This window comes from Meriones unguiculatus (genome assembly GCF_030254825.1).
Source record: "Meriones unguiculatus strain TT.TT164.6M chromosome Y unlocalized genomic scaffold, Bangor_MerUng_6.1 ChrY_unordered_Scaffold_25, whole genome shotgun sequence".
Taxonomy (NCBI): domain Eukaryota; kingdom Metazoa; phylum Chordata; class Mammalia; order Rodentia; family Muridae; genus Meriones; species Meriones unguiculatus.
This window is the reverse complement of record NW_026843710.1, coordinates 9,809,476-9,881,564: the sequence shown is the minus strand read 5'-3', so window position 1 is coordinate 9,881,564 and position 72,089 is coordinate 9,809,476. Positions and strand designations below refer to the sequence as shown.

At 38.7% G+C, this 72,089-nt stretch overlaps 1 non-coding gene across 1 annotated transcript; it reads left to right on the top strand.

Moving 5' to 3' along the window:
• Positions 1–36,719: 36,719 nt before the first annotated feature.
• LOC132651777 (U6 spliceosomal RNA) lies at positions 36,720–36,826 on the top strand. The gene has a single exon (XR_009589341.1). It is a non-coding gene; the product is annotated as a U6 spliceosomal RNA (small nuclear RNA).
• Positions 36,827–72,089: the final 35,263 nt, after the last annotated feature.

Here is a 72,089-nt window from a genome sequence, read left to right as displayed (position 1 = left end):
ATTACTCAGCATTGAAACAAACAAACAAACAAACAAACACGGAAATCATGAAATATGCAGGTAAATAGTGGGAACTTGGAAAGATCATTCTGAGTGAGCTATTCTACAAGCAGAAAGACACATATGGTATATACTCTTTAATAGACATATAAGATAAATATAATAAAATCTGTGCACCTAAGGAAACTCACTGGTAAAATACTCAATTCCAATGCCAAAAGACAAAGAGGATGGCCATCAAAAGAAGGAGAAAACAGGGAACAAGTTAGAAGCCTGTCACCAAGGGCCTCTGAAAGGCTCTGCCCTGCAAACTATCAAAGCAGATGCTGAGACTTATGTCCAACTATTGGGCAAAGTGAATGGAAGCTAATAAAAAAATGTTGCAAATAGTAAGACCTGGGAAGAACAGAAAATCCACAAGGAGAGCAACTGAACAAAAATATCTGAGCACAGGGTCTTCCTGAGACTCATACTCCAACAGAGTACCATGCATGGAGATAACCTAAAACCCCTGCATAGAAGTATCCCCTGGAAATTCAGTGTTGAAGGGGGGGGTTCATAAATAGTGGGAACAGGGACTGCCTCTGACATTAACTGATTTCCCTGCTCTTTGTTCATCTCACCCTGATGAGGAAGCAGGCTTACCACACCAGAGAGGAATACAATACAGGCACTCCTGATGAGATTTGATAGACTAGTATGGACTTTGGGAAGGGTATGCATGGAGAAGTGGGAGAAAAGGTAGGATTGGGGGGGAGGTAGGAGGTTTTATGGGGGTATACAAAGTGAATAAAGAGTAATAAAAATAAAAATTAAAAAGATTAAAAAATAATTTCTTTTGGAGTTACATTATAGGAGGTGTGCTTTGAGGTTGATATGCAAATTAAAGTGACCAGACAGAAAGGAGGCTCTGTCTCTAGGTCTCTGTCACTTTGTATCTTTTTTTTTCTATTGGTCTCAGTCTCTCTGTTTCTGAATCTTTCTCTCTAGCTCTTTCTAGCTCTGTGTCTCTTTGTCTCCCTCTCTCTGCCTACCAGTGGTGACTCAATATGGAAAGCTCTCAATTCTGCTAAAGAACTACAGCAAGATGACTGCTTGCTGACATGGCATCCTGTGTGGTCTCTGTAAAAATATAAGCAAGGTCCTACATACACACTTTTTGTTCAAATATTTGCCTTGGTCAAGGAGGGTTTTCATAATGAAAACTGTGTATTTAAAAAATAATAATAGAATTTGTTATAATATGAAAGTCACTTGACTTTATTGAAGATTGCTTGAAAGAAATATGTGACACATTTCCTAAAATAAGCATCATGAACACACAAACTGTCATCTCTGGTTTGTGTACTTTCAGCTGCCAGATTGAGGAATGTAGAGCTCCTAAGCCTTTCTCTCAAGTAGGCTGTTCACTTGGCTCCTGAATCTCTTAATGGCTTTCACATGTTGCATGACATCAATTTCTCTATCAACCAATCAGCACCTGAGAGGATCTTGAGGTTTCCATGGAGATAAGTAAACAAACTTTCCTCAGTGTTCAGTATCTCTGATCCTGTGCACATGTGACTTATTGTGAAACCCAACAAGCCTTTATGTCATCCCTTTATCCTGACTCCAGAACTTTACTCCTGTTTACCTCTGTGATAATTTTAGGTAGGAAATGAAACTTTGATCTTACTTTATTTAATCAGACAGCTTCCTAAGTAGGGAAGCTTCAAAGTGATGTGGGATTAAGGGGAATGTACCTATTGACAAGGTAGTCTCCTATTGTGGTCTTGGATCTGAAATTTCCTAGGTAGTGACTTTGAACTGAGCAGTTACTGAAGTACTGACAAAATGGACCTTCACATTGTTATTGATATAATAGGCTGTCAGGGTCTAGGGTTCCCTGTGGTATTGATTCTTTAAGAGCAGGGAAAAGAAATGGAAACTAGATAATTTCTGGGAATGGTTTGGCTGAAACAGTATTTGTAAAAGGAAAACTGAAGGACAAGATATTATGTGACAGTTGGTGCTATTACCTCTAGTGTTGGCAACCCACTATGAGCCGGGTTGCCTTGGCTGACATGGCTGAATGGGCAGCTGTATCCTATTCAGTGATCAGTGAGCAAGTTTCCTGGTCCTGGATTTACACTTAAAAATGCATCATCAGCACAGGGGTCTTTTCTGGGACTGACACTCCACCAGGGACCATGTATGGATATAACCTACAACTTCTGCTTGGATGAAGCCAGTGGTAGCTCAGTAACCAATTGGTTTTCCATAGTAAGGGTGCCCCTCAACTGAAGAATGGTTACAGAAATTGTGGTATATCTACACAATAGATTATTACTCAGCAATGAAAAATAAGGTTATCATGAAATTTTCATGTAAATGTTGGGACCTTGAAAGGATCATCCTGAGTGACCTGTCCCAGAAGTTGAAAGACAAACACAATATATTCATATATATATATATATATATCTAAAGAAACTAATCAAGAGGGTGGACCCTGACTTAAATGCTCACTCCTCTTCCTGAAAGACAAAGAGGATGGACAATCTACAGATTCAATGCAGTTTCCAACAAAATACCAAACACAATTCTTTACAGACTTTGAAAGAAAAATCCTCAAGTTCATATGGAAAAACAAGAATCCAAGAATTATTAAAACCATCCTCTACAATAAAAGATCTTCTGGAGATATCTCCATCCTTGATCTCAAGCTCTATTAAAGAGCAACAGTAATAAAAAGTTCATGGTTCTGGCATAGAAACAAAATTGTGAATCAATGGAACCAAATAGAAGACCCAGGAATAAACCCACATATTTATGGACACCTGAGTTTTGACAAAGATGCCAAAGCCATTCAATGGAAAAAAGATAACAAATGGTCAACAAATGGTGCTGGTCAAAATGGATGTCTACATATAGAAAATGCAATCTGGTGCTTTCTTAGATACCTAGGACCAGTGCTTCCTCAAGATACAGCTATCAACCTCTAGGCATATATCCAAAGAGGCTCAAGTACACAATAAGAACATTTGCACAACCATGTTTCTAGCAAATTAATTTGTAAAATCCAGGAACAGGAAACCACCCAGACACCTCCCCCACACCAATTATAAAATGATACAGAAATTGTAGTCCATCTACAATATGGAATATTGCTCAGCCTTTGGTTCAAAGAGTTCCCTTGGTCAGGGAGCATTTTCACATTAAGTAATTCATGGACTGAGGATTTATCTGTGCATTTAACAAATAATAATGGAATCTGTGATAATGGGAAATTCATGTGAATTTATTAATGATCACTTTCTAAAGAAATGAAAGAAATATGTGACACTTTTGTTGAACTAAGAGTCTTCGACACAGGAACTGTCTTCTCTGGGTTGTGTGCTTTCAGCTGCCCAGATTGAGGCATGTAGGGTTGCTCAAACTTTCTCTCAAGCAGGCTCTCCTATTGTCCCTTTTAATAACTGGCTGGCTTTCACCTGTTTCATGACATCATTCTCCCTCTCAGCCAATTAGCACCTAAAAGAATCTAAAGGTTTCCATGAAGATGATTGAACAAACTGTCCTCAGAATCCAGTATCTCTGATCCGGTACACATGTGAATCTTCCTGTGAAACCCAACAAGCCTTTATCTCATCCTTTTATCCAGATCCCCCACTTTTACTCCTGTTTACCTCTGTGACAATGTCAGGTAGAAAATGAAATTTTAATGTTTATTTAATTGGACAGCTTCTTAAGTAGGATAGCTTCAAAGTGATGTGGGATTAAGGAGAATGTAAGGAATATCAAAGTGATCTCCTACTCTGGTCTTGGATTTGAAACTTTCTAGGTTGTGACTTTGAAATGAGCATTTACTCAGATACTCATTAAATGTACTTTCATATTCTTTTTGATATAATAGCCTGACAGGGTCTATGGTTCCTTGAAGTACTGAGTCTTTAAGAACAGGAAAAAAAGAAAAAAAGATAATTCTTGGGATTGGATTCATTGAAAGAAAAATGATCAGTGAGTTTAAATGGGGAACTGAGATGTAGCAAACTTTCTGACATCTGCTGCTGTTCTACACTAGTGTTGCCAACCATCTACGAGATGGTTTGCCTTGGATTACCTGGCTGGATCAGCAGCTATGTCTTACTTAGTGGTGAGTGAGCAAGCCTCCTGGTCCTGGGGTTTAAAATTAAAACTGGGCCTGTTGGAACTTTATCACCCACTATTGGCAGACATTCTATTAAGTGAATACATACCACATGTGTCTTATTAATTTTAGTTACTTCAACCAGTATGATTTTTCCAGGTTCCTTCCATTTGCCTGAAAATATCATGATCTCATTTTCTGAGCTGAAGAATAATCTGTTATGAAAATGTTCCATGTTTTCCTCAAAGTAGATTGTCAGTCTTGTTCTTTAGCCTTGGAAGTTCCTGGGAATTTATTCATTGTGTTGAATGACAAAATATCAGGATAACTATGCTCTTTTAGCCTAGAAGTTCCTCCATCATCTTCTACTTCCTGGTGATTTGAATTGCAATGTACCCTTGAAACTCTTCTATTTACAGGTAGAATCCCAGTAAGGAAGTGTCTGGGAAGTGTTAGGAGGTATACCCTTGTTAGATAATACAATTTCTATTAGAGTTATTTTATAGGAGGGTTTCTTTGAGGTCAATATGCCAACGAAAGTGACTAGAGAGAAAGGAATGTCTGTCACTAGGTCTCTGTCACTTTCTATCTTTGTTTTTGTTGGTCTCAGTCTCTGTATTGCTGAATTTCTCTCTAGCTCTATCTATCTCTGTGTGTGTGTCCCTCTCTCTGCCTGCCACTTGTGGATCAATATGAAATCTCTCACATCTGCTGAAGCACTACAACAAGATGGCAGCTTGCTTAAATGACATCATGGATGGTTTCTGTAAAAATATAAGCAATGTCCCAATTAAATGCTTTTTGCTCAAATAATTGTCTTGGCAAGGGAGCATTTTCTGAGGAAGTAATTCACTGGCAAGGGAGCATTTTCTGAGAAAGTAATTCACTGACTGAGGACATATATGTGCATTTAACAAATAATAATGGAATCTGTGATAATGTGAAAATCACATGTCAAGGACTCATGGCTTTATTAATGACCACTTTAAAGAAATATGGGAAACTGTTCCTAAACTAAGATTCTTGGACACAGGAACTGTCTTCTCTGGGTTGTGTGCTTTCAGCTTCCCAGATTGAAGTATGTAGGGCTACTCATCCTTTTTCTCAAGCACTCTGTCCAATTTGCCCTTTTAATAACTGGCTCCTGAAACTCTCACTGACTTTCACCTGTTTCATGACTTCAATTTCCCTCTCAGCCAATCAGCACCTGAGAGAATCTTAAGGTTTCCATGGAGGTGAGTGAACAAACTCAGTGTCCAGTATCTCTGATCCTGCGCACAAGTGACATTTTCTTGTGAAACCCAACAAGACTTTATCTCATCCGTTTATCTAGATGCCACACTTTTACTCCAGTTTACCTCTGTGACAATGCCATGTAGGAAATTAAACTTTAATGTTTATTTAATTAGACAGCTTCCTAAGTAGGGAAGGTTCAAAGTGATGTGTGAGTAAGGGGAAACTAACAAATAACAAGGTGTTCTCTCACTATGGACATGCATCTGAATTTTCCTGGGTTCTGTCTTTGAACTGAAAATTTACATACTCACTAAGTGTACATTCACATTATTATTAATATAATAGGCTGGCAGTTTCTAGGGTTTCCTGGGTTACTGCATCTTTCAGAATAGAGAAAAGAGAAGGAAAACAGATAATCACTGGGACTGGATTGGCTGAAACAGAGAATGATTGCTGTATGTGGAAGGAAAGCTGAAGGACAATAAATTATTTGACAGCTGGTGTTGTTGCTCACTAGTATTGGCAACTCTCTATGAGCAGAGTTGCCTTGAGAGACATGGCTGTAATGGGAGCTGTGTCATACTCAATGGTCAGTGAGGAGCTCTCCTGGTCCTGGGGTTTATAGTTAAAACTGGGCCTAAAGGACAGAGATATGAGTCTGTGATATATGCCCAGACACAAGAGCAGCTGTGTTTCTTGCTGTGGTCCTTCCGACCAAATCCTCTAAAGGTAGTGTTAATGCAAGTACTGCTCGTTCAGAGGTGCCATCTGAGCTCATGGGGTCTGATGTAGCTGGATACAACCTAGTTCATGGCTAGGATTCTCTATTATATAATGAGTCCCTGTAAAGCTTGCCTTACAAAGTCAAACACTGCCCTCCTCTATCGGATATTTCCTCCCTATCAAAAGTCGTTGTAAATGTTGTCAATATATTATTTTTATTGCTTATGTGGATTTTCATGTATTTTACATTACACTCCTTTTCCATTGCTCCCAGGTTCAAATTGCTACCCATGAGTCAAAATAAATATTCTTTTTCTTTAAATTACATCAATTGAAGTAAGTGTTGTTCATCTTCTCATTGGAACATGATCACAATCTCAGTGCCAAGTCTCTTAAAGAAAACTGAGTTCATCCTTGCCATACCTAGGCACCAACCCAGAGAAGAAGCCATCAGTCCTGAAGATCTCTGTACCTTGTCACCTTGATCACAGTCTTTCTTATGTATTTATTTATTATGATTTGTTCACATTTGATTCCCTCTGCTACCCCCTCTGTCTTCCCAATCCAGTACAACCTACCCTCTTTTTTCAAACCCTATGACATTTCTCTATTTCCTGAAGTTGAGGTCATCCTCCCCCTTCTAACTGACCCTAGCTTACCAGTATTCATCAAGGCTGGCTGTACCATCTTCCTCTGTAGTCTTATTTTTCTGGGCATTGAACTATTTGCGTCCTCAATTGCTTGTACTTATGTCACTCTACCAGTCTTCTCTACTGTAGCTTTCGAAAGCTCTGAGGGGAGGGAGAATTTCATAGGGAATGCCCATTTAGAGCTGGGAGTTTTAAGGTATCTCTCTGCATAATATCAGAGTGTGTGTCTCTGTACACAATCCCCTTTGGTGCAGAAGGAAGCATCTTTGTGGATCAAAGAACATGGTATTCATCTATCAGTTGAGGGTGGCAAGAAATATATTCTAATAATGATGACCTCGGTTACTTGAAAATGTCCATAGGGTGCCGTAGCCTAACAACTCAATTAATGGCCACCCATCCCCTAGTGGTAGACTGTTTCACTCACAGGAGAAGGCTTAGTCTAATTTTATCCCCCAGTATTAGGAGACCTCCTAATAATAATGAATACATACCATATTTGTCTTTCTACCTTTTAGTTACCTCACACCTTATCATTTTTTTTTGCTTCTATCCTTTTGCCTGAAAATAAAATGATGTCATTTTTTAAGCAGAATAATATTTTGTCATGGATCAATCCATATTTTCGCCCATGGAAATTATCAATCCTCTTCTGTAGACCTTAGTAGTTACTGGGACTTTAATCATTGTATTGAATGACAAACTATCAGGATAACTATGTTGTTTTAGCCTAGAAGTTCCTCCATCTTCTTCCACTTCCTGGTGATTTGAATAGCAATGTCCACTTGATGCTCATCTATTTACATGTTTAATCCCCAGTGAGGAAATGTCTGGTAAGTCCTTGGAGATATGGTCTTATTAATAGGAATTATATTACAGGAGAGTGTGCTGTGAGGTTGATATACCACTGAAAGTGACCAGACAGAATGGAGTCTTTTTCTTTTGGTCTCTGTGACATTCTATCATTGTTTCCTTTCTTCTCAGTCTCTCTATTTCTGAATGTGTCTCTCTAGTTCTTTCTCTGTCTGTCTCCCGCTCTCTGCCTGCCACATGTGGTTCAGTATGAAAATCTCTCAGTTCTGCTGAAGGAGTAAAACAAGATAACTTGATTGATGACGTGATATCATGGATCGTCTCTATAAAAATATAAGCAAGGTCCCAATTAAATGCTTTTTGTTCAATGAATTGTCTTGGTAAAGGAGCATTTCTACAGTAAGTAATTCACTGACTGAAGACATATCTGTGCATTTAACTAGTAATAATGGCATCTGTGATAATGTGAAAGTCACAGGTCAACGACCCGTGCCTTTATTAATGACCACTTGAAAGAAATATGTGCCACTACTCTTGGACACAGGAATTGATATCTCTGTGTGTTTTCAGCTCCCCAGATTGAGGCATGTAGGGCTGACCACAATTTCTCCCAAGCATGCTGTCAACTTGGCCCTTCTGTTAACTGGCTTCTGAAACACTTTCTGGATTTCACCTATTGCATGACATCATTCTCCCTCTCAGCCAATCAACACCTAAGAGAATCTTGATGTTTCTATGGAGATGAGTAAACAAACGTTCCTCATTTTACAGTGTCTCTGATCCAGTACACATGTGACTTTTTCTTGTGAAACACAACATTCTTTATCACATCCCTTTATCCAGATCCCACACTTTTACTCCTGTTTATCTCTGTGACAATATGAGGTAGGAAATGAAACTTTAATGTTTATTTAATTGGACTGCTTCCTAAGTAGGTAAGCTTCAAAATGATGTGGAATTAAGGGGAATGTACCCAATGACAAGTTAGGCTCCTACTGTGGTCTTGGATCTGAAATTTCTTAGGTTGTGACTTTAAACTCTACAGTTACTTGTGAACTCATTAATATAACTTCACATTCTTATAGATATAATAGGTTCTCATGGTCCTCAGTTCCTTTAAAATAATAATAATGTTATTATTATTAACTAATTTAAATTTCAATTTTCTGTTGGATGACCTGGCCCAACAACTCAATTCACTGACACCTGATATCCCTAGTAAAATACCAGTTTGGTCACAATAGATGGCCTATTGGAACATTATCCCCCACTATTAGGAGACCTCCTAAAAAGTGAATACATATCATGTTTGTCTTTCTGAATTTTAGTTACTTCACCCTGAATGAATTTTTCTGTTTTTTTTCCATTTAGCTGAAAATATCATGATGTCATTTTCTTAGCAGAATAATACTCCATTATGTTAATATTCCACATTTTCCACATAGAAGATTGTCAGTCTTGTCCTTGGAAGTTGGTAACTCATTATATTGCATGAGAAATTATGAATATTACTATATTCTTTTATCCTACAAGTTCCTCCATATTCTTCTACTTCCTGGTGATTTTAATTAAAATGTCTCTTGAAGCTCCTTATTGACATGTGGAGTCCCCAGTAAAGAAATGTCTTGGATGTTTATATGAGTGAGTATATACCATGTTTGTCTTTTTGCTTCTGGGACATCTAAACATACTAAGCAAAAGAGAGCACCCTAGCTAAAATGTTCAATACCTTTCCTGAAAGGCAAAGAGGATGGACATCAGAAGAAGAAGAAAACAGGAAACAACCTAGGAACCTGCTATAGAGGGCCTCTGAAAGCCAGAAGAAGAAAACAGGAAACAACCTAGGAAGATGCCACAGAGGGCCTCTGAAAGCCTCTGCTATGCAGACTGTGAAAGCAGATACTGAGCCTGATGGCCAACTGACGGGCAGAGTGAATGGAATTTTATGTAAGAAGTGGGAAATAGTAAGAGCTGGAGAGGACAGGAACTCCACAAGGAGAGCAACAGAACAAGAAAATTTGAACAGAGGGAACTTCCCAGAGACTTATACTCCAACCAAGGACTATTCATGGAGATAACCTAGAACCCTGACAATGCAGCCACTTCTGATGAGAACTGATAGACTAAGATTGGAAAGAAGGAGAGGAGGACCTCCCCTATCAATGGACTTGGGGAGGGGCATGCATGCAGAAAGGGGGAGAGGGGAGACCGGGAGGGGAGGTGGGAGGGACTTATGGGGGGATACAAAATGAATAAAGTGTAATTAATAAAAGTTAAAAAAATTAAAAAAAAAGAAATGTCTTGGAGGGGCTAGGATTTATGTCATTGTTAGATGATATAATTCCTATTGAAGTTTTATTATAGAAGGGTTTGCTGTGAGTTTGATATGCCAACAAAAGTGACCACAGTGAATGGAGTCTTTACTCTTAAGTCTCTGTCACTTTATATCTTTGTTTCTTTTGATCTCCATCTATTTATTTTGCTTTGGAAACTCATTTTTTAATAATTATATTTATTCACTTTGTATCCCCCCATAAGCCCCTCCCTTCTCCCCTTTTGATCTCATCCTCCATCCCCCTTCTTCACCCATGCTCCTCCCCAAGTCCACTTATAGGGGAGGTTCTCTTCTCCTTCCTTCTGATCTTAGTCTATCAGATCTCATCAGGAGTGGCTGCATTGTCATCTTCTGTGGCCTAATAAGGCTGCTCCCCACCTCAGGGGGAGGTGATCAAAGAGAAGGCCAATCAGATTATGTCAAAGCAGTCCCTCTTCCCATTACTATGTAACCCACTTCGATGATAAACTGCCATGGGCTAAATCTTTGCAGGGGTTCTAGGTTATCTCCATGCCTGGTTCTTGGTCGGAGTATGAGTCTCTGGGAAGACCCCTGTGTTCAAATTTTCTGGTTCTCTTGATCTCCTTGTGGAGTTCCTGTCCTCTGCAGATGTTCCTATTTCTGAATTGCTCTCTCTAGCACTTTGTCTGTCTCTCTCTTAAGGCCTACCACTTGTGATTCAGTATAAAAAGCTCTCAGTTCTGCTGAAAGGCTGCAACAAGATGAGTGCTTGCTAACTTGATATCCTGAATGGTCTCTGTAAAAATATAAGCAAGGTACCAATTAAATGCTTTGTGTTCAGAAAGTTACCTTTTTCAGGGAGTGTTTTCCCAGCAAGTAATTCACTGACTGAGGACATATCTGTATTTAACAAATAATAATGGACTCTGTGATAATGTGAATCTCACATGTCAAGGACAAGTAAGTTTATTAATGACCACTTGAAAGAAATATGTGACACTTTTCCTGAAATAAGAGTCTTGTACACAGGAACTGTAATCTCTGTGTTGTGTGCTTTCAGTTGCCCAGATAGGGCTAACCACTCAAGCAAGCTGTCCAGTTGGCACTTTAAATAACTGGCTCCTGAAACTCTTACTGGCTTTCACTTGTTTCTTGATATCATTCTCCCTCTCAGCCAATCAGCACTTGAGAGATTCTTGAGGTTTCCATGGATATGAGTAAACAATCATTGCTCACTGTACAGTACCTCTGATCCTGTGCACATGTGATTTTTTCTTGTGAAACCCAACAAGCCTTTATATCATCCCTTTATCCAGATTACACTCCTTTACTCCTGTTTACCTCTGTGACAAAATTAGGTAGAAAATGAAACTGCAATGTTTTTTTAATTGGACAGCTTCCTAAGTAGGGAAGCTTCAAAGTGATGTGGGATTAAAGGGAATGTACCGAATGACAAGGTAGTTACTACTGTGCTCTTTGATCTGAAATATCCTTGGTTGTGACTTTGAACTGGGCAGTTACTCACATACTTACTAAATGGACCTTCACTTTCTTATTGATATAATAGGCTGGCAGGGTCTAGCATTCCCTGGTGTTTTGAGTTTTCAAGAGCAGGGAAAAGAGAAGGAAACCAGAAAATTCCTGGGACTTGTTTGCTAAAAGAGAAAGGTAGGTGTATATAAAAAGAAAACTAAGGCGTAATAAACTTCTTGACAGCTGGTGATGTTCCACACTATTGTTGCCAACCCTCTATGAGCACTGTTACCTTGACTGACCTGCTGGATTGTCAGCTCTGTCATTCTTAGTAGTCAGTGAGCAATTGTCCTGATCCAGGTGTTTACGTTTACCTGGGCCTTCAGGACAGAGAAATAGGTCTCGGGTATATGTCTAGGACGAAAGGGCAGGTGTGTTCCCTGCTGTGGTCCTCCAGACAAAACTAAATGTAATGTTTGGGGCAGGACAGCTTCTTCTGAGGTGCCACAAAGTTTTTGGGGTCAGAGGTAGCTGGGTAACCCCTAATTCATGGCTAGGATTGTCTGCTACCTAGTGAATTCCTGGAAAGCTTGCCTTACAAAGTCAAATTCTGCCCTTCTTTAGCTGAATCTTTTCCCTTGTTGAAAGTCATTGTAAAATTTGTCCACACATTTTTTTTATTGCTTATGTGGGAATTTGATATAACATACATTACACTCCCTCACCATTGTCACAGCTTCAAATTTGTACCCATGTGTCATACTAATTTTTTTTAAATACATCAATTCTAGTATGTGTTGTTCATCTACTCATTGGAACATGATCAGAATCTCAGTGCCAAGTCCCTTAAGGAAAACTGAGTTCATCCTTGCCACACACTGGCACTAACCCCAAGAACAAGCCATCAGTCAAGAAGAGCTCTGTACTTCATCACCTTGATCATACTTTTTCTTTTGCATTTCTTTATTTCGATTTGTTCATTTTGTTTCCCCTCTGTTGTCCCCTCCCTTTTTCTCCTCCAAGTACCACCCACACTTTTTCTTTTACCTCTATGCCCTTTCTCTAGTTCCCTGATAGGGAAGATCATCCTCCCCCTTCTATCTTACCCTAGCTTATCAGGTGTCATCCAGGCTAGCTGCATCATTTTCCTATGAGGCCTGATTCTCAGGAAATTTTTCTCCTTGTGACTTCAGTTCCCTCTACTTATGACAGTCTACCTGCATACTCTTCTGCAGGATTTCCAGAGTTCTGAGCTGAGGTATAATTTCATAGGGAAATCTCATTTAGAGCTGGGATTTTTAAGGTCTTTCTCTGCATAATATTGGACTGTGTGTCTCTGTATTCGATCCCATTTGATGCAGAAGGAAGGAACACTGTGGATGGAAGAACATTGCACTGATCTATTATTAGAGGGCAGAGAGCAACATATTTCAATAACAATAGCCAGGATTGCTTGAAAATTTCTGTAGGATGGACAGGCAAAACAACTCAATTAATTGACCCCCAGATCTCCCTAGTTGAACACTGGGTTTGGTAACAATAGATGGCCTATTGGAACTTTATCTCTCACTAATAGTAGACCTCCTAATAAGTGACTACATACCATATTTGTCTTTCTGCATTTTAGTAGCTAAACTCAGGAATTTTTTCCCTGGTTCCATCCTTTTGCCTGAAAATATCATGATGTCATTTTCTTAGATGATAATACTCCATTATGGAATTATTCTACATTTAACCCAAAGAAGTTTGTCAGTCCTGTTTTTTTGTCCTTGGAAGTTGCTGGGACTTTCATCTTTGTATTGAAAGACAAACTATCAGACTAACTATGTTCTTTTAACCTAGAATTTCCTTCACCTATTTCCACATCCTGGTGATTTGGATTGCAGTGTCTTCTTGAAGCTCATCCATTTACATTGGAGTCCCCAGTGAGGAAATATCTGGGATGGAGATATTGCCGTGTTAGAAAATATAATTCTTGGGGTTGGGGATTTAGCTCAGTGGTAGAGTGCTTGCCTAGCAAGCAGAAGGACCTGGGTTCAGTACTCAGCTCTGAAAAAAAAGGACAAAATAACAAAAAGACCAAAAAAATAAAAAAGGTAACTAAGATATAATTCTTTTTTTAATTTTAATTTATTTTTATTTTTAATTACACTTTATTTACTGGTATCCCTCCATCTATTTCCCTACCTTCCCTCCCAATTCCTCCCTTTCTCCCTCTTCTCCACACATGCCCCTTCCCAAGGCCACTGGTAGGGGTTTCTTCTTCTTTCTTCTGATCCTAGTCTGTTAAGTGTCATGAGGAGTGGATACATTGTCTTCCTCTGTGACCTGATAAGGCTGCTTCTCACTCAAGGGAAGGTGATCAAAGAGAAGGCCAATCAGTTCATGTCAGAATAAGTCCCTGTTCCCATTACTGTGGAACCCACTTGGACACTGAGGAGCCATGGGCTACATCGGTTCAGGGATTCTAGGTTATCTCCATGAATGGTCCTTGGTTGGAGTATGAGTCTCAGGAAAGACCCCTGTGTTCAAATTTTGTTGGTTCTGTTGTTCTCCTTGTGGAGCTCCTGTCTTCTCCACATCTTCCTATTTCCCATTTCTGTAATAAGATTCCCTGCATTCTGTCCAAAGTTTGGCTATAAGTCTCAACATCTGCATTGATAGTCTGCAGGGCTACCATTGATGGATATCCGTATATAGAACCACCCTTGCCTTCCTGAGATGAAGCCTACTTGGTCATAATGGATGATATATTTGATGTGTTCTTGTATTTGCTTGTATTTTGCTGAGAATTTTTTCATCAATGTTCATAAGGGAGATTGGCCTGAAATTCTCTTTCTTTGTTGGCTCTTTGTGAGGTTTAGGTACCAAGGTTGCTACGGCTTCATAGAATGAGTTTGGTAGTTTTCCTTCTGTTTCTATTTTGTGGAATAGTTTGAAGAGTATTGGTGATAGCTCTTCTTTGAAGGTCTGGTAGAATTCTGCGCTGAAACCATGTGGTGCTGGGCTTTTTGGGATGGGAGACTTTTGATGGCTGCTTTTATTTCCTTCAGGATATGGGACTATTTAATTGATTTACCTGGTCTTGATTCAGCTTTGGTAAGTGGAATTGATCCAGAAAATTGTCCATTTCATTTAGATTTTCAAATTTTATGGCATATAGACTTTTGAATTAAGTCCTAATGATTATTTAGATTTTCTCAGTTGTTATGTCCCCCTTTTGGTTTCTGTTTTTGTTGATTTGGATAGTGTCTCTTTGTCATTTAGTTAGTGTGGTTAAGGGTTTGTATATCTTGTTGATTTTCTTAAAGAACCAGCTCTTGGTTTCATTGATGCTTTCAGTAGATTTATTTCTTTCTAATTGATTTATTTCAGCCCTGAGTTTGATTATTTCCAGCCATTTACTCCTCTTTTGTGTCTGCTTTTTTTTTTTTTTTCTAGAGCTTTTAGGTGAGCCATTAGGTTGCTGGCATGAGATGTTTCTAATTTCTTCTTGTAGGCACTTCGTGCTATGAACATTCCTCTTGGCACTGCTTTCATTTTTTTCCCATAAGTTTGGGTATGTTGTGCCTGCATTTTCATTGAATTCTAAAAAAACTTTGATTTCTTTCTTTATTTCTTCCCTGATCCAACTTTCATAAAGTAGCAACTTGTTTGTTTTCAATGCGTATGTGAGCTTTTTGTTATTTCTGTTGTAGTTCACATTGAGCCTTAGTCCATGGTTGTCAGATAGGATACATGGATTTATTTCAATCTGTTTGTATATGTTGAGACTTGTTTTGTGACCCACTGTGAGGTCTATTTTGGAGAAGGTTCCATGAGGTGCTGAGAAGAAGGTAAATTCTTTTGTGTTTGGCTGAAAGGTTCTGTAGACATTTGTTAGGTCCATTTGATATATGACCTCTCTTAGTGTCATTATTTCTTTGCTTACTTTCTGGTTTGTTGACCTGTCCTTTCTTGATAGTGGGGTGTTGAAACCTCCCACTATTAATGTGTGGGGATCCATGTGTATTTTAAATGTTATCAATGTTTCTTTTACAAATGTGGGTGCTCTTGTATTTTGGGCATAGATGTTCAGGATTGTGATGTCTTCTTGGTGGATTTTTCCCTTGATGAATATGAAGTGTCCTTCCCCATCTCTTTTAATTAATTTTGGTTATATGTCTTTTTTATCAGATAGCAGAATGGATATTCCTGCTTGCTTCTTGGTTCCATTTTCTTGGAAAACTGCCTTTCAGCCCTTTACTCTCAGGTAATGTATATCTTTGTGACTTAGCTGTGTTTCTTGTACATAACAGATTGTTGGGGCTTATTTATGCATCTGTTCTGTTAGTATGTGTCTTTTTATTGTAGTGTTGAGTCCATTGTTGTTAAGGGAGAATAATGACTAATGGCTGTTAGATGCTTTGATTTTGCTGTTGTCTATGGTAGTTTGTTTGTGTGCTTGGCTACTTTTGCTTTTTGCGGTAGAGAGGTTATTTGTTTCCTGTGTTTTCTTGAACGTAGTTAGTTTTCCTGAGTTCTATTTTTCCTTCTACTATCTTCTGTAATGCTAGATTTGTGCGTAGATATTGTTTGATTTTGTTTTTGTTACTGAATATCTTGTTTTCTAGATCTATGATGACTGAGATTTTTGTTGGATATATTAGTATGAGCTGACATCTGTGTTCTCCTAGGGTCTGCATTATATCAGTCCAGGCCCTTCTTGCTTTCATTTTCTCTGTTGAGAAGTCAGTTCTGATTCTGATGGGTTTGCCATTATATGTTCCTTGGCCTTTTTCCCCTTGTAGCTTTCAGCATTTTTTCTTTGTTCTGTGTATTTACTGTCTTGATTATTATGTGGCAGGAGGATTTTCTTTTCTGCTCTAATTTATTCGTGTTCTGTAGGCCTCTTGTAATCTTTTAGGCCTCTCCTATAAGTTAGGGAAATTTTCTTCTATGATTTTGTTGAAGATATTTTCTGGGCCTTGGAGCAGGGAATCTTCCTTTTCCTCAATTCCTATTATTATTAGATTTTGTCCTTTCATATTGTCTTGGGTTTCTTGGATGGTCTGTGTCAGGAATTTTTTTGATTTAACATTTTCTTTGATGGATATGTCAATTTCTTCCATTGTTTCTCTCTGCACCTGAGATTCTTTCTTCCATCTCTTGTCGTCTGTTGGTTATGCTTACCTCTGTAGTTTGTTTTCTTTCCTAAATTCTTCCTCTCCATGATTTCCTCCATTTGTGTTTTCTTTAATTTTTCCAATTCTGTCTTCAGATCTTGAGTTGTTTTCTTTATTTCCTTCACCTGTCTGATTGTATATTCCTCTTTTACTTTTATTCCTTCAACTGTTTGAACATTCCTCTGTTTCTTTTATTTCTTTCAGTGATTTAATTATTTCTTCTCTGAAGGCTACAAACTGTTTGGCGTATCTTCCCATATTTCTTCACAGATGACCATAATCTGTTTGATTTTGCCTTCCTCTAATTCTTTACATATTTTATTTGATTCCTCTATTATCCTCTTTATCAGCATAGATGTAAGGTCATCTTCTTGAATTTCTATTATTGGGGGGTGGTCGAGGGCTGCTCACCCATAGATGGAAGGGTTCTGGAGATGCGATATTGCTCTGTCTTTTGTTGGTTATGCTTTTATAATGACCTCTACTCGTTGGGATGTTTTAGGTGTTGGTTGTTAGTTTCTGCTGCTTCCTGGAATACTGGGGTAGGGAGAATCTCCTTGGCAGGAAGATGATTTTTCCTGAAAGAGGCCTCCTCTGCTTTTTTGGTATGGTCATGTATGGCCAGTGTTTCCCCGGAATTGCCACTGTTCACGACGGGTGTTTAGACCTAAGTAGTAGTTGTGGTCTTTGTTTGTCAGGGGGGCTCTCCTCTCACCTGTAGAAGTCCTCAAGTCAGCTGACCTGCTGCTGGGTTTCTTCTTCTGAATTTAGTGAGCTTCTGCACTGTTTTCCAGTTATAGCCCTCTTGAAGAACCTGCTGATTCCCTAGCTGTGGGGTTTTCTCCCAACAGGGTAACTCATTATGGTACCATGGGGCACACAGTTCTGTGTAGGAAGTTGAAAGATTACCCGAGCAAGTCTCTGTGCCAGAGGCTGAGAGTTCCACTCTGGGATGGGAGACTGTGTGCCCAAGTTAGAGATGGTGGTTGGGGGTGCCACTCTGAGCCCAAGGCTGTGCACTCCTCTGTATGCTGGCAACTGAGGGCTCCACTCTGGTCTGGAGGCTGGGCATCTCAGTCTTGGCTGGAAGCTCTGTTTTCCTGTTTGGGATGGCAGCTGTTGGCTCCGCTCTGGTCCAGAGGCTCTGTGCTCAGATCTGGGCTGGCAATATGTGCCCTCTTCTGGTCCAGAGGCTGGGCCCGCCTCTCTGAGCTGGCACGTAAGAGCTCTGCTCTGGCTCATAGGTTTGGTGACTCACTCTGGGCTACAGGCTGTGCTCCTCGGTTGGAGATGGTGGTTGGGGTCACTCATGTGGGCCAGCTTTGGGTCAGAGGCTGTGCACTCCACTCTGGGCCTGCAATTGAGGTCTCTATGCTGGTCAAGAGGATGAGCTCCTTGTTCTGGGCCAGAGGCTGTGTGTCCCAGTCTTGATGGCAGGTGGGGGTGCTGCAGAAGGCTGTGTGCTCAAATCTGGAGCAGCAGGTATATCTGCTGGTTCCCAAAACCATTTCCAGGTATTGACTGGGTAACCTGAGGTTGGGCCCCAGTTGTTTTCCACACCTTAAGCTTTCCTCTCACCTGGCAATCACAAACACTGGTGTTTTAGGTCACAGAGTTCAGTCTCCTGGTCGCAGTGCCAACACTGCTGTCCTGCTCCTAAGAAACAGTGTCCTCCTGACACTGCCATCTTTTTACAGAAAATATAATTCTTATTAGGGTTTTATTATAGGAGGTTGTGCTATGAGGTTGATATGCCAAAGAAAGTGACCAAACAGAATGGAGTCTCTGTCTCTCGGTCTTTGTCACATTATATCTTTTTTTTTTCTGTTCGTCTAGGTCTCTCCATTTCTGAATCTGTCTCTCTACCTCTTTCTCCCCAGTGAGGAAATGTCTGGAAATATGGGATTAAGGGGAATGTACTGAATGACAAGGGGGTCTCCTTCTGTGGTCTTGGATCTGAAATTTCCTAGGTTGTGACTTTGAACTGAGCAGTTATTTTTGTATTGACTAAATGGACATTCACATTCTTAATGATATAAAAGGTTGGCAGGGTCTAGGGTTCCCTGGAGTATTAGTTCTTTAAGAGCAGGGAAAAGAAAAGGTATCCTGAGAGTCCTGTGGGGTAGTCTAACAGGGTCCACCTGAAAGAGGGAGTTTAAATAGGGGGGACAGAGATGCAAAGAATAGAGAAAAGACAGATTCTTTTCCAAGTGTCAGTTCTCAGACATGCAATGAAAGTTTATAAAGCAAATGTTAAAAGCAAAATTATTTTCACAGTAGCAATACATCTGTGCTACCTGGAAAGGCATCCAGGAATTCACTCAAGGCTACACAAATTTTGGTCTCTGGTTCCCAAGGTTGCAGGGAGTTTGCTATCTACTTCTCAGGCCTAGAACACCCCACTTGCAGAGACCACCAAGGACAGTCTCTGTGACATGGAACTTAGGTAAGACCCACATCTACCATGGCCACAAAGCAGAATTCTAATTGCAAGTTTCCTTCAGTTCTCCCTTCTTTGTTTTATGAAGAGCCTCACTTAGGTTGGCAAAATGTGCATTTTTCCTTACTTGTCATCAAGGTCTCAGATGCAATTTTTATGAGCTTCCTTCTTAGGGTGGAAAAAACACAATTTTACTCTTACATGTCATTCACTTACTTCCATATCAAATGAGATTGTTAGAGATCTTTAAGTTCATGCAACTGCACTTGCACGCATTGAAGTTCTTGAAGAAGGAACTGTAACACACAAAGAAGGCAGGCATATGCCAATAAACCAATCCCTGCCATGCCTGCAAGTGTCAGTCCCCAATTAAGCACAGAGTCAAAGAATCAAAAGCTTCTCCTCAGTCTAGTAAATATATCCCAGGCTGTATTGGTCAATTCTAACCCAGGTTTTTTAGAGATTCTATGTCATGGATCTTATTTTCTCATCATTAACATGTGCAATGAGAAGTTTTGCTAGACCAAATACCAGCAAGGTAATTCTGAACCTGAGTCCAATTATATTCTGACTCATCATACCAAGAATCAGAAACCCTAATGGGAATCATAACAAAAAAAGCTTGCTGAACAACCAATACTGAAAGAGCATTATTATCAACACTAACACAATTGCTAAGATTGTAATATATACATTCAGTAGAATAGATATCATTGTTCTTAAAATGTCTTACTACAATGTTTTCAATTAGCAGTAAATAAGGAGGATTAACACATGCCAAAACAGAAGTATACTTGATTAATTTAGCAAAGCTACTTGCATTCCCTATATTTCACAATGCAGCTCCCAATTTCCATACATACGTTTGCCAATTTTTATTTGAAGTCCTCAAAAGTCCAGCTTTTTTCTAAAACAAAGGAATTTTGACTGCCTTTACCAGAAGCCAATTTCTTAATACCCTTAACTATAGACCAGTCCAGTCCATGACTGTAAATGAAGTGTCATTGCCTAGAAGTAGATGGTGGACTTTTCTCCCATGCATAGTGTCCATGGAACCATCATTTGAGGACAAGTGCATTGAACCCCTTTCACCTCAGGTGGGTAACTCATTGAAGATGTAAGACTGCCATTCTTAATTCCAGTAGGAAGGGACAATAATACCCCGCCAATGTTCTGCTTTGCCTGGTTGCATAGGGAGACTTGAGCTGCCACCCCAACTTTAGAGCAGTAGGCATTTTGACCTTTGACCTGGACAGGTGAGAATGGTAAGCTGTCCTAGTAAAGCAAAGACGATGACCACTTCCTATTCCTGAAAAGTTAAGATTCTATTTTACTTGCATTCCTTCAAAAGCAGGAAAACCCAGCCATCACTCTTATTGACATAAACAAGGACTTCTGGATCATCCTAGAAACCTGTATGTAGTACAGGTGGATTAGGAATATACACCCAATAAACAGTCATCTTTACTGAAGGGGTCTTCATTAACATCATTATCATTGTCAGGAGAAAACTCCTCATCCATTTCTCACACCAGTAGACATTGAGCTTCATCATTTTCCTGTGCAAAAACACAGACAGATCCTCATACCTATATGAGTACAGGGTGGAGTCCATGCCATTGATTTTTTTTTTATTGTTTATTATTATTAGTTACATTTTATTAACTCTGTATCCCAGCAGTATCCTGCTCCCTTATTCCCTCCCAATCCACCACCCCTCCCTCTGCTTCTCCCTGCCCCATTCCAAGTCCAAGTACTGGAGAGGACCTTCTCCCCTTTCATCTGGCCCTGTTTTATCAGGTATTTTCAGAGCTGAGTGCAAAATCCTCCTCTGTGGCCTAGCAGGACTGCTCCTCCCTTAGGGGCTGGGGAAGTCAAAAAGCCTGCCATTGAGTTCCTGTCAGAGATAGTCCCTTTTCCCCTTATTATGAGAAACCAATTGGTTATTGAGCTACCACGAGCATCATCCAAGCAAAGGTTCTAGGTTATATACATAAATTATTTCTTAAAATATCCTTCTATTTTACTTTAGCAAAAGTTTTCCTGGTTTCTGTATGCCAAAATCTATCTGCTGCAGATTTACCAAATTAATCCTGGACATGATTAAGATGATTCTTAGTTGTCCAGGGAAGCAGCTCCCCTTTCTTTGTTTTTTTTTTTTTTTTTTTTTTTTTTTTTTTTTTTTTTTTTGCAAATAAATCTTAATTGTTTAGTGGGCATGCTCTACCATGTCTTGTCCTTAAGGATAGTAAGGTATTTTAGTTATATGAGAAGCTTGAAACTGTTGACAAAATCTTTTAAAAGATATGCTAGTATATCCGGTTCCATTGTCAGTTTTAAATTGTTTAGGAACTCATAGAACATTAAAGCCTTTAGACATTGAGCAAAAACATTTTTTGCAGCTTTTGCTAGTTGAATAGTGGCAAAAATAAATCCAGAATAGGTATCCATTCAAACATGTACATATTTTAATTGTTTAAATTCAGCAATTTGAGTAATATTCAATTGCCAATTCTGCTTTGGAACCAACCCTTTAGGACTGACAACCAAATGAAGAACAGGCTGAAATTGAGGACAAGTACTGCAAGCCTTGACTATAGTATGGGCCTGTTACTTAGTCAATCCATATTTAAGTCTCAAGGTTTGACTATTAAGATGATGCATATTATGGGCATCCTTGGCTCCTTTTATCTCTGAACAATAAACTTTGGTGACTTTATCTGCCAATGCATTTCCTTTAGACAGGGGTCCTGGCAAATTAGAATGAGCCCTCAAACATCCTATAAAAAAGGGAAAGTTTTTTTTTGTAACACAGTTTGAATTTGTAAAAATAAAATTTCAGCAGAAGAAGATGTCTTAATTTGGCCTGCAGTCTCTAATCCAGGCAAAGACTGAGCTTCATATACACTATCTGTAAAATGTTCAAAGACTGTTTAATAAAATTTGAAACACAGCCAATACTTCAGGTAACTGCTATTTGTGCAGATGTGTTAGACAGTTGAAAAGATATTATTTTTCTTTTATATGCATAGGCAGCAACACAAGATACTGAAGCATCAGTAAATGCTGTTAAAGTATCAATAATTAGGCTAATTTTGTTTTAAATGGAAAAACTACAGGTTGCACCTGTAAAAACTGAATTTGTTTTTTTTTCTTTTGTGCGTCAACTGTTTAGAGTCTGTCATAATAAGCTTACATATGTTAAAATGCCCATATTTATCAGATCTCTGACAAGTCTGAGGCTCAGCATTTTTGAGTTACTGTTTGTTTACCTTCATCATCTGCTTGAAACTTCATCGTAAAAAGCAGGATGTGATAATCTCAGTTTTGGCATATTTTTTAAATATCTGTTTTAGAAACAAATTTTAGGTAGATCTACATAGGCAAACTTTATGGATACCAATTTTAGATTTAACCTTAAAAAATAAAACTAAACAAAGAGACTAGGTAACTCAATCTTGTACTCATCTATAATCTTTAGCACAACTTTAAGTTTGCTTTATTAAACTAAAATCAAATAAAAATTTCAATTAAACCTAATTCATAAAGGGGCTAGCAAATTTTATTAATCTTACAAAATTGTATTAAAACTTAACAACAAAAAATTAAAGGATAAAAGTTTTATTTAACATTAAACAAAGAACTAAACTTAGCCTGTCGCCCTCAGCAAAAATGGAATATTCTGGATATACCAAATGTATAGTTCAAAAAGAAACAGCATTAAATCATTTAGGCACTGGCAACCAGGCATATACTTTATATAATGGTTAAGAATGATCTGCATAACCTGCATAAACCTGCATAACCCTGGGCTAACATGGAACTGTAGTCTTTTTTTTTTTTTCTGTAAAAGATCATAAGCAAACATTTTGCACTGAAGAATTTCCAGCCTTTTTAAAAAAAGAACAACATATTTTATAGTTTTTTTTATGTGAATACATTGTTATAACTGCAAGTTTTTTTTTTTAATTGGCTTAAACAGCATGGCTTGCTTTTGCTTTGTAAACATAATAAAATAATTACCAAGGATTTTTTTTTATTTCCTGAAAGAGTTGAGAAAATTGTTAGAGTGTTTTAAAATACCTGATAACTTTTAAAATATTTTATGATATTTATCTCTGACGTTCTAGGACCAAACTCAGAGGTGTTGATTCAAATTGTCTCAAGTCTAAAAATACGCAAATCTAGAGATAAACATATACACACAGAGAGATACATAAGGAGCATAGAAATCTGACATTGTCACCTTGGAGTAAGAAGAATACCCAAATAGCAGGACTTGACCATCTCCTCTAAGACACAAGTTCCACAGATTTGAGAAGGAGTGGATCCCTCTTGGGTCTGCTCCACACACATAGATTCAGAAGGAGAAGAGCCCTCATAGACCTCTCCACAGCTTCCAGATGGAGAGTGGTCTCCAGCAGCCCTCTTATCACACAGTCCCAGTGCCCCTCTCTCCTGGTCCCCAAAGGAGTAGAAGATTAGGTGCCTCTCTCCAGGAATTGGAGCATCCTCCATATTCCCTTGACCAGATTGGAAACTCTCCAACTTTCCCAGACCTCACAAGCAAACCAAAACCAGAAACCAAAACAGAAGCCAGCAAACCAAAACCAAAACAAAAAACAAAGACAAGAAACAACTGCAGTACCTGCTTTTTTACACATTTAAATATTTTTTTAACTTTTATTAATTACACTTTATTCCTTTTGTATTCCCGCAAAAAGCCCCTCCTTCCTCCCCTCCTAGTCCCACCCTCCCCTCCCTTTCTGCATGCATGCCTCTCCCCAAGTCCACTGATAGGGGAGGTCCTCCTCTCCTTCTTTCTGATTCGAGTCTTACAACAGCGTAATGCAGCCAAGACCATTCAGGCCTTTACAGCCATTGAAGCAGGACAATCTCCCCAAGCATGGTTGGCTACCATAAAAAGCTAAAATGTTACACCTTAAAGATGGAGCTGGTTTCTGCCTTCCACCTTCCCGATGGTGAGTGCTCTCTGTCACGAACAATTCCATATTTGGCTAAGGCTGAGGATCTGGCTTGCTTCCATGTATGTGGACCTATCTGCATTGCCCACGTGACATGCTGGGGTTGGCTACCCGGAGGCTATTTAAGCTGTGGGCTGGCTTTCACCAGGGACAGATGATATTTCAAGGTTCCTGAATAAACTGCATTGAAAAAAAATGTATTTGAAGAAAATAAAATAAAATAAAATAAAAAATTTATGATGACATCCTAATGCTATTCTGCCATCACAATGGTATTACGACATGATTGTGGTATGCCTCACAATGAAATTTTGACATAATAATGACATTATGACATCAGAATTCTATTACTACATCACAATGTTATTACTACATCTCCGTGATATAAAAGCACAATGCTATTACGACATCACAAAAGTATTTTGTCATAACAATGCTATTATGATATCACAATGTTATTACATCACAGTGGTATTATGATTTCACAATATGTGTATGACATCACAATGCTATTATGATATCACAATTCTATTATGTCATCACAATCCTATTATGACTTCAAAAATAAATTATGACAGGACAATGGTGTGACATCTAAATACTTTTATGATATCAGATAATATGACATCACAATTCTATTATGACATCATAATGCTATTGTATCTCAATGCTATTATGACAATACAATGATATGAAATAAAAATGCTATTTAAAACATCACAAAGTATTATGACATCACAATACTATTATAACATCACAATGTTATGAGAATCCAGTGGTTTAGGGACATCACAATTCTATTATGACATAACAATGTTTGATGACATCACAGTACTCTTACAATATGATTGTGTTATATATCACACTGGACTTCTGACATTATAATGCTATTATGATTTCATAACAGGATGACTTTCCAATGATATTAAGACATCTCAGTGGTACTATGACTTTACAGTGGTCCCATGACTTCACAATACTCTTATGATATCTCAATGCTATTACCACATCACAACGATAGGAAATCTCAATACTATTATGACATTACAAAGGTATTTTGACATCACAATGCTATTATGACATTATAATATGTCATAATATATATGACATCTCAATGATATTATGATTTCACAGTGTTAATATGATGTCACAATGCTATTATTATTACGCAATGATACTTAGACATGATTGTTTTATGATGTCACAATGAAATTTTGAAATTAAATAGCTATTATGACTTCACAACAGTAAGACTTCACGATGATATGAGGACATCCATTGCTATGATAACATCACAATACTTTATGACATCACAATGGCATCATGGCTTGAAAATTCATGGTGACATCCTAATGCTATTATGATATCACAATGGTTATGTGTTGATTGCCTGAGAGGGAGAATGATGCAATGAATCAGGTGAAAGCCAGTAAGAGTTTCAGGAGCCAGTTATTTAAATGGGCATGTGGACAGCCTGCTTGAGTGAAAGGCTGAGCAGCCCTACATGCCTCAATCTGGGCAGCTGAAAGCACACAACACAGAGATGACAGTTCCTGTGTCCAAGACTCTTAGTTCAGTTAATCTGTCACATATTTCTTTCAAGTAGTCATTACTAAAGTCCGGTGTCCTTGACATGTGAATTTCATATTATCACAAATTCCAATATTATTTTTTAAATGCACAGGTATATTCTCAGTCAGTGAATTACTTACTAGGAAAACGCTCTCTGACCAAGACAAATTTTTGAACAAAAGCATTGAATTGTGACCTTGCTAATATTTTTACAGAGACTATCCAGAATGTCACATCAGGAAGCAGAAAATTGTTGTAGTCCTTCAGTAGATCTAAGAATTTTTCATACTGGACATACTGAAGCAGGCAGAGAGAGGGAGACTGAGTGAGACAGAGAAAGAAAGAGCTGGAGAGACAGATTCAGAAATTCAGAGATCAAACCTACAGAAACAAAGATATAATGTGATATAGACAGAGAACCATTCTGTTTGGTCTCATTCATTGGAATATCAATCTCAAAGCACACCCTTCTACAATATAACTCCAATAAGAGTTATATTATCTAACAAGGCCATACCTCCTCACACTTCCCAGACATGTCCTCAATGAGGACTCGACATGTAAATAGATGAGCTTTAAGGAAAAATTTCAATTCAAATCACCAGGAAGTAGGAGAAGATGGAGGGACTTCTAGGCTAAAAGAATATAGTTATCCTGATAGTTTTTCATTTCATACAATGATTAAAGTCCCAGCAAATTCCAAGTTCTAAAGAACAGGACTGACAATCTCATTTGGGGAAAATATGGAATATTTATGTAGTGGACTATTTGCTAAAATGACATAATGATATTTTCAGGCAAATATATAGAACCAAGAAAAAAATCTTCCTGGGTAAAGTAACTAAAATTCAGAAAGAAAAATATGGTATGTATTCACTTATTAGAAGGTCTTCTAATTAGTGGGGAATATAGTTCCAATAGGCCATCTAATTTTGATCAAGCCAGTCTTCTACTGGGGGATTCAGTGGCAGTGAATTGTGCTGTTTGGCCAAGGCATCATACAAAAATTTTCAAGCCACCCAGACTGTTATTATTAAAATATCCTGCTCTCTACCTTGAACTGATTGATCATTGCCATGTTATTGGATCCACAAAGATACTTCCTTCTGCATCAAATGTGTTTTTATACAGAGACCCACATTCTGACATTATGGAGAGAGACCTTACAATACTAAGCTCTAAATGGGATTTCCCTATGAAATTATCCCTCCCCTCAGTTCTCTGATAAGCCTGTAGGAGAGGAGCCAGGAAGAGTGTCATAAGTAGAGGGAAATGAGGACACAAGAAGAACAATACTCTCAAAATCAGCCCTCAGAGAAAAACAATGCAGAGAGCCTTGATGAGACCTGAAATTCTGGAGTCAGAAGGGTGAGGAGGACCTTGCCTATCAGGGAACTGAAAAAAGGGCATAGGGATAAAGGGATGGAGTGGGTGGCATGGAAGGAGAAGAGGAAGGGTATAGCAGAGGGGATACAAAGTGAACCAATCCTAATAAATAAATACATAAGAAAGAGTGTGATAAAGTATCATGCTCATTTGGGAGTTATGGCTTCTTCTTGGGATGATGCCAGTGTGCAGCAGCAATGATGAACTCAGTTTTCTTTAAGGCCCTAAGACTATAATCTTATTCCAATGAGTATATGAACAACAATTACTACAACTGATGTATTTAAAAAAAAATGTGTGACACATAGTTAGGACTTTGAGCTTGGAAGCAATGGAAAGGGAGTGTAATATATGTAATATGAAATTCCCACATGATCAATAAAAATAACATGTTGAAAACTTTTACAATGACTTTTAATATGGATTCCACTAAAGAAGGGCAGGATTTGACTTTGTTCTTTCCAGGAACTCATTATGTAGTAGAGAATCCTTGCCATGAAATAGTGATTATCCAGCTATGTCAGACCCCATGAACTCAGGTGGCACCTCTGAACAAGCAGTACTTGCATTAACACTACCTTTAGAAGGTATTCTGGAGGATCACAGCATGTAATACAGCTGCTCTTGTACCCTAAACATATAACACTGATCCAGTCTCTGTCCTGATGGCCCAATTTTAACTGTAAACCCCAGGACTAGGAAACATATTCCCTAATCACTGATTAGGATACAGCTGCCCATCCAGCCAGGTCAGCCAAGGCAATCATGCAAATAGAGGGTTGCCAAAATTAGTGTGGAATATCACCAGCTGTCTTTTAATATCTTGCCCTTCATTCTTCCTTTAATAGTCACCAATCTTTCTCTGTTTCAGCCAAACCAGTCCAAGAAATTATCTGATTTCCTTCTCTTTTATCTGTTCTTAAAGAATCAATACCTCAGGAAACCCTAAATTCCACCAGCCTATTATATCAATAAAAATGTGAAGGTCCGTTTAGTGAGTACAGGAGTAACTGCTCAGTTCAAAGTCACAATGTAGGAAATTTTAGATCCAATACCACAGTAGGAGACCACTTTGTAATTCGGCACAATCCCTTTAATCCCACATCACTTTGAAGCTTCCCTACTTAGGAAGCTGTCCAATTAAATAAAGTATAATTAAACTTTCATTTCCTACCTGACATTTTCATAGAGGTAAACAGGAGTAAAGGCGAGGCTCCTGGATAAAGGGATGATATAAAGGTTTGTTCAGTTTCACAGAAAAATTAGCATGTACACAGAATCAGAGATACTGGACACTGAGGAAAGTTTGTTTAATCATCTTCATGGAAAACTCATTATTCTCTCAGTTGCTGATTGGCTTAGAGTGAGATCGATGTCATGAAACAGGTGAAAGCCTGTAAGAGTTTCACTATCTAGTTATTAAAAGAGCCAAGTGGCCAGCCTGCTTTAGTAGCCCTATATGCCACAATCTGGGCAGCTGAAAGCATGCAACCCAGAAATTACAGTTCCTGTATCCAAGACTCTTAGTTCATGAAGTGTCACATATTTCTTTCAAGTTTTCATTAATAAAATCCTGTGTCCTTGACATGTGAGTTTCACATTGTCACAGATTCCATTACTATTTGTAAAGTGCACAGATATGTCCTAAGTCAGTGAATTACTTACTGTGAAAATACTCCATGACAAATGCAACTTTTTGAATAAAAAGCACTTAATTGGGACCTTGCTCATAATTTACAGACACAATATAAATGTCAATCTTATTGTAGTCCTCTTCTACCTTCTATCTGATCCTAGTCTATCAGATCTCATCAAGTTTAGCTGCATTATCTTCTGTGTTCTGATTCTCAGGACATTGTTCTTCTTGTATCCTCAATTGCCTCTAGTTATGACACTCTTCCTGCCCCTTCTCCTGGAGGTTTCTCAGGGCTTTGAGGTGAGGGAGAATTTCATAAGAAAATCCCATTTAGAGTTGGGTGTTTTAAGGTATCTCTTTACATAATATCAGACTGTGGGTCTCTGTATGCAATCCAATTTAATGCAGAAAGAAGTATCTCTGTGGATACAAGAACATGGGACTGATCTATCAGTTGAGGGCAAAGAACAACATATTTTAATTGTGACAGCTTGGGGTTGCTTGAAAAATGCCATAGGATACTCTGTCTCCACAACTCAATTAACTGCCAACCAATAACCCTAGCTTAAGTCTGGTTTGTTCACAATATATGGACTATTGGAACTTTATCCCTGACTATTAGGTGACCTCCTAATAAGTGAATATATACCATGTTTGTCTTTCTGCATTTTAGTTACTTCACCCAGGAGAATTTTTCCTTGTTCCATCTATTGGCCTGAAAAATACATGATGTCATTTTCTTAGCTGAATAATACTCCTTTATTGAAATATTCTACACTTTCCCCATAGGAGATCATCATTCCTGTTCTTTTTAACTTTAGAAGTTGTTTGAATTTTAATCATTGTATTAAATAACAAACTATGTACTTTTACCCTAGAAGTCCCTCCAATGAAATTGACCAGACAGAATGCTGTCTCTGTCTCTTAGTCTCTGTCACTTTATATCTTTGTTTCTTTCAGTCTCAGTCTCTCTATTTCTGTATCTGTCTAGCTCATTCTATCTTTGTCTCTCATTGTTTCCCTCTCTCTGCCTGCTGCTTTTGGCTCAGTATGAAAATCTCTTAGTTTTACAGAAGGACTACAATAAGATGTGTGCTTGCTGATGCAATATCCTTGATGGTCTCTTTGAACATATAAGCAAAGATCCAATTATACTCTTTTTGTTCAAAAAATTGCCTTTCTCAGGGAGCATTTTTACAGTAAGTAATTCACTGACTGTGGACATATCTATGCATTTAATAAAGAGTAATGTAATCCGTGATGATATGAAAGTCACATGTTAAAGACACGTGACTCTGCTAATGATCACTTAAAAGAAATATATGACACGTGGATGCTGGAACTGACATCTCTGATTTGTGGGCTTTCAGCTGCCAAGATTGAGGCATGCAAGGCTGATCAGCCTTTCTCTCAAGTTTCTTGTCCACTTGGCCCTTTTAATAAATGGCTTCTGAAACTCTTACTGGCTTTCACCTGGTTCTTGACATCATTCTCCCTCTTAATGAATGAGCACCTAAGAGAATCCTGAGGTTTCCATGGAGAGGAGTAAACAAACTTTACTGAGTGTGCAGTTTCTCTGATCCTGTGCACAAGTGACTTTTTCTTTTGAAACCCAGCAAGACTTTATCTCATCCCTTTATAAACATCACACACTTTTACTCCTGTTTACGTTTTTGACAATGTCATATAGGAAATGAAACTTTAATGTTTATTGAAATGGACAGCTTCCTAAATAGGGAAGCTTCAACATGATGTGGAATTAAAGAGCTATATAGAGTTACAATATAGTCCTCTACTGTGGTCTTGGATTAAGAAATTTCTATGTTGTGACTTTGAACTGAGCAGTTACTCCCATACTCACTAAATGTACCTTCACAGTCTTATGGATACAAGACTTTGGCAGGGACTAGGGTACCCTGTGCTATTGAATCTTTAAGAGCAGGGAAAAGAGATGCAAGTCAGACAATTCCTGAGAGTGGTTTGGCTGAAACAGAGATAGATCAGTGTATGGAAAAAGATAATAGAGGGGCAATAAAGTATTTTATAGTTGGTTCTGTTACATACTAGTGTTGCCAATCCTCTATGGGCAGGGTTGCCTTGGTTGACCAAGATGGATGGCAGATATGTCCTACTTAGTGGTCAGGGAGGAATCCGCCTCATCCTAGGGTTTAAAGGTTATACCTGGGCCTTCCAGAGAGAGGAATTTGTATCATTGTAAAACTTGTCAATATATTATTTTTATTGATTATCTGGGAATTTCATGTTACATATATTACACTCCTTTTCCATTGCTCCCAAGTTCAAATTCCTACCTATGTGTCACACTATTTTTAAATACATAAATTGAAGTAAGTGTTGTTCATATACACAGAGGAACATGATCAGAGTCTCAGTGCCAAATCCCTTAAACAAAACTGAGTTCATCATTGCTGCACATTGGCACAATCTCATGAAGAAACCCTCAGTCCTTAAGAGCTTTATAATTTATCACCTTGATCACACTTTTTCTTATGTATTTATTCATTACGATTGTGTCAATTTGTATCCCCTCTGCTACCACTTCCCTCTACTCTTTCCAATCACACACCCTCTCCTTCCTCTATATTTATGCTCATTTTTACTTCCCTGATAGAGAAGGTTCCCCCTTTCTATATGACCCTAATTTATCAGGTCTCATCAAGGCTCTCTGCATCATCTTCATCTGAGGCCTGATTCTCTGGGCATTGAACTCCTTGAGTCCTCAATTCCCTCTACTTATGACACTCTTCCTACCTCCCCTCCTGCAGGCTTATCAGAGAACTGAGGGGAGGGAGAACTTCATAGGGAAGTCACATTTAGAGCTTAGCCTTGTAAGGTCTCTCTCTGCATAATGTCGGACTGTGGGTCTCAGTATGCAATCCCATTTGAACAGAAGGAAACATCTTTGTGGATCGAAAACATGGCACTGATCTATCAGTTGAGTGCAGAAAGTAACATATTTTAATAACAACATTCTTGTTTGCTTGACAGTTTCCATTGGATACCCCAGCCCAACAACTCAATTAACTGCTATCAAATGCCCCTAGTGGAAGACTGGTTTAGTCAAAATAGATGTTCTATTGGTACTTAAGCCCCCACTGTTAGGAGACCTCCTAATATTTGAAAACACACCATATTTATCTATCTGTATTTCAGTTACTTCACCCAGGAAGGTTTTTCCTGGTTCCATCCATTTGCCTGAAAATATCTTATTGTCATTTTCTTAGCTGAATCATAGTCCTTTATGGAAATATTCTATGTTTTCCCCAAAGGAGATTGTAAGTCCTGTTCTTTCATCATTGGAAGTTGCTGGGAATTTAAACATTATATTGAATGACAAACTTTCAGGATAACTATGTTCTTTCAGCCTAGAATTTCCTCCATCTTCTTCTACTTGCTGGTGATTTGAATTGCAATGTGCCCTCAAAGCCCATCTATTTACATGTGGAGTCCCCAGAAAGGAAATATATGGTTATGATTAGGAGGTATGGCCTCCTAATTCCTTTGGTTTCCCTAACTTTTTCTCAGCCCTTTTATCTTTTGTATACAGGAGGACTACTGATTTCTCTCAGTTTAGTTTGATGTTGGCTATAGTCTTGTTGTACATTGCCTTTACTACATTTAGATATGTGCCTTGTATCCTTTATCTCTCTAATACTTTAAAAATGAATGGATGTTGGATTTCTCCAAATGCTTTTTCAGTATATAAGGAGATTATAATGTGTTTTTTTTTCTTTTTTTATATGTTGGATCATATTGAAGAATTTCCACATATTAAACCACCCCTGCATACCTGGGATGAAGCCTACTTGGTCATAGTGGATGATATCTTTGATGTGTAATTGTATTCTGTCAAAAACATAATGTGACTTGGTATGACTATAAACAAGCAAGTCAAAAACTTGTATGAAAAAAATTTCAAGTCTCTGAAGAAAGAATTAGAAGAAGATATCAGAAGATGGAAAGATCTACCATGCTCATGCCTTGGCAGGATTTACATTGTAAAAATGGCCATCTTGCCAAAGCATCTACAGATTCAATGCAGTTACAATCAAATTTCTAACACAAGTCTTACAGATGTTGAAAGAAAAATTCACAACTTCAAATGGCAAAACAAGAATCCCAGAATTGCTAAAACAATCCTCCACAATAAGAGATCTCTGGAAGTATTTCCATCCCTGATCTCAAGCTGTATTAAAGAGCAACAGTAATAAAACTGCATGGTAGTGACATAGAAACAGAATTGTGGATCAATGAACCGAATAGAAGAACCAGTTATCAACCCAAACAGTTATGAACAACTGATCTTTGACCAAGATGCCAAAACCATACAATGGAAAAAAAATTAGCATCTTCAACAAATGATGCTGGTAAAACTGTATGTCTACATGTAGAAAAATGCAATTTGGGTGCTATCTCAGACAACTAAGACTAGTGATTCTTCAAAATTCAGCCATCCACCTCCAGGCATATATCCAAAAGAGTCTCAAGTACACAATAAGGACATTTACACAACCAGGTTTGTAGCAGCTTTATTTGCAAAAGCCAGAAACTGGAAACCACCCAGATGCCCCCCCAATTAAAAATGTTATAGAAATTGTAGTCCATCTAAAATTGGAATATTATTTTTTTATTCAAAGAGTTGTCTCAGTCAGGGAGCATTTTCAAGTAAGTAATTCAGTGACTGATGATATATCAGTGCATTTAACAAACAATAATGAACTGTGTGATAAAAGGAAAGTCACAGGACTTTATTATTGACCACTTGAAGAAAATATATGACACTTTTGCAGAACTAAGAGTCTTGGACACAGGAACTGTCATCTGAGGGTTGTGTGCTTTCAACTATCCAGAATAAGGCATGTAGGGTTGCTGAGTCTTTCCCTCAAGCAAGCTCTCCATTTGACACTTTTAATAACTGGCTCTTGAAACTTCTACTGGTTTTCACCTGTTTCTGAAATCATTCTCCTTCTCAGCCAATCAGCACTTAAAACAATCTTGACATTTCCATGGAGATGAGTTAACACACTATCCTCAGTGTCCAGTATTTCTGATCTTGTGCATATGTGAATCTTCTTCTGAAACCCTACAAGCCTTTATCCCATTCCTTTATCCAGACCCACATCTTTACTCCTGTTTACCTCTGTGACAATATGAGGTAAGAAAGGAAATTTTAATGTTTATTTAATTGGACAGCTTCCTTAGTAGAGAAGCTTCAAAGTGATGTGTGATTAAGGGGAATGTTACCAAAGACAAGGTGGACTCCTACTGTGGTCTTGGATCTGAAATTTCCTAGTTTGTGACTTTGAACTGATCAGTTACTTGTATAATCACCAAATGTACCTTCATATTCTTATTGATGTAGATGCTGGCAGGGCCTAGCATTCTGTGTGTTATTGAGTTGTTAAGAGCAGAGAAAAGAGATGGAAACCAGACAATTTGTGGGACTGGTTTGCCTGAAACAGCGAATGATCTGTGTATGTAAAAGGAGATGTGAGGGGCAATAAACTATTTGACAGCTGGTGCTGTTCTACACAAGTGTTGCCATCTTCTTTGAGCAGGCTTGCCTTGGATGACCTGACTGGATCAGCACCTGTGTCCTACTCAGTGGTCAGGGAAAAACACTTCTGCTCCTGGATGTGGAGAGCTGGGGTTTGGTTGCCATGGCGCTGGCTTCTGCCCTTCTAAACTGGTAAACAAGTCCTAGAGCGCATGACCGTTATGACCTTTATGACTGTTGGGCAACCGTTGTCACGAGCCCAGCCCAGGGCGTCATATGGGGTGATGGGTGAGCAGCCAATCAGGGGATGATACATCATCTCACACCACTCTGCTGCAGAGCAGGGCTTATATAAACAGCACCACTTCGGGGGACTCAGGGTCTTCCTCCTTTCATCGTTTTACTGCAATAAAGCTTGCTGCAGAAGGATCCTGTTGTCTGCGTGCGTTCTTGCTGACGAGACGACCACGCGTCTCGCAACGCCTGGGTTTACAATTAAAACTGGGAATTCAGGATAGAGAAATATGTCCATGTTGTATAACTAGGGCACAAGAATAACTGTGTTTCCTGCTCTTGTCCTTCAGACAAAAATCTCAACATATAGTGTTAGTACCAAGACTGTTTATTCAGTGGTACCCCCTGAATCATGGGTCTGGGTCACTAATTCATGGCTAGGGTACTTTACTACATAATTAGTTCCTGGAAAGCATGCCTTCCTTACAAAGTCTAACTGTGCCTTCTTTTAGCAGAATCTTTTCTCCTTGTTAAAAGTCATCATAAAAGTTGTCCAAATATTATTTTTATTGCTTATGTGGGAAATTCACATAATATGAATTACAATCCTTTTACATTGTTCCCAGGTTCAAATTCCTACCATGTGTTACCCTAATTTTTTTTCTTTAAAATACATCAGTTTCAGTTTGTGTTGTTAATATACTAATTGGAACATGATCAGAGTCTCAATGCCATGTCCCTTAAAGAAAATTGAGTTTGTCCTTGCTGTACCTTGGTACTACCCCCAAGAAGAAGTCATCAGTCCTGAAGATCTCTATACTAAATCACCTTGATCACATTTTGTCTTATGTATTTTTATTATAATTTGTTCACCCTGTATTCCCTCTGCTGCCCCCTCTCTCTTCTACTTCTACTCCCATCCACCTTCCCTCTTTTACCCCTAGGCCCTTCCTCTACTTCCTTAATAGATAGGTGAGGTCCTCCTCACCCTTCTCTCTGAACCTACCTCATCAGGTCTCATTAAGGCTGGCTGCATCATCTTCCTCTTTGGCCTGATTTTCAGGGCATTGTTCTCCTTGTGTCCTCAATTCCCTGTACTTATGACTCTTCCTGCCTCCTCTCCTGAAGGCTTCTCAGAGCTCTGATGTGAGGGAGAATTTCATAGGAAAATCCCATTTAGACTTGTGTGTTTTAAGTTCTCTCACTGCACAATTATCAGACTGTGGATCTCTGTATGCATTTTACTTACTTCACCCCAAATGATTTTTCCTGGCTCCATCCATTTGCCTGGAAATGTCATGATGTCATTTTCTTAGCTAAATAATACTCCGTTATGGAAATATTCAACATTTTTCCAAAGGAGATTGTCAGTCCTGTTCTTTAGAACTTGGAAGTTTCTGGGAAAAAGGGAACCATTTAGGAGCCTGCCAAAGAGGGCCTCTGAAAGGCTGTGTCCTGAAGACTATCAGAGCAGATGCTGACACTATGGCCAACTGTTGGGCAGAGTGCATGGTATCTAATAAAAGAAGTGGGAAGTAGCAAGATCTGGAGAGGACCTGAGCTCCACAAGAAGAGCAACATAAACAAAAAATCTGAGCACAGCGGTCTTTTCTGAAATTCATACTACAACCAAGTACCATGCATGGAGATAACCTAGAACCTCTGCACAGATCAGTGTCCAAGTGAGTTCCATAGTAAGGGTAACAGGGACTACCTCTGACATGAACTGATTGGCCTGCTCTTTGATCAACTCAATGTGATGGGGGAGCAGCCTTGCTAGGCCACACAGAAAGAGAATGCAGCCACTTCTGAAGAGATCAGAAGAGACTCAGATCAGAAGGAGGGAAAGAAAGACCTCTGCTATCAGTGACTTTGGGAGAGTCATGTGTAGAGAATGGGGAGGGAAGGTGGGATAAGAAGGAGCGGGGGCTTCGGGGGGGTAAAAGTGAATAAAGTGTAATTAATAAAATTTAAAATAAAAATATTAAAAAATATAATTCCTTTTGGATTTATATTATAGGATAGTGTACTTTGAGGTTGATATGCCAAAGAAAGTTACCAGAGAGAATGGAGTCTCTGTCTCTAGGTCTCTGTCACTTTACATCTTTGTTTCTATTGGCTCCATCTCTCTATTTCTGAATCTGTCTCTCTAGCTCTCTCTGTCACTTTCAGTCTCCATTTCTCTTCCTGCTGCTTGTGAATCTCTCAGTTTTGGGAAGGACTAAAACAAGATGACTGCTTGCTGATGAGACATCATGGATGGTCTCTGTAAAAATATAAGCAATGTCCCAATTAAATTCTTTTTGTTCAAAGATTTGTCTAGGTCAGGAAGCATTTTCACAGAAAATAATTCACCGACTGAGAACATATCTGTGCATTTAATAAATAATTATGGAATTTGTGATACTGTGAAACTCAAGTCACAGACATGTGATTTTATTAATGACCACTTCAAAGAAATATGTAATGCTCTCTTCAGGAGCACATATACTAAAATTGGAACAATAGAGAGAGTATTAGCAAGGCCCATACACAAGGGTGAGATCCAAATTCGTGGAGCATTCCATTTTTTTCTTTTTTTTTTTTTTAGAAATTAAGGAAAACACAAATAGAGGAATTTGTGGAAAGAAAGAACTTAGGGAAGAAAACAGGAACTACAGAGCTAAGCATAAGGAATAGGCTACAAGAGATTGAAGAAAGAATCTCAGGTATGGATGATATAATGGAAGAAATCGATGTATCTGTCAAAGAAAATGTTAAATCTAAAAAAATTCCTGACAAAGATCATGCAATAAATTCAAGACAACATAAAAAGACAAAACCTAAAAATAATAGGAATAGAGAAAAAAAGATTCCCTCCTCCAAGGCCCAGAAAATATTTTCAACAAAATCAATGAAAAAATATTCCCCAACTTAAAGTAGAGGTCAATAAGAATACAAGAGGTATACAGAACACTCAATAAATTAGTCCAGAAAAGAAAATCTTCCTGCAACATAATAATCAAAACAGTAAATAAAAAATACTAAAATCTGCAAGGGAAAAAGCCCAAATAACATATAATATCAAATCCATTAGAATCACACCTGACTTCTCAACAGAAACTATGGAAGCTAGAAGGCATGGATGAATATCATGTAGGCCCTAAGAGAACACAGATGTCAGCATAGGTTATTATACCCAGCAATACTCTCAGTCCTCACAGACGGAGAAAACAAATCATTCAATGACAAAAACAAATTTCCATAATACTTGCACACAAATCCAGTGTTACAGAAGACACTAGAAGGAAAAATACAACCCAAGAAAACCAACTACTTTCAAGAAAACACAGAACATAATTAACCTCAATATAATAAAACAAAAAGCAACCAAGCACCCAAACTTACTACCACAAACAATAAAAAAATCAAAGGATCTAACAAACACTGGTCATTAGTCTCTCTCAATATCAATGGACTCAATTCTCCAATAAAAAGAAACACAATAACAGAATGGATGCATAAAGAAGACCTAGCAATCAGTTGCATACAAGAAACACACCTAAGTCACAAATTCAGACATTATCTGAGGGTAAAGGGCTGGAAGACAGCTTTCCAAGCAAATGGACCCTAGAAGCAAGCAGGAGTAGCCATTCTAATATCTAATAAAATAGATAGGCAAGAACACTTCATATTCAGCAAGGGAAAATTTCTCCAGGAAGACATCACAATCCTCAACATCTATGCCCCAAATACAAGGGCAGCCACATATGTAAAAGAAACATTAATAAAACTTAAGCTACACATTAATAGTGGGACACTTAAACACCCCACTCTCAAAAAAGACAGGTCAACAAAGCAGAAATTAAACAAAGAAACAATGTCTCTAACAGAGATCATGAAGCAAATGGACCTCACAGATATTTAAGGAACTTTACACCCAAACACAAAAGAATTTACCTTCTTCTCAGCACCTCATGGAACCTTCTCCAAAATAGACCATATGGTTGATCATGAAGTGAGCCTCAACAGATACAAGATACTTCCTTGTATCTTATCTGACCACCATTGAATAAAGCTGGAACTCAACATCAACAGAAATAGCAAAAAGCCTACATACACATGGAAACTGAACAACTTGATACCAAATGACAGCTGGATCAGGGAAGAAATAAAGAAATTAAAGTTTTTTTTTGTAGAATTTCATGAAAATAAAGGCACAACATACCCAAACTTACTGACACAATAAAAGCAGTGCTAAGAGGAAAGTTCATAGCCTTAAGTGCCTTCAAGAAGAAACTTGAGACAGTGCATTCAAGCAACTTAATGGCTCACTTAAAACCCTAGAAAAAGAAGAAGCAGACACATCAAAGAAGAGTACACAGCTGGGAATAATCAAACTCAGGGCTGAAGTCAATCAATTAGAAACAAATGAAACAATTCAAAGAATCAATGAAACAAAGAGCTGGTTCTTTGAGAAAATCAACAAGATAAACCAAAAGCCAGAGAGACACCATCCAAATGAGCAAAATTAGAAATGAAAAGGAGGATATAACTACAGACACTGAGGAAATCCAAACAATCATTAGAATTTACTTCAAAAGCCTACATACCACAAAATTTGCAAAATCTAAGTGAAACAAACAATTTTCTTGATCGATTTCACTTACTATAATTGAATCGAGAACAGGTAAGTCAATTAAATAATCCTATATCCCCCAAAGAAATAGAAGTGGTCATCAAAAGTCTTCAATCCAAGAAAAAAAAAAAAAAAGAAGAAGCCCAGGACCAGATGGTCTCAGCACAGAATTTACCAGACCTTAAAAGAAGAGCTAACTTCAGTTATCTTCAAACTATTCCACAAAATATAAACAGAAAAAAAAAAAAAAAAAAAAAAAACACTATCAAGCCACAGTCACCTTGGTACATGAATCTCACAAAGGCCCAACAAAAAAAGAAAATTTCAGGCAAATCACCCTTATGAACATTGATGGAAAAATACACAATAAAATACTTGCAAACTGAATATGAGAATACATCAAGTATATCATCCACTATGTCCAAGTAGGTTTCATCCCAGGTATGCAGGGGTTTTTCAATGTAAGGAAATCAATATTAACAAACAAACAACAACAACAACAACAAAAAACTTGATACTTTCCTTAGATAATGAAATAGCATTTGACAAAATCAAACATCCATTCATGTTTAAAGTTTTGGAGAGATCAGAGATACAAGGCACATATCTAAACATAGTAAAGGAAATATACAGCATGCCTACAACCAACATCAAAATAAATGGAAAGAAAATTAAAGCAATCCCACTGAAATCAGGAAAAAGGCAAGGCTGCCCATTTTCTCCACACCTCTTCAACGCAGTTTATGGAAGTCCATGCTAGAGCAATAAGAAGATTGAAGGAGATCAAAGGAATCTAAATCAGAAGGAAAAAGTCAAAGTATCACTATTTTCAGATGATAAGATTGTATACCTGATGTTATTAATTAAAAAAAGATGAAGCAGAGAGACAACTGATATTCTCTGCGAGAGGTTTATTAGGAGGGTATGGTGGAAGTGGGTAGCAGGGCATGGTGAGGAAAGAGATGGAAAGAGGGATTGGGGCACCCCAGAGAAAGAAAAAGAGCATAAGATAGAGTGAGAGAGAGAAGAGAGTGAGAGAATATAAGAGAGGGGGTAAGAGTAAGAGTGAGACCATGTGTTGGATTGGCTCTTTTAAGGGGGCACAGTAACCAAGCCTTCCAGGTGTGGTCACCTGGCTGGCTGGTGACACATGATGGCATCATAGGTTGCTGGGCAACCCAGAAGCAGGTTGTGTTCCAAAATACTAACATTCCTCCCTTTTTCTATAATTAAAAATGGGGAGCTTGGGCTACTTTTTATAAAGTAAGTTAAAGTATATGATTTTAGGCTCATTGGAAGCAGTTCTTGGTTGTCATGCAAAAGGTTGAGAGAGAGAAGAATTATAGCCACAAAATGGTCAGATTGCAAGGTCAAGAGTAAGGGAAGCCTCTGCCCTGGAAAATTTAGGGTAAAGGGTTATCAATAGAGAGAGTTGCCAGCCATGCAAGGCAGCAGGTAGGGACTGGGGAACACTGGGAGAACCTGGCGCTGCCTGTCCTTGTCCTGAAGCACACCATTTCAACAAGTGAATTATAGGCATAGATTCTACTCTGGCTACTTTCTGCTGACACTGTGGGTGCTGTAGGGAGGTCAAAAGTCTAAAATGTTGGCCAAGTCCAGGAAGAATAGGCTGCTTTGATGCTTTCCAGGGTCTGCAAGAACATCAGTGACTAGGAGGGAAGGTGCAGATCCAGCCTGTTTGAAGTCTGTGAGGTCAGAGCTGAACACCTGCAATTGTTGGAAGTCCCGGAGGCCAGAGTTGAACACCTATAGCTTCTTTGGCACTGTTGTGGCTATAGGAAACATCTGTGTCTGGCAGGACACTGAAACACATATATAGGCAAAAGATAAAAGTTGAGTAGGGAAAAAATCCTGTAGGTATACATTGAAAGGTTTGGATCGATGAGGCCTGTACATGGGAACCTCTGTCTACCTGAAGAACCTTTATTTAACCAATCACTAGCAATATTTAAAGAAGGCTTTGTTTTAGACCTGTCATTGAGGTGAGATTTAATTACAGAAGTGTGTAAACTTAGAGGCCCTGATGCCAGCTGGCACTAGGTGTAGAAACTTAAAATTCTCCAGAGGAGATCCTATCTGGAGCATGGGCATCTGGGCATCTTGTATTGGGGGCAGAGAAGACAAGACCTTCCAGTGGTGTTCCAAGGGAAAGTGTGACTCCAAGAAAGATGGGTGCTACCTGTCCAATAGCTCCTCAGCTCTTGGCCAGGGACCAGGGCATAGTGCCCAGTGGCATGGGTGAAGCATGATAGTTTGCTTAGCACTAGCTCTTTCCATGAACGAGTGAGAGAGAGAGAGGGCCCATGAGTGGGTGGAGAGGTCCATGAGCATGAGCAGGTGAGAGGGCAAGTGAACAGCGAGAAGGAACTGTGTGCAAGAGGGGACATACGGCCCAAGGCAGAGTGTGGCCCTAAAATGGAGGTCAGCATAGAGGGTCAAGCCTAGACAATTAAGGCTATGGTTGAGGGGAGGTCCCTTTGTCTCAAAAGTAGGAAGTTGCCAGAGCTCTGAGGTCAAGCTTTCCCTACCAAGAAATGCTGAGAAAATGGAGTGAACTCAACAATCTAGTTACTGGTTGCATACAGTAAACAGCAGTCTGGTAGCCAGGAAAGGAAGTTTTAAGAAGGAGATACAAATTTAGACATGTTAGTATCACAATTGTAGTGTGCATTGAGAAAGAGGCAGTAGACATACATATGTGTTAACAGCATAAGTACTTTTTAAGGTGAACTCTGAAAAGGCAAAAGCCTTTTATGAAGTAAAAGGGAATCTCACTTGATCTTAACTTTTAGTATAAGCATACATATTATGGAGGCTTACAATCTTGAGCTTAGGACCATAAGAGTGTAATGGTGGTATAGTGGAATGTTTTGGTATTAGAGTTAGATTAATAAATTAGAGCCCTATTAATAAAGGTCAAAAGTCTGGACAGTTAATATAACAGTAGCATAACAACAGTAGCATAACAACAGGAAGAAATAGTAAGCCTTTTTACCTATTTAAGATACCTTAAATCACCTTAGACCTTGTAATCTTTATAATTTGTGTTTATCAACCTTAAAGCATTTTTAGAACCCTCAAACATTTATAAGTTGCATTACCAACCTTAACACACATTTTTAGACTCTCAAACATGTATAACTTGTATTTATTAACCTTAAGACATCTCTCAAATATGTTTTTGAGAGGAATCTTTGTATTTAGTTATTTACCAGGAGAAATAGTTGAAACTTCTATGAACATTTATTGTCCTTTAGCTAAAGGGATAGTAAAAGGTTTCATTTAGGCCTCTTTCTTGAGTCTGAACTGTGTCTAGGCCTGAAAATAGCAGCTCTAATACTTAGGCTTAAGGTCTGGTTCTCCTGCATATGAAGAGAACTGGGAAGTCAACTGACAGCTCCCAACACAGAAGTTGGCAATATGTCCGCGGGACCTCATTCTGAGGTCAAAAATAGACCTGTGCGAGAGATGTGGAGGTTGTTAAGTCGAGGAGCCAGCCTCCTGTCCTCCACCAGGCCAACAAGCTAGAAAGCTGGAAGTGTCTGTGCTATTGTGTGGGTTGAACCTCCATGGCTGAGCACAGAGTTCAAGCCTGCTTGGGAGCATTTTAACTTCCAGAGTTCAATTTGCCAGCAGCCAGCTTTGGCCTGTTGCAGCAGCAAGATCATCATCCACTTTGGCTGCGTCACCTGGCAGAATGGACTTTTTGGCTATGCAAACCTCTTGCGGGAATGCCAGCAGTCTCAGCGCAGCTAGGTCTTAGAACCCTTCAGGACGGCTCACTTTTTACCAACTCCTATATGGTGACTCAATGACCATCCTCAGCTGTATATTAAAAATTGCAGTGAGACCATGTTTGCACCTGCAGGACTATAAATCTGTATGAAATGACTATTAACCTGCATTTGTTAACCAGTAAATATTAAGAGTTTAGGTTTTGTCCTTGCTAAGTTAGGGCTTAAAAGTTATGAATATAAGTTATTAAAGTGATAGCATACGAGTTTTTATATGATTTAATATATAAAAGATTACAGCTTGTAATAGTCTAAGGCTATACTACATATTAATAACATCATTTTAAGAGAGTAAGACCAAGCTTATATTAACCTTTTGATAGCAGAGATATAGTAAATTGAAACAGTGTTAATATAAGTATATTTTTAAAAGTTAATAGATATTAATTTTAGAATATTGGCAAACAACTTGTACATAATAAAGAACCCTTGAGCTATAAGTTTTAAATCAACAATTTAGCAGAACAGCATAAACCAAATTTAAAATTAACCAAGCATATTTTAACCTTTTGATAGTAGAGATGTAGCAAATTGACCCATTTTTAACCTAAATAAATACCTCTAAAATCAATAGATCTTAATTTAAAATATTGATAAAAAATTTGTACGTAACAATGAACCCGAGCAGAACAGTATAAAGCAATTTTAAAATTATATTTGAGTAACATATAGTAGGAGACAGTAACAGTCTTATATTTTAAACCAACTCAATTTGAATAGATAGTTATAACTTTGAAATTTTATTATTATATAAAATTTATTTTGAAGCAGGGTTGAATTATAAGATAGTAAAATGCAACTTTGAAATTTTATAAAAATCCATACCAACTTGAAATGAGGCTTGTTGTCTAAAGATAAGTCTAAAAGATAAGATAAACAGTTAATTATGATTAAGACTTATAAATGCAAATCCAATGAGAAGATTATATAAAGCATTAGATAAGGAATTTAAAATATAAGAGTAAAGAGTAAAGTGTACAGAAATGAGGGAGAAAATATTATTTTATTTTATTTTATTTTATTTTATTTTATTTTTAAAGTTTGGGAAAGGCTTAGAAGTGCAAAGCAAAACAGGTTGGTGAGAGCGTGAAGCATATAGCAAGAAGGAGCAGTCAGTTGCAGCCCAGGCAGCTTGGTCGGGGCAGCCCAGTGCATAGAGAGGGCTGCCAGGAACCACACACGGGAGGCGGGGCCTTTTTGCCCGAACCTAAGATGGCACTGGCCACAAGAAAGCCTATGGTGAAGAAATGGCCCACCCATTTTCCCCCAAAACCTAGATGGAGGCAGCTGTGGGCATCCCACAGGAAATTTAACTTCCACAAAACACCATACCAAGTTCTGAAAAGTTGATTTTTGAGTTGTGTGTCTCCGCAACTCAGGAGCACTGTCGGTGGCCAGTACTGGCACGACTCAGGCTGTTCACCTGCACATAGACCCGGGCCCAAGTGCCTGCGGCAAAGCAGCACATGGCGGCAGGACTTGGGGGAAAGGGTTTGGGATGGCAGGCGGGAGAGGCTGCAGCCATGGGTGTTCACACCAGGCCAGGGGCGTAGTTGGTTCCGGTCAAGCCAGCCTGGGTCTCCTGCTTTGTGGCGGCCTCCACTCGGCTCGCAGCCTCCGCGCAAGGTCCCCAGAGACAGCAGCAGTGGCAGCGATAGCCACTGGCCAGGAGAGGGGCAGTGGTGATGGCGTCTCAGCAGCTCACAGGAGGGAGAGGTGAGAGCAGAGAAAATCCGTTTTAACCATACTGTACAGGCAACACACCAATGTTATTAATCATAAAGAGGAAGAAGCATGGGGGACAACCTATATATTCTCTTCAAAAAGGTTTATTGGAAGGATATGGAGGAAGTGGGTAGCTGGACATGGTGGGGGAAGAGAGAGGAAAAGGGAAGGGGAAAGAGGGGGCGCCCCAAGAGACAGAGAGAAAGAAAAAGAAGAGAAGAGTGTAAAGAGAGGGTGTAAGAGAGAGAAAATAAGAGAGGGTGTAAGAGTTAAGAGAGAGAGCATGTGTCAGATCAGCCCTTTTAAGGGGGCACGGTAACCACGCCTTCCAGGTGTGGTCATCTGGCTGGCTGGCAACACATGACATCATCATAGGTTGCTGGGCAACCCAGAAGCAGGTTGTGTTCCAAAATACTAACACCTGAGCAAACCCAAAAATTCTACCAGGAAACTCCTACAACTTCAGCAAAGTGGCAGGATACAAAATTAACACCAAAAAAAATTATATATATATAATTTTATATATATATATATATATATATATATATATATATATTTATATATATATATAGCCCTGAGAAAGAAATTAGGGAAACAACACACTTCAGGAAGCCACAAAAGACATAAAGCACCTTGGTGTAATGCTAAACAAGCAAACCAAAGACTTCTATGGAAAAAATTTCAAGACTCTGAAGAAAGAATTAGAAGAAGATATCAGAAGATGTAAAGATCTCCCATGCTCATGGCTTGGCAGGATTAACATAGTAAAAATGGCCATCTTACCAAATCCAATCTACAGGTTCAATACAATTCCCATCATATTACCAACACAAGTCTTTACAGAAAAATTGAAAGAAAAAATTCTGAACTTCATATAGAAAAACAGGAAACCCAGAATTGCTAAATAGTCCTCTACAATAAAAAAGATCTTCTTGAGGTATTTCCATCCCTGATCTCAAACTGTCCTATATAGCAATAGTAATAAAAACTGCATGGTACTTTCATAGAAACTAAATGGTGGATCAATAATACCAAATAGAAGACCCAGAAATAAACCCACACACGTATGGACACCTGAGTTTAGACAAAGATGCGGAAACCATAAAATGGAAAAAAAAATAGCATCTTCAAAAAATGCTCCTGTTCTAACTGGATGTCTATATGTAGAAAAATGCAAATAGATCCATATTTATCACACTGCACAAAACCAAACCCAAGTAGATCAAAGACCTCAACATAAACCAGACACATTAAATCCTCTAGAAGAAAAAGTGGGGAAGAGCCTTAAACTCATTGGCACAGGAGACAACTTCCTAAACAGAACACCAAGAGCACAGGCTCTAAGAGCAACAATTGGTAAATGGGACCTCATGAAACTGAAAAGCTTCTGTAAAGCAAAGGACACTGTCATCAAAGCAAAGCAAATGCCTACAGATTGAGAAAGAATCTTCACCAAGCTTCTATGTGGCAGATGAATAATATCCAGTAGATATAAAGAACTAAAGAAGATAAAAAGCAACAAATAAACTAATCCAATTAAAAATGGGGAACAGAGATAAACTGAAAAATTCTTGGTAGAGGAATATTGAATGGCAGAGAAACACTTAAAAGAATGTTCAATGTCATTAGCCATCAGGGAAATGCAAATCAAAATGACCCTGAGATTTCTCCTTACGCTCATCAGAATGATCATGATCAAAAACTCAAGTGACAACACATGCTGGAGAGGTTGTGGAGTAGGGGAACCCTCCTCCACTGCTGGAGGGAATGTGAACTTGTACAAACATTCTGGAAATCATTCTGGTGCTTTCTCAGACAACTAGGAATAGTGTTTCCTCAAGGTCCAGATAAACCACTCCTAGGCATATATCCAAAAGTGGCTCAAGTACACAATAAGAACATTTGCTCATCCATGTTTGTAGCAGCTTTATTTGTAATAGCCAGAAGCTGGAAACAGCACAGATCCCCCTCAACTGAAGAATGGATACAGAAATTGTAATACATCTACACAACTGAATATTACTCAGCAATGAAAAAAATCATGAAATTTGCAGGTCAATGGTTGTAACTGGAAAGGGTCATCCTGAGTGAGCTATCCCCAAAGCTGAAAGACACATAAGGTATATACTTACTCATATATATACATATAATATATATATAGACATATAATATAGCATAAACCTACTAAAATCTCTAGTCCTAGAGAATCTAAACAAGATGGAGGACTCAGGCTAAAATGCTCAATCCCATCCTGAAAGACAAAAGGATAGAAATCAGAAGACGGAGAAAACAGGGAACAATTTAGGTGCCTGCCACAGAAGGCTTTTGAAAGGTTGTGTCCTGCAGACTATCAAAACAGATGCTGAGATTTATGGCCAATTGTTGGGAAGAATGAATGGAATCTCATGAAATATTAGGAATTAGAAAGATCTGGAGAGAACAGGATCTCCAAAAGAAGAGAAACAGAACCAAAAACTTTGAACACAGGAATCATTCCTGAGGTCCATACTACAACCAATTACCATTCATAGAGATAACCTAGAACCTCTGCACAGATATAGCCCATGGCAATTCAGTGTCCAAATTTATTCCATATTAATGGAATCAGGGATTGCCTCTGACATGAACTGATTACCCTGATATTTGATCACCTCCCCCTGAGGGGGAAGCAGTCTTATCAGTCCACAGCAGATGACAATGCAGCCACCCCTGTTGAGATTTGATTGAATAGGTTCAGAAGGAAGGAGAGGAAGACCTCCACTACAGTGAACTTGAGGAGGGTCATAAGTGGAGATGGGAGAGAGAAGGTGTGATTCGGAGTGGAAGAGGGAGAATTTTATGGGAAGAGACAAATTGAATAAAGTGTATTTAATAAATTAAAATAAAAATTAAAAAAAATATGTGACACTTTTTCTGAACTTAGAGTAATGGACAAAGGAACTGTCATCTCTGGGTTTTGTGCTTTCTGTTAAAAAATAAGGAGAAGCAGGAGTCAACCAATATTCTCTGTGAGAGATTTATTAGGAGAGAAGGGGAAGCAGGACATGGAGAGAGAGAAAGAGAGAGAAAAGGGAAGGGGCACCTAAGGAGAGAAAACAGAGACAGAGAGAAAGAGTAAGAGGGTAATAGAGAGAACTAAGAGAGAGTAAGAGAGGAAAAGAAAGATTGTAGGAGAGAGATCACATGTCGGGGTTGGCCCTTTAAGGTGCAAGGTAACCACACCTTTCAGATGTGAACACCTGGCTGGCGACACATGATGACATCATAGGTTGCTGGATAACACAGGAGCAGGCTGTATTCCAAAATACTAGCACTTTCAGCTTCACAGATGGAGGCATGTAGTGCTGCTCAGCCTTTCTCTCAAGCAAGCTGTCCAATTTTGCCTTTTTAATAACTGCTTCCTAAAACTCTTACATTCTTTAATCTGTTGAATAACATCATTCTACATCTAAGCCAATCAGCACCTGAGAGAATCTTGAGGTGTCCGTAGAGATGAGTAAACAAACATTCCTCAGTGTCTAGTATCTCTTATCCTGCACATACATGACTTATTCTTGTGAAACCAACAAGCCTTTAACTCACTCCTTTATGAAAATCCCTCACCTTTACTCCTATTTGCAACTGTGATAATGTCAGGTAGGAAATGAAACTTTAATGTTTATTTAATAGCACAGCTTCCAACATAGGGAAGCTTCAATGTGATGTGGGATTAAGGGGAATGTGCTGAATGACAAGGATGACTCCTCCTGTTGTCTTCGATATGAAATTTCCTAACAGGCTGTCCACTTGGCCCTTTTAATAACTGACTCCTGAAACTCTTACTGGTTTAACCTGTTTTATGAGATTATTCTCAGTCTCAGCCAATCAGCACCTGAGAGAATCTTGAGGTTCCATGGATATGAGTAAGCAAACATTCCTCAGTGTCCAGTATCTCTCATCATTTGAACATGTGATTTTTCTTGTGAAACCCAAGAAGCATTTATCTCATCCCTTTATCCAGATCCAACACCTTCACTCCTGTTTACCCCTGTGGCAATCTCAGGTAGGAAATGAAACTTCAATGTTTATTTAACTGGACAGCTTACTCACTAGGTAAGCTTCAAAGAATGTGGGATTAAGGGAATTTTGATGAATCTCAAGGTGGTCTCCTACTGTGGTTTTGATTCTGAAATTTACTAGGTTGTGCTTTGAACTGAGTATACTTGCATACTCACTAAATATACCTTTACATTTTTATTGATATAATAACAAACTGACCCCAGGGTTACTTGGGGTATTGAGTCTTTAAGAACAGGGAAAAGGGAAGCAAACTTAGAATTTAGAACTGAGCCTCCTGTACTCCTGTACTCACTAAATGTACCTTCACATTCTTACTGATATAATAGGCAGGCTGAGCCTAGGGTTCCATGGAGTATTGAGTCTTTAAGAGCAAGGAAAAGAGAAGGAAACCAGACAATTCCAGGGACTGGATTGGATGAAACAAAGAAAGTTCAGTGAGTGCAAAAGGAGAACTGAGGACAAGATATTATTTGACAGCTGGTGTTGTTCCACACTAGTGTTGGCAATCCTCTATGAATAGGGTTGTCTTGGCTGACCAGGCTAGATCACCAGCTCTGTCCTCATCAGTGGTCAGTGAGGAACCCTCTTGGTCCTGGGTTTTACAGTTAAAATTGGGGATGGAGAACAGACAATGGGTCTGAAACATATGCCTAGGACACAAGAGCAGCAATGTTTCCTGCAGTGGTCCTCCAGGCAAACTCTCCAAATATAGTGATAGTGCCAGCATTGCTTGTTCAGAAGTATCACCTAAGCTCATGTGGTCTGACATAGCTGGTAAACACTAGTTCATGGTAAATATTCACTCATATAGACATAAAATATAGTATCAACCTACTAAAATCTCTAGATCTAAAGAAACTAATCAAGAGGAAGGACTCTGGCTAAAATGCTCAATCCCTATCCAGAAAGGCAATGATGGACATCAGAAGAAAGAGAAAACAGGGAACAAGTTAGGAGCCAGCCACAGACAGCCTTTGAAAGGCTCTGGCCTGCAGAATATCATAGCATATGCTGAGACTTATGGCCAATTGTTGGGCAGAGTGCATGGAATCTAGTGAAAGAAGGGGGAAAATAGTAAGATCGGGAGAGGACAGGAGCTCCACAAGGAGAGCAACAGAACCAAAAAAAAAAAAAAAAAAAAAAAAAAAGAGCACAGGGGTCTTTCCTAAGACTCATACTCTAACCAAATACCATGCTTGGAAATAACCTAGAATGCATGCACAGATGTAGCCCATTCCATTTCAGTGTTCAAGGTGGTTCCACAGTAATAGGAACAGGGACTGCCTCTGACATGAATTTATTGGCCTGCTCTTTGATCACCTCACTGTGATGGGGGAGCAGCCTTACCAGGCCACAGAGGAAGGCAAAGAAGTCACTACTGATGAGATCTGATAGACTAGTATCACAATGAAGGAGAGGAAGATATCCTCTATTAGTGCACTTGGAATTAGGCATGTGTGGAGAAGGTGGAGGGAAGGTGGTGTGGGGAGTAGCTTATGGGGGATGAAAAGTGAATAAAGTGAAATTAATAAAAATAAAAAGAAAAAATATTGAAAAAATACAATTCCTTTTGGAGTTATTAAAGGAGGATGTTCCTTGAGATTGATATGCTAATGGGAGTGACTAGACAGTAGGGAGTCTCTGTCACATTTTATCTTTGTTTCTGTTGGTCTACTTCTATTTTTGAATCTGTCTCTCTAGCTCTTTCTCTATCTCTATTTGTCAGTCTCCCTCTCTCTGCCTGCTGCTTAAGGTTCAGGGTGAAAAGCTGTCAGGTCTGGTGAAGGACTATAAGAAGATGACTGCTTGGTGACTTGATATCCTGAATGGTCTCTGTAAAAATATAAGCAAGTTCCCAAATAAACACTTTTTGTTCAATGAGTTGCCTTGTTCAAGAGCATTTTCAAACTAAGTAATTCACTGACCATGGACATATCTGTGCATTTAATAAATAATATTCAAATCTGTGATGATGTGAATCACACACTTGTGACTTTATTAATGACCACTTGAAAGAAATATGTGACACTTTTCCTGAACTAAGACTCTTGTACACAGGAACTGTCATCTCTGTGTTGTGTGCTTTCAGCTGCCCAGATTGAGGCATGTAGGGCTGATGACCCTTTCTCTCAAGCACTCTGTCTGCTTGTCCCTTTTAATAACTGACTACTGAACTTCATACTAGCTCTCACCTATTTCATGACATCATTCTCCTTCTCAGCCAATCAGCACCTGAGTGAATCTTGAGGTTTCCATGGAGATGAATGAACAAACTTTCCTCAGTGTCCAGTATATTTGATCCTGTGGCACATGTGAATTTTTCTTGGGAAATTCAACAAGCCTTTATCTAATCCCTTTATCCAGGCCCCACACTTTATTCCTGTTTACCTCTGTGACAATGTCAGGTAAGAAATTAAACTGTAATGTTTATTATTTAGGAGAGCCTCCTAAGTAGGGAATCTTCAAAGTGATGTGGGATTAAGAGGAATGTACGCAATGACAAGCTGATCTCCTACTGTGGTCTTAGATCTGAAATTTCCTACGTGGTGACCTTGAACTGAGCAGTTCCTGGCATACTTACTATATGAACCTTCACAATTTATTGATATAATAGGCTGGTAAGGTCTAGGGTCCCTTGGGGTATTGAGTCTTTAAGAGCAGGAAAACAAGAAGGAAATCAATCAATTACTGGGCCTGGTACACCTGTAACAGAGAATGAGCAGTATATGTAAAAGGAGAACTGAGGGGCAATAAACTTTTTGAAATCTGATGCTGTTCCACACTAGTATTGTCAACTCTCTGTGAACAGACTTGCCTTGGCTGACATTAGTGGATCAGCAGCTGTGTCCAACTGAGTGGTCAGTGAGGAACCCTCCTGGTCCTGGAGTTTAAAAATAAAACTGGGCCTTCTTGACAAAGAAATTGGTTATATGCCTAGGACACAATAGCATCTGTGTCCTCCAGACAAACTCTTTAAAAGTATTTTTAGTGCCAGAACTGCTTGTTCAAAGGTGCCACCTGACCTTATGGGGTCTGAGGTAGCTGGGTAACCACTTGTTTATGGTCAGGATCTCTTGCTCCATAATGAGTTTCTGCAAAGCATGCCATATATTGTCAAAAATCTGTCCTCCATTAGCAGAATCATTTTTCCATGTTAAAAAGTCATTGAAAAAGTTGTCAGCATATTATTTTTATTGATTATGTAATTTCATATAATATACATTACACTCCATTTCCATTGCTCCCAAGTTAAAATGGCTACAGTGTTTCACACTAAAAGATTTGTATCTTTAAAATATATCAATTGAAGTATATGTTGTTCATATTCTCATTGAAACATGATCAGAGTCTCACTGACAAGTCTCTTAAAGAAAACTGAGTTCCTCCTTGCTACATCCTGTCACCATCACCAACCACAAGAAGAAGCCATCATTCCAGAAGAGCTCTATACTTGATCCCCTTGATCACAGCTTTTCTTATGTATTTATTTATTATGATTTGTTCACTTTGTTTCCCCTCTGCTGCCCCCTCCCTCTTATACTTCCAGTCCCACCTACCCTCCTTCTTCTACTCCTATGCTCTTTCTCTATTTCCCTGATAGGATAAATCCTACCTCCTCTTCTACCTGACTATAGATTTTCAGGTCTCATCATGTCTGGCAGCATCATCTTCCTAAGTGACCTGATTCTCAGGGCATTCTTTTGATTTAATCCTCAATTCCCTCTCCTTATGGCACTCTTCCTGCCTCCTCTCCTGCAGGCTACCCAGAGCTCTGAGGGGATGGAGAATTTCATAGGAAAAGCCCATTTACAGCTCGATGTTTTAAAGTCTCTCTTTGCATAATATCACACTGTGGGTCTCTGTATGCTATGTCATTTGATGGAGAAGGAAGCATCTCTGTGGATCCAAGAACATGGTAGTCATCTATCAATTCAGAACAAAGAGCAATATATTTTAATAAGAATAAAATGTGTTGCTTTAAAATTTCAGTAGGATGTCCTGACCCAAGAATTCAAATAGCTGCCACTCAATCCTCCTGGTGGAGGACTGGTTTGGTCACAATTAGATGGCCTATTGGAACTTTAACCCCGAATATTAGGAGACCTCCTAATAAGTGAATACACACACCATATTTGTCTTTCTGCATTTTAGTTACTTAACACAGGATGTTTTTTTTTTCCTGGTTACATCTTTTTGCCTGAAAATATTTTGATGACATTTTCTTAGGTGAATAATTCTTCATTATGGAAATATTTCACATTTTCCCCAAACTAGATTGTCAGTCTCGTTCTTTAGACCTTAGGAGTTGCTGGGATGTTAATCATTGTATTGAATGAGAAACTATCAGAATAACTATGTTCTTTTAGCCTAGATGTCCCTGCATCTTTTTCTACTTCCTGGTGATTTGAATTGCAATGTCACCTTGAAGCTCATCTATTTTCATGTTTAGTCCCCATTGAGGAATTGTCTGGGAATGCCAAGGGGGTATGGTCTTGTTAATAGGAATTATATTACAGGAGGGTGTGCTGTGATGATGTTATGCCAAGACTACATGATGTGACCAGACATTCTGTAGTCTTTGTCTCTTCATCTGTCATATTCTATCATTGTTTCTGTTGGTCTTGGTCTCTCTATTTCTGAATCTGTCTCTCTAGCACTTTCTCTCTCAGTTTCTGTCTGTGTCCTGCTCTCTGCCTGCCACTTGTAGTTCAGTATGAAAAGCTCTCACTTCTGAAGGACTACAACAAGATGACATCTTGCTGAAATATCATCATGGATGGCTTCTGTAAAAATATAAGCCTTGTCCCAATTAAACTCTTTTTGTTCAATGATTTGCCTTGATCAGGGAGTGTTTTCTCAGTAAGTAATTAACTGACTGAGGACACATATATGGATTTAACAAATAATGGAATCTGTGATAATGAGAAAGTCACATGTCAAGGGCACATAACTTTATTAATAACCACTTTAAAGAATTATGGGAAATTATTTCTGAACAAGCCATTATCTCATCCATTTATCCAGATCCCACACTTTTCCTTCTGTTTACCTTTGTGACAATGTCAAGTAGGAAATTATCTTTAATGTTTATTTAATTGGAAATCTTCCCAAGCAGGGAATCTTCAAAGTGACATGGGAATAAGGGGAAAGTAATAAATGACAAGGTGTTCTCCCACTATGGACTTGTATCTGAAACTTCCTGGGAATTGACTTTGAACTGAGAAGTTACTCATGTACTCACTAAATGTACATTCACATTATTATTAATATAATAGGCTGGCAGTTTCTAGGGTTCCCTTGGGTTTTGAGTCTTTAAGAACAGGGAAAAGAGAAGGAAAACAGAAAATTTCTGGGACCGTTTTTCCTGAAACAGAGAATGAGTGCTGTATGTGAAAGGAGAACAGAAGGACAATAAACTATTTCACAGGTGGAATTGTTCCTCTCTAGTTTTGGCAACCCATTATGAACAGGGTTGCCTTGAAAGACATGGCTGGATTGCCAGCTGTGTCACAATCAGTGGTCAGTGAGAAACCTTCCTGGTCCTGTGGTTTACAGTTAAATTTGGGCCTACAGAGATATGGGACAGAGATATAGGACAGAGATATGGGTCCACTATGTATGCCTAGACACAAGAGCAGCTGTGTTTTCTGCTGTGGCACTTCCGATTAAACACTCAGAATATAGTGTTAGTGCCAGGACTACATGTTCAGAGGTGCCACCCGAGCTCATGTGGTCTGAGGTAGATGGGTAGTCCATATTTTTTGGCTAGAATTGAGTATGTTACATAATGTGTTCCAGTAAAGCATGCCTAATAAAATCAAACACTGCCATCATTTAGCGGAATTTTTCTCCATGGCAAAAGTCATTGTAAAGGTTGTCATTATATTATTTTTATTTATTATGTGGGAATTTCATATAATATTCTTTAAACACTTTTCCATGGCTCCCAGGTTGAAATTCCTACCCATGAGTCACAATAAAATTCTTTTTCATAAAAATAAATCAATTGTAATATGTGTTGTTCATATACTCATTGAAACATGATCAGATTCTCAATGCCAAGTCCCTTAAAGAAAACTGAGTACAGCTTTGCAGCACATAGGCACCATCCCCAAGAAGAAGCCATCAGCCCTGAACATCTCTATAATTTGTCACCTTGATTACAGTTTTCTTATTTATTACAATTTTTTACATTTGATCTCCCCTGCTGCCCCCGCACTCTTCTCCTTCAAGTCCAACACACCCTCTTTTTTCAAACCCTGTAACTTTTCTCTAGTTCCTGATTGTTAAGGTCCTCCTCCCTCTTCTATCTGACCCTACCTTATCAATATTCATCAAGATGGCTGTACCATCCTCCCCTGTGTACTCATTCTCAGAGCATTGTACTACTTTTGTCCTCAATTGCCTGTATTTATGTCACTCTCCCTGCCTCCTTTATTGTAGGCATTCCAGAGCTCTGAGGAGAGGGAGAATTTCATAGGAAAGCCCATTTAGCCCTGGTTGTTTTAAGGTCTCTCTCTGCATAATATGGGAATGTGAGTCTCTGTATGCAATCCCATTTGATGCAGAAGGAAGCATCTCTGTGGATCCAAGAATATGGTACTCATCTGTCAGTTGAGGGCAGCAAGGAATATATTTTAATAACATCAGCCTGGGTTACTTTCTGTAGGATACCCTGGCCCAACAACTCATTTAATGACCATCCATCCCCTAGTGGAAGACTGGTTTGGTTACAATTAGATGGCCTTTTGGAACTTTATCCCCCACTATTAGGAGAACTCCTAATAATTGATATATGCCATATTTGTCTTTCTGCATTTCAGTTACCTCACCCCATATGACTTTTCCTGGTTCCATCCTGAAAATAACATGATGTTATTTTTTTTTAGCAGAATAATACTTTGTTGTAGATTAATCCACATTTTCCCCAAAGGAGATTATCAGTCCTGTTCTCTAGACCTTAGAAGTTACTGGGACTTTAATCATTGTACTGAATGACAAACTATCAGGATAATTATGTTCTTTTAGCCTAGAAGTTCCTCCATCTTCTTCCACTTCCTGGTAATTTAAATTGCAATGTCTCCTTGAAGCTCATCTATTTTCATATTTAGTCTCCAGTGAGGAAATGTCTGGAAAAGCCTAGGAGGTATGGTCTTGTTAATAGGAATTATATTTCAGGAGAGTGTGCTGTGAGGTTGATATGCCAATGAAAGTGACCAGAAAGAATGGAATCTTTGTCTCTTGATATCTGTCACGTTCTAGCATTTTTTCTGTTGGTTTCAATATCACTATTTTTGAATCTGTCTCTCTAGATCTTTCTCTCTCTGTCTCTGTCTGTCTCCCGCCTCTGCCTGCCACTTGTGGTTCAATATGAAAAGCTCTCAGTTCTACTGAAGGAGTACAACGAAATGACTGCTTGATGACGTGATATCATAGATGATTTCTGTAAAATATTAGCAAGGTCTCAACTAAATGTTTTTTTATTCAAAGGTTATCCTTAGGCAGGGAGCATTTCCACAGTAAGTAATTCACTGACTGAGGACATATATGTGCATTCAATAAATAATATTAGATTCTGTGATAATTAATGACCACTTCAAAAAACATATGTGGCACTATTCCTAAACTAAGAGTCTTGGATACAGTAACTGACATCTCTGGGTTGTTTCCTTTCAGCTGCCCAGATTGAGGCATGTGAGGCTGACCACCCTTTCTCTCAAGCATGCTGTCAACTTGGCCTTTTTAATAACTGGCCCTGAAACTCTTACTGGCTTTCACCTCTGGCATGCCATCATTCTCCTTCTCAGCCAATCAGTACCCGAGAGAATTTTGAGTTTCCCATGGAGAAGAGTAAACAAACTTTCCTCATTTTACAGTATCTATGATCCAGTTTTTTACTTTTTCTTGTGAAACACAACAAACCTTTATCTCAACTCTTTATTCAGATCACACACCTTTACTCCAGTTCATCTCTGTGACAATATCAGGTAGAAAATGAAACTTTCATGTTTATTTATTAGGACAGCTTCCTAAGTAGGGAAGCTTCAAAGTGATGTGGGATTAAGGGGAATGTACTCAATGATGAGGCAGTAGGTTGTGACTTTCAACTGAACAGTTACTTGGGAACTCACTAAATGTACCTTCCCATTCTTATTTATAGGTTCTCATAATAGGTTTTCATGGTCCATCGTTTCCTGGAGTATTGAGTTTTTAAAAACAAGAAAAAGAGATGTAAATCAGACAGTTCCTTGGACTGGTTAGCTGAAAGAGAGAAAGATCAGTGAGTGTAAAATGTGAATTGAAGGGCAGTAAACTCTTTCACAGCTGGTGTTATTCCACACTAGTTCAGCAAACCTCTACTAGTAGGGATGCCTTGGATGACATGGCTAGATCAGCAGCTATGACATACAAAACGGTCCCTCAGGAATCCATCTGAACCTGGGATTTAAAATTAAAACTTGGGTATCAATTTGCTCCTGCAAGAGGTCAATCCTCTGATTGAACACCATCAAGCTTCCTTTTAGTTGAGCATTAATTCTTTTATGTACAACTAAGGCATGAGCTACATTGGCTAAATGATTATTCAGGGTCTGAGCAGTCTGCCCAGTATGACTCATGGCTAATGCCCTGGTGGTAGCTCCAACAGCCGTCAATGAGATGGTAGTAACAATGGTGGCTATAGTTCCAAGATCCCTTTTCTGTCTGAAGAGAGTCATAGCGTGAGGGGCATCAATGGGCATAGGCACCCAGTGAGGCATGCGAGTAACCAGGGCATACCTAAATTTACTAGCATTCCAGCATTGGGCAAAAAAGCAAGTATCATTACCACAATTACTTGGCTCTATCTGGCTAATAATGAATAAAAATGGGGGATATAGACAAACAGGTGTGGGCTTATAGGAAATATTATGAGAAGCCTTAACCCCTCGTTGGAACATCCTGCGTCAGTTCTAGAACTAGCAGTGGTGGTGTCCGAGGTCTGAGTAGGTTCAGGAGACCATTGTCCCCAGGGGCGAGACGTGCTCCATGCCAATTGACTAACTCCATGTTTTCCTCCAATTTTGAAAGTCATTTAAGGTTCTTAAATTATTTTTTTCCCTTTTTTCTTAAATTTTTCATCAATTACACTTTATTCATTCTGCATCCCCCCATAAGCCCCTCCCTCCTCCCATCCCAATCCCACCCTCCCTCCTCCCTCTGCTTGCATGCCACTCCCCAAGTCCACTAATAGGGGAGGTTCTCCTCTCTTTTCTGATCTTAGTATGTCAGTTCACATCAAAAGTGGCTGGATTGTTCTCTAAAGGGGGAACTGTAGAGAGCTGCGGAATGCTATGCCTTAAAGATGGAGCTGGTTTCCGCCTTCCACCTTCCCGATGGTGAGTGCTCTCTGTCACGAACAACTCCACATTTGGCTAAGGCCGAGGATCTGGCTTGCTTCCATGTATGTGGACCTATCTGCATTGCCCCCGTGGCACGCCTGGGTTGGCTACCCAGAGGCTATTTAAGCTGTGGGCTGGCTTTCCCCGGGGTCCGAGGATTGTTCAGTGTTCCTGAATAAACTGCATTGAAAAAAAAAAAAAAAAAAAAAAAAAAAAAAACAACACAGGAAAAAAAAAAAAATTAAAACTTGGCCTTCAGGCCAGAGAAATGGGTCTGTGTTATATGCCTAGCACACAAGAGCAGCTGCGTTTCTGCTGTGGTTCTCCAGACAAACCCTCTAAATGTAGTGTTAGTGCCAGGAATGATACTTGAGAGGTGCCACCTGAGCTCATGGGATCTGAGGTACCTGGATAACCACTAGGTCATGGCTAGGATTCTCTGGTACATAAAAAATTTCTGGAAAGCATGCCTTACATGTCAAACTCTGTCCTCCTGTAGCAGAATCTCTTCTGCCAGTTAAAAGTCAGTGCAAAAGTTGTCAAGATATCATTTTTTAAATTTATTTTGTGGGAATTTCATATAACATACATTACAATCCTTTTCCATTATTCCCAGGTTCAAATTCCTACCTTTGTGTCACACTATTTTTTTAATACATCAATTCTAATAATTCTTATTCATATACTCATTGGAACATGATCAGAATCTCTGTGCCAACTCACTTAAAGAAAATTGGGTTCATCCTTGCCCCACACTCGCACTACCCACAAGAAGCCATCAGTCCTGAAGAGCTGTATGATTCATAACCTTCATCAGACTTTTTCTTATGAATTTATTTATTATGATTTGTTCCCTTTGTTTCAACTCAGCTGTCCCAACCTCTTCTGCTCGCAGTCCTACTCAAGCTCCTTCTTCTACCCCTATGCCATGTCTCTAGTTCTCTGATGACATAGGGTATCTCATCTTCCCACTTCTGTCTGACCCTAGCTTATTAGGCTTCAACCAGGCTGAGTGCATCATCTTCCTCTGCAGCCTGATTCTCAAGGCAATATTCTCCTTGTGTCCTCAGTTCCCTCTATTTACACACTCTTCTTACCTACTCTCCTGCTGGCTTCCCAGAGTCCGGAGGGAAGGGAGAATTTCATAGAGTAATCCCATTTAGAGCTGGGTGTTATAAGGTCTCTGAATAATATCAGACTATGGGACTTTGTATGCAATCCCATTTGATGAAGAAGGAAGCATTTCTGTGGATGAAAGAACATTTCACTGATCTATTATTTGATGGTGAAGAGCAACATATTTTAATTACAACAACCTGGGTTGCTTGAAAATTTCTGTAGGATACCCTGACACAACAACTCAATTAACTGACACCCAAACTCCCTAGTGGAAGACAGGTTTGATCACAATAGATGGTCTATTGGAACTTTATCCCTCACTATTATTAGATCTAATAAGTGAATATATTCCATATTTGTTTTTCTGCATTTTAGCTACTTCAAACTGGGTGATTTTTCCTGGTTCTATCCTTTTGCCTGAAAATATCATGATGTCATTATCTCAGCTGAATAGTACTCCATTATGGAAACATTCCACATTTTTCCCAAAGAAATTTGTCTTCCATGTTTTTTAGTCCATGGAAGTTGCTGGAACTTTAATCATTGTATTGAATGACAAACTTTCAAGAGAACTATGTTCTTTTAGCCTAGAAGTCCCTCCATCTTCTTCCACTTCCTGGTGATTTGACTTGCAATTTCTCCTTGAAGCTTATCTATTTACGTGTTTAGTCCCCAGAGAGGAAATGTCTGGGATCCATTAGAAGGTATGCCTTGTTAGGTAATTTTATTCCTATTGCAGTTATATTATAAGAGGGTGTGCTCTGAGGTTGATATGCCAAAGAAAGTGACCAGACAGAATGGAGTCTCTGTCTCTCAGTCTCTACACTTTATATCTTTGTTGTGTTGGTCTAGGACTCTCTATTTCTGATTTTTTCTCTCTAGGTCTTTCTTCCCAGTGAGTAAATGTCTGGGAATGTGGAATTAAGACGAATGTACCGAATGACAAAGTTGTCTCCTACGTGGTCTTGTATTTGAAATTTCCAAGGTTGTTACTTTGAACTGAGCCATTACTGGGGTACTGACTAAATGCACCTTCAGATACTTATTTATATAATATGCTGGCAGGGTCAAGGGTTCCCTGGGTACTGAATCTTTAAGAGCAGAGTAAGAGAACATATCCTGAGAGTCTTGCAGGCTAGTCTAACAGGGTCCACATGAAAGAGGGAGTGTGAATGTGGGGGAAAGAGATCTAAAGTATAGAGACAAGACAGATTCCATTTCAAGTCTTAGTTTACAGAACTTGCAATAAATGCTTAAAAAGCAAAGGGTACAAGTAATTTTTTTTTCTCAATAGCAATACATCTGTGCCACCTGGCAAATATCCAGAAATTTACTCAAGGTTATATCAAGTTTGCTCTCTGGTTTAAAAGGTTGCAGATAGCTTGCTATCTACTTCTCAGGCCTACAACACCCTGCTTGCAGAGACCACCAAGTAGAATATCTGAGACATGGATCTTAAATAAGACCTGCATCTGCCATGGCCAAGAGGCAGAATTCCAATAACCAGACACTTTATTTTGTGGAGAGCCTTACTTAAATTGTTGAAATGTGCATTTTTTTCTTTCTTGTAATCAGGGTCTCAGATGTGATTTTTATGAACCTCTGTCTTAGGTTGGAAAAACTACAATTTTACTCTTACACCTCAATGACTTACCTGCATATCAAATCAGATTGTAAGAGATCTTTAATTTAAATTCATGCAACTGCACTTGCATGTGTTGAAGTTGTTGAAGAAGAAAATGTAACAAACAAGGAAGGGAGGCACAAGCCAACAAACCCATACCCACAATGCCACAAGTGTCAGTTGCCACTTAAGCACAGAGTCAAAGGATCAAAAGTGCCTCCTGAGTAAATATATCCCAGGCTATATTGGCCAATTCTAATCTAGGTTTCATGGTAGATTCTATATCATGAATCTTACTTCTCATCATTAACATGCCTAATGAGAAGTTTTGCTGGGCCAAATACCAGCAAGATGATTCTGAACCTGAGTCCAATTAAATTGTGTTTGATCATATTAAGAATCAGAAACCCTAACAGGAATCATAACAAAAGCAGTTTGCTTAACAACTAATTCTGAAAGAGCATTATTATCAGCACTAACACAATTAGTAAGATTGTAATATACACATTTATTTGAATAGGTATCATTGTTCTTAAAATGTCTTCCTACAATTTTTCCAATTAGTAGTAAACAAGGAGGATTAACACATGCCAAACAGAAGTATACTTGATTAATTTAGGAAAGCTACTTGCATTCCCAGAGAGAATGCCTATATATCCCAAGGCAGCCCCCAATTTCCATACATAGGTTTGCCAATTTTTATTTGAAGTCCTCCAAAATCCAGTACTAACAGCTTTTTCCAAAACAAAGGAATTTTGAGAGCCTTTATTAGAAGCCAAGTTCTTAATACCCTTAACGATAGAGCAGTACATACACGACTGTAAATACAGGGTAATTGTCCCAGGAGTAGATGGTGGGTGTTTCTCTGATGGATCTTCTCCAAGGAACCATAAGTTGAGGACAAGTGTGGTGATCCCCTTTCTCACAGGGTGGGTAACTCATTGGAGATGTAAGACTCTCATTCTTAACTCCCATAGGAAGGAACAATAATATCCCTCAAATGTTTCACTTTGCCTGTTTTCAAAGGGAGGCTTGAGCTGCTATCCCAAATTTAGAGTAGTAGGCATTCTGACCTATTACCTGGACAGGTAAGCTGTCTGGACTGGTAAAATGCCCAAATTAATAATCTCTCTGGTAAAGCAAAAAGGATGACCTCTTCCTATTCCTGAAAAGTTAAGAGTCTATTTTACTGGGGTTCCTTCAAAATATCCAGAAATCAAGTTGTTGACATAAGCAAGGACTTCTGGATCATCTCAGGAAACTGGATGTAGTAGAGTGGATTAGGAACATATGCCCAATAAACAATCATTTTGAGTGGAGGGGTCTTCATTGACATCATTATCATTGTCAGGAGAAAATTTCTCCTATACTTCTAGCACGAGATGTACCAGTAGCCATCAAGCTGTATCATTTTCCAGAGAGATCCTTGTTCTCATATATGTACAGGTTTGGTTCCATGCCATTGATTTCTTAAAAGATACCTCCATTTTACTTTAGCAAAAGTTTTCTTAGTTTTTATATGCCATAATCTATCTGTTGCAGATTTATCATGTTCATCTAATTTTTTAAAAAATTAGAATGAAAAGAATATGATTAAGATGACCAAAACCAGAAACCAAAACTGAAGCTGTCAGACAAAAACAAAAAAAAAAAAAAAAAAAAATAGAGACAAAGACAAAATAAAAACTGCAATACCTGCTTTTTAAACATTTACATATTTTTTAAAGCCTGTTTTTGTAATAATGGAGCAAAGCATTTTCTTTAGTAATGGAATCATAAATCACATTCCTAATTTTGAAAGCCAAAACCAGACTTTAATATTTTTAACACTGCAAATAATTTAATTTTATTATTTCTTTCATTATTATTATTTTGTAATTTTAATTTCTCTAATTCAGTTCATAACTGAATGTATTCCGTTTCTTTTTTCTTTCCAATTCTTTTATTTTTTATTTTTAATTATATATCATTTACTCTGTACCCCCCTCTAGTTCCCTTCCTCCTTGCTTTCCAATCAAGCTCTTCCTCCCCCTTCCCCACACACTCCACTCCCCAAGTCCAGTGGTAGGCAAGAGTTTCTTTTTCTTCCTTCTGATACTATTCTGTTATGTCTCATCAGTTGTCTACCTCTGTGGCCTGGTAAGGCTGCTCCCCCCTCACGGGGATGTGATCAAAGAGCAGGCCAATCATTTCATGTCAGAAGCAGTTCCTGTTCCCATTACTATGGAACCCACTTGGACACTGAACTACCATGAGCTACATCTGTGCAGGGGTTCTAGGTTATCTCCATGCATGGTACTTGGTTGGGAGTATGATTTTCAGGAAAGACCCCTGGGCACAAATTTTGGGTTCTGTTGCTCTCCTTGTGGACCACCTTTCCTCTCCAACTCTTACTATTATTTCCCACTTCTTTCATAAGATTCCCTGCATTCTGCACAAAGTTTGGTCATAAATCTCAACATCTGCTTTGATAATCTGCAGGGCAGAGCCATTCAGAGGCCCTCTGTGGGAGGCTCCTAGCATGTTTCCTATTTTCTTCTTTTTCTGGTGTCCATCCCCTTTGCTTTTGGAGTGGGGATTGAGCATTTTAGCCAGAGTCCTCCCTCTTGATTTGTTTCTTTAGGTGTACAGATTTTAGTAGGTTTATCCTATATTATATGTCTATATGAGTGAGTATATATTATCTGTGTCTTTCTGCTTCTGGGATAGTTCAAACAGGATGATCCTTTCCAGATCCCAACATTTACCTGCAAATTTCATGATTTCCTTGTTTTTAATTGCTGAGTAGTATTCGATTGTGTAAATGTACCACAATTTCTGTATACATTTTTCAGTTGAGGGGTATGTGGGTTGTTTGTATCTTCTGCCTGTTACAAATAAAGCTTCTACAAACAAGGTTGAGCAAATGTCCTTATTGTGTACTTGAGTCTCTTTTGGATATATGCCTAGGAGTGGTATAGCTGGATCTTTAGGAAGCCCTTGTTGTCTGAGAAAGCACCAGATTGATTTCAGGAGTGTTTGTACCAGTTTACATTCCCATCAGCAGTTGAGGAGGGTTCCCCTCTCTCCACAGCCTCTCCAGTATGTGTTGTCACTTGAGGTTTTGATCTTGGCAATTCTGATGGGTGTAAAATGACAACTCAGGGTCGTTTTGATTTGCATTTCTCTGATGGCTAATGAGATTGAGCATTTCTTTAAGTGTTATTCTGCCATTTGATATTCCTCTTTCAATAATTCTCTGTTTAGTTCTCTTCCCCATTTTTAATTGGATTACCTGATTTGTTGCTATTCAACTTCTTTAGTTCTTTATATTTACTGGATATTAGCCCTCTCTCACATAGAGGGTTGGTGAAGATTCTTTCCCAATCTGTAGGCAGTCATTTTGTTTTGAGCACAATGTCCTTTTCTTACAGAAACTTTTCAGTTTCATGAGGTCCAATTTATTGATTGTTGCTCTTAGAGTCTGTGCTGTTGGTGTTATGTTCAGTTAGTTGTTTCTTTTGCCAATGAGTTCTAGGGTCTTCCCCATTTTTCTTCTAACTGATTTAATGTGTCTCGTTTGATCCACTTGGACTTTAGTTTTGTGTAGGGTGATAAGTATGGATCTATTTGCATTTTTCTACATGTAGAGTTTCAGTTAGACAAGAACCATTTGTTGAAGATGCTGTCTCTTTTTCATTGAATGGATTTGGCATCTTTGTACAAAATCAGGTGTCCATAAGTGTGTGGATTTATGTCAGGGTCTTCTATTTGATTCCATTGATCCACCATTCTTTTTCTATGCCAGTACCATGCAGTTTTTAGTATTGTTGCTCTATACTACAGCTTGAGATCAGGGATAGAGATACCTCTTTTACTTTTACTGTACAGAATTGTTTTAGCAATTCTGGGTTTCTCGTTATTCCATATGAAGTTGACAATTTTTCTTTTCAGGTCTATAAAGAATTGTGTTGGTAATTTGATATGAATTGCATTGAATCTATAGATTGCTTTTGATAAGATGGCTATTTTTACTGTTAATCCTTGGTACCTAAACCACAGAAAGACCCAACAAAGAAAGAGAATTTCAGGCCAATCTCCCTTATGAACATTGATATAAAAATACTCAACAAAATACTTGCAAACCGAATACAAGATCACATCAAAGATATCATCTACTATGATGATGAGAGTAGTATGTTTACTACTCTCTGGTATATCTGCTTCTTTTTTTTTTTTAGGTCTTTTAGACAAACCATTAATTTGCTGGCATAGAGGTTTCAAATTCTTTTTTGTAGGCATTTAGTGCTATGAACTTCCCTCTTAGCACTGCCTTCATTGTGTCCCATGAGTTTGGAGTTAGGTCTTCTTTGAAGGTGTGGTAGAATGCTGCAGTGAAACTATTTGAGCTTTTTTTGTATGGGAGACTTTTGATGACCATTTCTGTTTCCTTAGGGGATACAGGATTATTAACTGATCTACCTGTTCTTAATTCAGCTTTGGTAATTGGAATTGATCAAGAAAATTATCCATTTCATTTGGATTTTCAAATTTTGTGGCATATAGACTTTTGTTAATCCTGCCAAGCCATGAGCATGGTAGATCTTTCATATTGTGAAAGGTGTTTTTTCCTCAATTTTTTATCAACCCGTTTGTCTTTTGTTTGCAGGAGACTACTGATTTTTTGAGGCAATTTTGTATCCTGCCACTTTGCTTAAGGTGTTAATCAGATGTAGGTGTTTCTTGGTGGAATTTTTTGGGTTACTCAGGTATACTATCCTATCTGAAAATAGTGATACTTTGACTTCTTCCATTTTGATTTGTATCTCTTAGATCTCCTTCAATTGTCTTATTGCTCTAGTAAGGACTTCCAGATCTATGTTGAAGATATATGGAGAGATTAGGCAGCTTTGCCTTGTCTCTGACTTCAGGGGGCATGCTTTAAGTTTCTCTCTTTAGTTTGATGTTAGCTTTAAGCTTGCTGTATATTGCCTTTACTATGTTTATATATGTGTCTTGTATCCCTGAACTCTCGAACACTTTAAACATGAATGGATGTTGTATTGGATTGTGTCAAATGTTTTCTCAGCATCTAAGGAGATTATCATGTGCGTATTTTCTCCTTTAATTTGTTAATATGGTGGATAACACTGATGGATTTCCATATATTGAACCACCCCTGTATACGTGGAATAAAGCCTACTTGGTCATAGTGGATGATATCTTTGATGTGACCTTGTATTCGGTTTGCAATTATTTTGTTGAGTATTTTTATGTCTATGTTCATAAGGGAGATTGGCCTGAAATTCTCTTTCTTTGTTGGGTCTTTCTGTGGTTTAGGTACCAAGGTGACTGTGGCTTCCTAGAATGAGTTTGGTAGTGTTCCTTCTGTTTCTATTTTGTGGAATAGTTTGAAGAGAATTGGAGTTAGCTCTTCTTTGAAGGTGTGGTAGAATGCTGCAGTGAAACTATTTGGGCTTTTTTTGGATGGGAGACTTTTGATGACCATTTCTATTTCCTTAGGGGATACAGGATTATTTAACTGATCTACCTGTTCTTAATTTAGCTTTGGTAATTGGAATTGATCAATAAAATTATCCATTTCATTTAGATTTTCAAATTTTGTGGCATATAGACTTTTGAAGTAAGTCCTAATGATTGTTTGGATTTCTTCAATGTCTGTTGTTTTGTTCCTTTTTTCATTTCTGATTTTGTTCATTTGAATAGTGTTTCTTTACCGTTTAGTTAGCTTGGCTAACAGTTTGTCTATCCTTTTATTTTCTCAAAGAACCAGGTCTTAGTTTCATTGATTTTGATTTTTTAATTGTTTAATTTGTTTCTAATTTATTGATTTCAGCCCTGAGTTTTATTATTTCCAGCTGTCTACTACTCTCTGGTGTATCTGCTTCTTTTTTTTTTTTTTTAGGTCTTTTAGACAAACCATTAATTTGCTGGCATAGAGGTTTCAAATTCTTTTTTGTAGGCATTTAGTTCTGTGAACTTCCCTCTTAGCACTGCTTTCATTGTGTACCATGAGTTTGGGTATGTTGTGCCTTCTTTTTCGTTGAATTATAGGAATACTTTAATTTCTTTATTTATTTCTTTCCTGATCCAACTGTCATTGAGTATCAAGGTGTTTAGTTTTCATGTGTGTATAGGCCTTCTGTTATTTCTGTTCTCGTTGAGATCCAGTTTTAGGCCATGGTGGTCAGATAGGCTACATGGGATTATCTCAATCTTTTTTATCTGTTGAGATTTGTTTTGTGACCAACTATATATGTTCTATTTTGGAGAAGGTTCCATGAGGTGATGAGAAGAAGGTACATTATTTCGTGTTTGGATGAAAGGTCCTGTAGACATAGATTAGATTTATTTGATTCATGACCTCTGTTAGAGTCATTGTTTCTTTGTTTAACTTCTGGTTTGTTGACCTGTCCTTTGTTGATAGTGGGGTGTTGAAGTCTCCCACTATTAATGTGTGTGAATGTTTGTGTGATTTCAGTTTTATTAATGTTTCTTTTACAAATGTGCGTGCTCTTGTGTTTGGGCACATATGTTCAGAATTGTGATGTCTTCTTGGTGGAGTTTTCCTTTGATGAGTATGAAATTACCTTCCCCATCTCTTTTAATCAATTTTGGTTGAAAGTCTATTTTATTAGCTATTAGAATGGCTACTCCTGCTTTCTTCTTGGATCCATTTGCTTGGAAAACCACCTTCTAGCCCTTTACTAGCAGGTAATGTTTATCTTTTTGACTTAGATGTGTTTCTTGTATGCAACAGACTGTTGACTCTTGTTTATGCATCCATTCTGTTAGTGTGTGTCTTTTCATTGTAGAGTCCATTGTTGTTAAGGGAGAATAATGACCAGTGGCTATTAGATGCTTTGATTTTGCTGTTGTCTATGTTTGTTTGTGTGCTTGGCTACTTTTGGTCTTGCTGTAGTGAGGTTATTTGTTTCCTGTATTTTCTTGAATGTAGTTAGTTTTCCTGGGTTCTATTTATAGTTCTAGTATCTTCTGTAATGCTGGATTTCTGGGTAGGTATTGTTTGAATTTGTTTTTGTTACTGAATATCTTGTTTTCTCCATCTATGATGACTGAGAATTTTCCTGGATATATTAGCCTGCGCTCACATCTGTGTTCTCTTAGAATCTGCATTATATTAGTCCAGGCCATTCTTGCTTTCATTGACTCTGTTGAGAAGTCAGTTCTGATTCTGGTGGGTTTGCCATTATATGTTACTTGGCCATTTTCCCTTGCAGGTTTTGGCATTTTTTCTTTGTTCTATATACTTACTGTTTTGATTATTGTGTGGCAGGAGGATTTTCTTTTCTGATCTAATTTATTAGGTTTTCTGTAGGCCTCTTGTAATCTTTTAGGGCTCTCCTTTAAATTGGGGAAATTTTCTTCTATGATTTTGTTGAAGATATTTTCTGGGCCTTGGAGCAGGGAATCTTCTTTGTTCCTCTATACCTATTATTCTTAGGTTTTGTCTTTTCATACTGTCTTGGATTTCTTGGATGGTCTGTGTCAGGAATTTTTTGGATTTAAAATTTTCTTTGATGGATATATCAATTTCATCCATTGTATCTTCTACACCTGAGAGTCTTTCTTCCATCTCTTGTAGTCTGTTGGTTATGCTTACCTCTGTATTTCCTGTTTTCTTCCCTAAATTCTTCCTCTCCTTGAATTCCTCCATTTGTGTTTTCTTTAATTTTTCCAATTTTATCTTCAGATCTTGAGTTGTTTTGTTTATTTTGTTCACCTGTCTGATTGTATTTTCCTGTTTTTCTTTGAGTTCTTTTAACTCTTTTTCTTTTATTTCTCTCTGTGATTTAATTATTTCTTTTCTGAAGGCCACAAACTGGCTGCATCTTCTCGTATTTCTTCATGTATGGCCATAATGTTCTTGTCTTTAACTTCCTCCATTTATTTATAGATAGCCATGATCTGTTTAATTTTATCTTCCTCTAATTATTTACACATTTTAATTGTTTCCTCTATTATCCTCTTCATAAGCATAGATGTAAGGTCATCTTCTTGAATTTCAATTATGCAGGCTGCTCTCCCCTAGATGGCTAGGTTCTGGAGATGCCATATTGCTCTGTCTTTTTGGTTGAGCTTTTATGCTGACCTCTACTTGTTGGGCTGTTTTAGGTGTTGGCTGTTATTTTCTACTGCTTCCTGGAGCTGCTGCTGTTTTTACACTATTTTCCAGGTATAGCCCTCTTGAAGTACCTGCTGATTTGCTAGCTGTGAGGTTTACTCCCAACAGGGAAACTCAGTATGGTACCCTGGGGCACATAGTTCTCTCTGGGAAGGTAAGAGGAGTGCCCAGCAAGGCTCTGGGCCAGAGGCTGAGTGCTCTGCTCTGTTTTAGGAGATTGTATGCCCAAGTTTGAGATGGTGGCTGGGGCAAAGCTCTGGTATGGAGGCTGTGCACCCCGGTCTGTGTGCCTTACTCTGGGCCAGAAGCTGTTTGTTCCTGTCTGGGATGACAGCTGGGGGCTCCACTGTTGTCTGGAGGCAGTGTACCCTATTCTGGAATGGTGGCTGCTGTGGGTGCTGCTCTGGTCCTGATGCTCCACATTCTTATCAGTGCTGGCAGTGTGTCCCCTTCTGGGAGAGGCTGTGCATGTGTCTCTGGGCTGGCAACTAAGGGCTCTGGCAACTGGTTCAGAGGCTTGGCACCTTACTCTGAGCTAGAGGCTGTGCCCTCCTCACTCCTCTGAGATGGTGGCTATAGTTGCCTATCTGCACCCGAGGCTGTGTGCACCCATCTGGGCTGGCAGCTGTGCACCCAGCTTTGGGCCAGATGCTATGCACTCCACCTGAGCTGGTAATTGAAGTATCCACTCTGGTCCAAAGGCTTAACTCCTCACTCTGGGCAAGACTCTGTATGTCCCGGTCCTGGATGGTGGCTAGGGGTGCCACAGAAGGCTGTGTGTGCCAAACTAGGGCAGTGGGTGCTGGTCCCCAGGACATTACCAGTTATTGACTGGGTGACCTGAGGTTAGTCCCAATTAATTGCCACACCTTAGGCTTTCCTATCACCTGGCAATCACAGACACTGTTGTTTTAGGTCCCTGAGTTCATTCTCCTGGTCGCTGTGCCAACATTGCTGTCTTGGTCATCAGAACAGTGTCCTCCTGTTGCTGCCATCTTGTCGCCTACACTTATTGCCTTTCTAATTGGACTTTCATTTGGAGAGCAGTAATATCCTCCTGCAGTGGTCCCATATCTCCTGCACATGTGGTAGGGGAAACCAGGAGGGTAGGGAGCACAGGAAACCAGTCTGAATGAACTTGGCAATTTCTTCATCTAACTCCATTTCATCCTCACTTATCTAACTCCTAAATTATTTTCTGCTCTCAAATTATACAAATCTGGTTGAGCTCTATTATGAACATTTGGAATAACCTGAGAAGTGCTTTTTTTCTCCCTGTTTGTCTGTTCTAATTTACCAAGTAACTCTTTAGCTTGTGAGATTCCTTTTCCCAAGTTTCCAGATTAAATGTACCTTCAACTGGGAACCAGGGACAAACTTCATTTACAAACAAAAGGGAAAAATGGCATTTCTCCCAATTCTCTGCTTTTATTAGCATTGACTGCAAAGTCCTCATTAGCCTTTCCCTGCTCTTTCTCTGCTCCATGATTTCACTGGCTGCCTACCTTGTCTTCCTCCCTTTAATGGGTGATCATCATGAAGCACAATTTTTCTTAGGCATCCAGAGCTCCAAAAACCAGCCTTTCTCATATTGCCCCTCATTTTCAATGTCCCTTTTTTGGGCACCAACTCACCCATCCTTCGGGCTTGTCAAAAAGTGTTGTATGTGAGAATAATACTTACTGATCATTATCTTTAGTAAGGCTTGTTGTTAATCCTAAACAGCTGTATAACCAAATCACCACACAGAGACTGTTTTTTTTTTTTTTTTTTTTTTTTTTGGTTAACCAAGAATAGAATGCTGGACAATAGTTACTCCCTCCTAAACCTGGTTGCCTTGAACAATAGAAAACACGTTTTAAGTAAACTTTACATAAGTTCTTTTTTTCTTAATTTAGAATAAAAGCATACCGTAGGTATCTTGTGCCTGTTTTGAGGTTTATTCCTATATTTTTTATATATGGTTTAGCTATTTTCCATTTCCCCTTGTTTATATAGAATGAGTAGTTATGCCTTTATAGCCAAACTTAATTTTAGCTCCCTCTTACATTTACATTTAAGCATACACTATGCATCTTGTACCTGGCCTTTAAATTAATATTGCCTATTTTTTTTTTTTTTTGGCTTGACCCTTTTTTATACAGACTGGACAGCTGTGCCTTTATAGCTGAACTTTATATAATCTCTCTTAGCATTAGCATATACACTCTCTTACCCTTAGCACTAAGTATAGCCTAGGCATCTTGAATCTGTATTTTTAAATTGGTTTTGGATACTCTTTGGCTTGCCCTCTTTTTGATATGGGATGGACAGTTTTGTTTTTTAAACATGAATATAATTTTTGAGTTTTTAAGACTAAACTAGGTTGGCATGTACTTTGCCATCTTTAAGCCTCTTGAATTTTTTTTACGTGGGCATAAGCAATATTTTCCCCCATGAAAATCTCTCACATTTAAAAGGATAAGGCAGTTTTCAGAGCAGTGTGACATTATCTCTCTTTACATAAACCTAAACATGATGTGAATCCCACCTTTAGATCACTAACGACATAACATCTATTATTAAGAAAAAAGAATTTACAAGGTAACTTTAGAAATATTTTGTCAGAGGAACAGGGCAAGATGGCGGTGCAGGGAGGACTCTCATTCTGAGCAGCAGCACAGCAGGATTGGCACAGTGACAAGCAATCAGAACTCGGGGCTGCAATAAAACACAGGCGATTCTTTTTCCCAGGTGAGAGGCTACCCCACCGTGGGGGATTCAATCAACTTTTAATTCACCCTGCTAAACAGTGGAAGAGATCCCGGTTCCACCAGACACTTGGCCTCCAGCCCCAGTCCCAGACCATAGCCACAAGCCAGTGTCTCTGGTCAAGGTCCCAGACTGAACTGTGCACACCACACTATGAGAGACTGGAATTTTCAGTCGAGAGATAACCCAATGGTGCAGGAAACAATTGGGACCAAACTTAGGTAACCCAGACATCCCCTGGAATAGCCTCAGGTTCCATAGGAACCCCAGGAGCCATTCTGAGCCAGAGACGGGGACCCAGGCTCCTGCACAGAGCCCTGCCTCGGCACCTGATTCATTGCCTGAGATAGAACTGTGGGCACCAGGACACCAGCAAATGAGATGAGTTTCACTGTCCGGTGGAAACACGCAGGGAAGGAAATGGCTGTTCTTATCTCAGAGCACTCAGCCAACACCCCCAACCCAAAAAGGTCTCAGGAAAATTACCCAGGATCCCAAAGGCCAGAAATGCAGACACAGGCAGTTTCTGCATGCCAGCTAGCTGGAGGAGATAGAGTGATGCCCCCCAGGGCAAAAAAGAGACTGGGAGTCCCTGTCTC